Genomic DNA, 67915 nt, shown 5'->3' on the forward strand with positions numbered 1-67915 from the left:
CAACCTTTTCCATTAATCAGGCATCACAGATAGAGTGTAGGTTTAACCAGTGTAGTGATGTGATGCTTCAGCCCACCACAGTGCGCCTCAAATACGTGTTTGTAAATACTGCTTACATACAGTTTATTCCATAAACAAGTCATGCTCTATGACATTGTTCATCAGAGAGATCAGCACGAGCTTTTCTGAGTCAGGATGTCAAAGTCTTGGACGTCACAGGAAGCTGCAGCAGGGTGACATATATGCAGGAAGCCTCATCTCTTCAGTCAGCCCCCATCTATAAACAGCTGCGAAAACACAGCAGTGTTCATGGGAACTGAGCAGAGGAGGGAACACAGTCATTCTGATTGATCAGCAGACCTCAGTGGGAACCCGAGCTAAGACATATACAACAGGCACCCATTTGTATGTGTGTGAGCGGAAGGCAGAGGAGGACTTTTTATCACGAAGCTCTGGAGTTTACCCATCAGTCATAGAAGGATCTGGATCACTATTTGTGCAGCATATCATCACTGGGCAAACATCGTAAAAGAAACTTCAAGGATGTGAGTATACTACTGCTTTAAAGAAATTTTCTTTCTTTCATTTCTTTTTGTCCAGTAATTAAACTTTCATATTATTAGTAAACTTGTTGCCTGATCACTTATATTACATATATACATAAAATTTATTGGTAATTATTTTGCACTACATGAATGAGTTACTGGTTAAAATGTTTTTTTTTATTATTATTATTTAAGCTATTCTGTTAACTTGGTGCTGCTTGTATGAAAAAGTAGTATGCATCATAAGAATAAAATCAAATCTCTTCAAATTAAATCACTCTTATGTGAACTTGACTTCGTTCCACACAAACATGTTGCATGGAAATTTAACACAGGATATCAATACCTCTTGTTGTGGTTAGGCACCTTCCTGTATCTAGGCTCTGTTGCTACGTTACAAAATAACGTGCAGTACCTGTTAGCCACTTTACTGACAATGGCGTGATAACTTGTGAATGTGAAGATTATTGAAGGTTACTGAAGACACACAACTCTAATTATGGTCTTTAATTCTCTTATTTTCTCAGCCATTTCAAATCAGCGAGCGGCCAAAAACATGGGGATGTGCCCCATCAGATGCCAATCCAACCTGGCAATGCTTGAAAATCCACCTGAACCTGTAACACCAGGTACATTATATGAAAAGTCAGTGACACACAAATCAAAAATAAGATAAATGTTGGTTTATTATAGTCATCTCCTTCTTTCTCTTTGCAGTCCCCCAGGACAGCGTGATTGTGTCTCTCTATAACTACCCGTCCTATGGGCGCACAGAATTGACCATGTGCATTGGAGAACTACTCACCATCCTATCAGAGTATGTGATGTGGCTCCTAATCTTTCACTCTCACCCTTGTTTTAACCTAGATAGAATTAGTCATGAGTGTTTATTTTTTTCCAACAGTGACGGCGATTTTATGATAGTGAGGTCCACGTCCACAGGACGTGAGAGCTATGTTCCCACCAACTACACGGCTAAGGTGACACATAGGTAAGACCTTGTCATAAGAGCATGTATGAAGACCTGTGTCTCATCACTGTGTATGTGTGTGTGAAAATGCAGAGGAGTTGTAGAGGGCAGGGACTTCCCTGCCAGGTAGGAGGAGTCTTTGTATAGGTGACCTTTACCTCAGTGGAGACAGAGGTTTGGAACAAGACTTAAGTTCTCTCTGGTGACATCAACCTCTGCCTCCAGTAGTTTCAGTCCTCCTCCAGCGGGGAATGTGTTCTGATATTGTTCCAGTGAATTTTCCAAACTTGTAAATGACAGCAAAATATCTTTCTTTTTTTAATGTCTGCACGACAATACTGTGTGACCGTCCCAATGTGTCTTCTCTCTGTTCAGGTGGCTGTTCACAGGCATCAGCAGGTACAAAGCAATGGAGCTGCTCATGCAGCCGAGTAACCCAAATGGAGCCTTCTTGATCCGAGAGTCAGAGACAAACAGAGGTTAGAGGACTGTCTCCTTACTCTCTCATTGTGAATGGCATTATAAACATGTTGAACCCAAGCCCAACACTCTAGCACCACTATGTAAAATGAGCTAAAATATTAAGTCATCAGATGTATTGTTTCTGATGCAGTTTCCACTATTTTAAGACAGTATCTTCCAATTTGTCAGATCATGAGGCTGTCCTAAACTGGAATTAAGGTGTAGTCAGGATAAGGAACATGAATCTGTGATGGAACAAATGACCTGCAAAGTGAAGAATCATGAGCGACTGTAGTTTAACTGCTGCATCTGTGTGTTTGATGTTCAGATTGTTACTCGCTGTCTGTCCTGAGGAGGACCAACCCTTCATACATGGACTCTGTAAAGCACTACCGCGTCTCTCAACTTGAAAATGGCTGGGTGTACATAACTCCAGGACTCACCTTCCCCTCCCTGCATCACCTGGTGGAACACTACTCAGGTTTGTACTGAGGATTTAAAGCTGTTTTCTTGCCTGTACATTCCAGAGACAACACTAAGAGAGCAATATTGAAAACGTTGCCTTCTTTTTCCAGAGTCTGCACATGGATTGTGCTGTCGGCTGACAGAGCCTTGCTACATCCAAGGTTTCAACAACCCTAGAGAGGCCGCACCTATACCCACAACTGTCAGGAGGCCTACGTTAAACTGGAAGGACATTAGCAGGTGTGGTAGACTCTCTCTAGCCATACATCTACTGATGACTGCCACAAGATGTCACTCTATTACCTGTTATAAAGAAAGTAGAACACGAGCCCCTGGTGGCTGATAAATCCAGTGTTTGTTGAATGTGTGATTCATTGAGTGTGGAGAGTATGTATACAACACCAACAGCTCAGACTATGTTAGTCTGCCAGGTTTGATTGTGTAGCTGACAGTAGATTATAATAATTAAATACAGGGTAACTTCTACACCAGTGAAAAGTAGTGCTTGACACTGAACCCATATTTAGGACATTGTGGCAAAAGTAAAATAACCAATAATATGATCACTTCATTAATTTTTTTTGAAAATCCTCCTCTTTCTCCTTCAGGTCAGCGATTTTCAGGAAGAAGAGAACAGAGTCAGACAACTCTCTGGTGAGCGAGGGGCTGAGGGAGGCCATCGCCTCCTATCTCCAAATGACAGAGGGCGACAATCACAGCTGGGACACTTGAGGAAAGACAGTGGATCAGTCTGCGAGAATAAAGTCGGACAGATAAGAGTACAGTCAGATACTGTCCTGTCTCACCTGCAGGATGGGCAAGCCATAAGAAAAGGTCATTTGGACGCCCAGATGTAGTCTATGTACACTGCCCTGGAGCAGGAGGAGGGCTGAGACACTATGATGTTTGCAGTTGTGACATATTGCATGTCAACAAGACGACTGGTTTTTGTGTCCAAAGAGACATGCAGTGGAGGCGTGAGCTGAATGTCAGTGAGAAATTTCATGTGGTCTCACATGTTGAATGTTTCTCTTAATTTATAACTTAACACGTACATGCTGCAATGAATTATATTGTAATATGATTGTTGTCATGGTTATATTATTGGAATCCAATAAAATATATGAGTCATGTGATAAATAAACACATACAAATATAACCACCTAAACTTCAAGCGAGTCTTGCCTTTTATTTTATTGGTGTAATAATAAATGTGATCCAAACAAACAATATGAGACGCTCGGTCCTTGCAGTGCGCATCTCTGCCAGCAGATGTCGCTTAATTACCTCCAACAATTCATCAAAGCTTTGCACTTCCTGCCCGAACAGTTCAGTTCAGGAAGAAGAAATAATGGCGACGCTTTTGGGGTCCGAGTCCCCTTGTACTGGAGGAAAACGAAGAAATTGCACCAGCAATATCGTCACAAAGTTCACGGCCAGTAAAATCACTGGTCAGGGTTTCAGTCGAGGGACGCAGGTAAGACAAACGATGCATGTTTCGGCAGCAGAGACATCCGAATGTTGGTCGACCGAGACCGGGGACTTGCGCTTAGAATCCAGCCTGAAAACGAAGACGCTTGTCCGGGAGACTTGACTGGAGATGCACGGTAGTCGTCCCCCCCGTCAGCTTTGGTTTTACAGCTAGCTGCAACGTTACGTGTTATTTATAAAACGCAAAGCATACGCTTTTATGCCACTGGAGTCCTGGGTGATATTTTTTGCTCGCTGACAAGGAAAATAACGCCAGCAGCACAGAAAGTGAGAGAAGCCAGCTCCGCTCCGAGTGGCTCTTTTGTTGTTAGCTCCACGTTAGCTTAGCATTATAGGCCAGGTTCGCTATAAAACCCGTTTGAGCTGAAACCTTGCAGGACTCTTGCTGTTTTTATCGGGCACCGGGGTGTCAGCGTTACCGGAGAGAAAGTCGTTAAATGTTTTTTAAAGCGCTAAAATCTCACAAACCAGCGGCGGGGGCAGCAGCTAATGTTAGCACACGGGCTAACGTCAGCTAGCTAAGCCAGCTGAACGGCTCAGGTGATTACGTAACGACACCCTGACGACAATAACCATGTTTCCCATAAATGGACACGCCACAACAGCTGTGTGAACAAGTTAACCTCAGCGGGTTTATGTTTTATTCACACACAAGCGGACATTTGCACGATAATTGTAACTTTGCGGCGCATATTTGAAACGGTCGGTTTGGATGTAACATGACGCGGGTTTACGTCAACTGTTTTGGTGGGTCCGTATGAACGTGACACCTGTCCTGACATTTTGACACATGCAGCTCATGTACGTCTGTCTGTCTCTGCATAAAGACATTTATCACCGTGCTGTCGGTTTGGTGCCTTCCTTGCTGACTTGCAGTTTTTAAGGTAGTGAAGTGAATCCTGTCAAAGCTCAATAAATCCCTGATAACCTCGAAATGTGGCAACTTTCCTGACCGCTGCCATATTGTGAACTCTCTTGTGTTTGGTGTCTTGCAGAGGGAGCTGGTCATCATTAGTATGCAAAAAAGCTGCTGTTAAGCTTTCCCCAAGAAAACTACTTCCTCTGTCCTCTGTGTGCTCCTTGGAGAGGGATCCTTGTTTAGTGACACTGTCATCAAGTTTTAAACTCTAGAGTCGGTTGTTGGTGCTCACCGAGCTGCAGCAGTTGTCAGTATTTGCACATTTACATTTTAAAATGGATGGATTGTCTTTATTTTTGTTTGTTTGTTTGTTATTGGGGCCAATTTCTTCTGATACCATTTGTCATTATCTTGACACCTGTGTGAGCTTTTTGTTTGATCATGCTGATGCTTCCAGGACTTTCAAAGACATTTTAGAGACAGTTGGTGTGAGTTGGGTGTCGGATGCACAGTGTTGTCACACTGGTCACCTGTATAGAGAAAATAATGTCAAGGTTATCTGAGTCAAGAGTTCTCGGCTTTTTTTAATGTTTTGTTTGTACACAGAGCAAAGAAACATGGGAAATGATGTCATTTCCCACGTTACATCAAAAGTCCCACTGTTGTCAAAACCGTCTGTTTTTAAACAGTTTCAACTTTCTGCTGCACATTATGTCCTTTCTGCACAAAACATTCACATCCATGCACTATGAGCCAGGTCAGGATTTTGTTGCCCCACAGTGTGAGTGACAAAATCAAACTCAGCTGTAGTTGCTTTCAGTTTTTGTTCTTTGCTGCTGCAGTCTGCTTTATGTCCTGAGGTGTGGCTCAGCTCTAATCTCATTTAAAGACTCTCTGCGGCTTTTTGTTTGTGTTCAGAATGTGAAGGAAGATTAGCTGCGAATGTTATCAAATGCAAAATGTGTTTAATTATTTAGATTTGATCAGCCATTTTATAGACTGCATAATATTCATCTTTTTTACCTTGAATCACGCTGATATTCTCCGTATGAAACTTTTTTAACACCAAAAGTTTAAACGAGGTTGCAGCCCTGACTTCCAGTACAATAAGCAAAAATAGACCTTTTAAAACTACTTGAAGCACTGATGCAACTAACCATACGTTCCTGCCGTGTGTGTTGCACTTTCTAAAGTTGCCTGTGTTTATGCGTTGTAGCTCCCAGGAGGCCTGCTCCAGGAGAGAGATAAAAGGGCCAAGTGGCATGGCATCCCTACACTGCTGCAGAAGCTCTATGAGAGCAGCCATCCTAACAGTGACCTCTCCCATGCCCATAGCTTTCTTAAGGTAACCACACAGCACGAAGTCCTTCCATCAGTCAGTCTGTGGAACGACTGCTTTTAGCAGCTTGTTGCTGAATGTTTCACTGTGGAGTAAATTACATGTGGACAATGGGTTTTTTTGTCAGGTATTATCATCCCAGCTCTCCATGGAGGCCATGTCTTTTGTCACAGAGGACAGGAAGACCGCTCAGGAATCCACCTTTCCCAACACGTACACCTTTGACCTCTTTGGTGGAGTCGATGTAAGTCTGACATTCCAAGTGCTTGATGCTCTTTAATTATTAAACGTGGAGACGTTAGCTCCCCGTGAACCATTTGGCACAACTTGTACTGTCTTGGCTCACAGCACTGAATGCTTATTTTCCTGTTTTCCCTGAAGCTGCTTGTGGAAATCTTGATGAGGCCCACGTTAACTATGCAGAAGAAAAAACCTAAAAGTAAGTAAAGCTGTGAATATGCTGCCTGTTTTTACAAGATAATAGATTTTAATTTTGTGATACTTTCTGGCATTCAGACTGACAACTGTGTTTCTATTACAACAGTGAATGATGACTTGGTCAAGGACTGCCTTAGTGTTCTCTACAACTGTTGTATATGTGTGAGTATCCTGTTACATTTTGTCAGTACCAGAGAAATGTCAGAGGTGCATCGTACCTTGCTTCGGCTTAGCACATGTACATGAAGTGTTTTCCATGTTGTTGGTTTGTGCTGCACTGTGTTTTAGGTGATGGTTTAATTAACGTGCACGTGTTCTTACAAAATCTAGACGGAGGGGGTCACAAAGAGCCTGGCAGCGAGGGATGACTTTGTTCTGTTTCTCTTCACCCTGATGACAAACAAGAAGACCTTCCTACAGACCGCTACACTTATTGAAGATATTCTTGGAGTCAAAAAGGTCAGAGTTGTCCTTGTATTAAATCTTCAGCATAAGCATATAAACACTTTTTATGGCCTTGTTGACTCCACAGTTGAAAGGCCTCTAGTCACTTTGTGGTGACACAATTGGCAAGCCGTGATCTTAAATACCTTGAATATCAGTTTAAGTCATCATTAATTTTTCTGTGGAAATAACAGCCTCTGTTAATCTGTGCTCTGCTGATACATTTGTTTTGTTATCAGCTAGCTCTGTTGTCCATGTACAGACACCTCAGATGCCAGAATGATTGTTCCTGGCAGAGTTGCTAACGCCCTAATGTCACACCGTGCTTTAATTTTAGCATCATGCGCTCTGCTTGAATCTCTCTTGATATTCTTTGTTTTAAAATGCATGTCACTATCTATGCCGAGCATGTAGAAACATGACAAGCGATGAGTACTGTGTAGTCTGGTGTCTTGTTAATTTGCATGAACCTTGATGTCTCACTTGTGATTCATCATATCTTTTAAAATACTTTGTAGACACTTGTAGCTTGTGCATCTCCTCAAAAATTACTTGTACACAACAAAACGTCTTTGCAAAAAATAGACATTGTTCCAGCACTACAGTGTCTTTATTTAGTAGTCCCAGAGAAGATAATGTGTGCTTAGGCATATCTAGGCATGTCTAAGGAAGTTATCTGTAGAAAATGATTTTACTTCACATAACCTGTCCTGAGCGTTTCAGATAAAAATAGATCAAAACATCTTCAGTAGTTCAGATGAATCATTGCAACAATCATGGGGTGGGGAACATATTCAGAACATAACTGACTCTTTATCTGTTAAGCTGCTTGTTTGATGCTGGGTTCCTAAATGAATGAAGTAAATTGTGTTTTTATTTTTTTTAGCTTTTCTCCATGTACTGAACGATAGCAAATTCAGTCAGGGTCAATCTTCGAGCATGTTATGTGTTCAGATGTCACATGTCAATGTAATTCTGTCTGACGGTTCATATATTTGCATCTTTCAGGAGATGATTCAGTTAGAGGGCATCCCCAACCTGTCAGGCCTGGTCCAAAGCTTTGACCAACAACAGCTAGCCAACTTCTGCCGCATCCTGTCTGTCACCATCTCAGAACCAGATGTTGGAAATGATGATAAGCACACCCTGTTGGCCAAAAATGCACAGCAGAAACGCAATGCTAGCCCCTCACGGGCAGAGGTCAACCAGGGTACGTTGACTACATAATATATTTTGTGCCATTCTAAAATAATTGATCAGTAAATGAACTATTACTATTTTTCTCCAACAGTGACCCTGCTGAACATCCCTGGCTTCATTGAGCGGTTGTGTAAGCTGGCCACTAGGAAGGTGTCTGAGGCCACGGGAGCTAACTTCCTGCAGGAGCTGGAGGACTGGTACACCTGGCTGGACAATGCTCTCGTGCTGGATGCCCTCATGCAGATGGCCACTGAGGAGGCTGAGCAAAGCAGCACAGGTGAGACAACAGCCCACTTCTGCTGCCAAATCATCACACTACTTAAATCCTATCAGTTTTGACTGAGATTGTTTTGTTTTTTCCCTCTTCACCTTCAGAATCATCAGATGAGAGTTCACTTGCCACCAGCCCTCTGAGACATCGACTGCCTCAGTCTATGAAGATCGTCCATGAGATCATGTATAAAGTTGAAGTGCTCTATGTGCTGTGTGTCCTTCTTATGGGCCGACAGAGGAACCAGGTACCTAACAGAACACGTCTTCCCTGCTTGAGTTTTCAGCTGCGCTAAGCTGTGTGTTTCACTGACACCTGTATTGTGCCCTCACACAGGTGCACAAGATGCTGGCTGAGTTCCGGCTCATCCCGGGGCTCAACAACCTGTTTGACAAGCTGATCTGGAGAAAATACACGGCTTCAAATCATGTGGTGCATGGCCAGAATGAGAATTGCGACTGTAGTCCAGTATGAACTTTTAACTCGACTCTCTCCCGGACTGTTGAGTGAAACATTTTAAAGTTAGACATAACCACTGACACTCTTTATTCTCTTTGTGCAGGAAATATCCTTTAAAATCCAATTTCTGCGGCTACTTCAGAGTTTCAGCGATCATCACGAGTAAGTGATCCATAATTAAATTCTCTTGGGTCTGACTTCTCCTTTTTAAAGTTTGCTTGTGGTTTGAAACGTTTGCCTTGTCTTTCAGGAACAAATACCTCCTGCTGAATAGCCAGGAGCTGAATGAACTGAGTGCCATATCCATGAAGGCTAACATCCCCGAGGTGGAAGCTTTGGTCAACACAGATAGAAGCCTAGTGTGTGATGGGAAGAAGGGTCTCCTTACACGCATCCTCACTGTCATGAAGAGGGAGCCTCCAGACTCGTCGTTCAGGTCAGCGACTTCAACAACAGCAGCTTATCTTGAAAGAGAAGGGTTTTTTTGTTTGTTTTTTAACTCTGCTGAGCCTTTTTCTCTCTGTATGTAGATTCTGGCAGGCAAGGGCAGTGGAAAGTTTTCTCAGAGGAGCCACCTCCTATGCAGACCAAATGTTCCTCCTGAAGAGGGGACTACTAGAGGTAAAACTCCAACCACAGCTTGTTTTTCTCATCATCCATGAAAGATATTGCACTTTTATGTTTGTTTGTTAAATGAATAGCTGCTCAGTTTCTGCTTTTCATCCCTCGACAGCACATCCTGTTCTGCATCATAGACAGCGGCTGTACATCTCGCGATGTCCTACAGAGCTACTTTGATCTGCTTGGAGAGCTCATGAAGTTCAACATCGATGCCTTCAAAAGATTCAACAAATATGTTAACACTCCAGAGAAGGTACAGTTGTATACTGTTTCTTTTGTATGATTTACAAAAAAAATGGTTAATTAGTTTCTCAGCTTGTTTGGTGGATGAACGCGTGTCTAAGAGTATACTTGAATTCTCTCCTGTAGTTTCAGACCTTCCTGACGCAGATCAACAGTTCTCTTGTGGACTCTAACATGTTGGTGCGCTGCATCGTCCTTTCATTGGACCGCTTTGAGAGCCAGACTGAAGACGTCAAAGGTAATCCAGAAAAGAGAAGTTAGTGAAATCATGTCTGGGCCAGAGAACTTGTCAGAAATCAACAGCAAAAGCAAAAAGTACTACGTGTTAAATAAAGTTCACACTCAAAACCCCTGTTTCAAGATCACAAATAAAAGGAACATTTTTTCCCTCATGAAACATACATTTTGTTGTGTATTTATTTCCAGTGGTCGAGGTACTTTCTGAGTGCTGCCTGTTGTCTTACATGGCCAGAGTTGAGAACAGGCTGTCCTTCCTCTTTCGACTGATCAACATCATCAACGTACAGACGCTCACACAGGTCTTGTTTCATTTTCACGTCACATGTATTCAGGGAAACTCCGTTACTCACAAGCATTGACTATTTTGTATCACTATAGACACTCCTTACTAATTGTTGTTCAAATCTTGTTCTTTGTGCATCCATCTCCTTTCTCCTGCAGGAGAACGTGAGCTGTTTAAACACCAGTTTGGTGATCTTGATGCTGGCCAGAAGAAAGGCTAAACTGCCCTTCTACCTCAACGCCCTGCGGGAGAAGGAGTATGCAGAGAAGTACCCGGGCTGCCTGCTCAACAACTTTCACAACCTACTACGCTTCTGGCAGCGCCACTACCTCAACAAGGACAAAGACAGCACCTGTCTGGAGAATGTGAGTAGCTCCTTCCTGCACACAGTTGAAGCAATGTTAAATACCCCAATTTCACCAAAGTCTAAAACGGCTGCATTGCAGCGAATCAGCAGCCCGATGTGTGAATCTCCTCTCGGCGTGTACAGTTTGGATTCAGTCACTTCGCTGTCAGCCTTTCAAAACATTCTGAAAGGGAGATCACATCATACATGCTATGAAAACAAGGACATACAAGTGCTTTGAGTGCTGCTCCACAGTGACACGTGATGTGAGGTGACTTCACTTCAATAACTTTCACTTCTTAAACTTTCTCGATCTTTTGGTTTTACTTCACGCTCATGATGTATACTGGGCCACTTAGCAGCTGAAGAGCCAGATATTTTGGTTGGGTGGGACTTAAACATTCACCAGATATGCAGCTTTAAATAATGTTGATGATGTTCTGCAACTGCTGAATGCTTAAATGGGCCATAACAACTTTAAAAGGTGATGTCAGTGTTATGTGTTTGCTTGTTCTGCTGCCCCCAAGTGGTCAAAAATAGCAATCATTGCTGCTTTACCATTAACGATGGTTTATGTTTTTCACATGTACACCACCATAACATTAGAAAAAAACATTCATTCTATTATTGAATGCTGAAATTATCATCTTAATATACATATATGTAAATCCAAGATTACACTGGCTGATTTCTTTGCTGAGCTTAAAGCTAATAGCAGTTAGTAACCATTACCACATACTGCTGTACTAATTTCGATTTAGCTCTAAATTCTTTTGCTTTCCCTCCTCAGAGCTCCTGTATCCCTTTCAGCTACTGGAAGGAGACGGTGTCAGTGCTGCTGGGCTCAGACAGGACTTCTCTGTGTGCCATAGCGAGCTACATTGATGAGCCCTTCATGGATCTGGACAGAGACCTGCTGGAAGATTGACCTTCAGTGTGTGCACTCAGTGTGCTGGGTGGGTGGGACAGGGCAGAGGGGCACAGGGAGCATGGACACCTAAAGCGGGTGATGACTCCCCTGACCTGAGCCGTCCAGGTGCTTTGTGACTGCGTTCTGGATGTAAAGACTCACCTGTTTGCTGTCAGTACCTTCGCATGGAGGCTGTCTCACAGACGTGAGGGACGTAAATTTGCGTGGCTGTCATCTTCTCAAGTTACCGTCCTCTTCTTTAAAGGAAGAGGGGGATAACCTGTGCGCCCACCCCAGATCGTCCACATCTTTTAACAGACAATTGAGGGACCTTGAGAAATGACACCTGCATTGGTTGTTTGCTTTAGGTGCAATTCAAATAGAGCCTTTTATATAACCTATACAAAATTCTATGACAAAAAAAATACGTATGATTCAACAAATTGTTAGAAAAAAAGGAAAAAAAAGATTTTCACGTGGACTTGGTTGGCCACAGACTACATCGTAACCCAGCACCCAGGATGTGCAGTGGTGCATTACAAGGCTGCCAGGAGTCCCCGGCCTCACTCTCCCACTACCTACACGCTCTGACTTCATGCCACTCCGCAAACCTGACCTGTGTGTGGGGGCCTGGTGACATTGGAGTTTTTGCAGGGGTCTCTCAATGAACAGCATTTTCATTTAACCTGTCTGTGGGTCTATTTTATTAGGTGGCTATCGTCGATCGGTGCTTTCTGGCTCTACTCAGCACATTTAGGTAGCTTGTGAGCCGGCTGACATGTTTCAACATGGCGCTCCTCTCACATAAAACCATCCACTCTGTTGTGGCTTCAGAAGCTTCACCCAGGGACTTGTTTCTTTACCAGGTTATTTTTTGTTGATTTACTTTTGTCTTTGTTGAAAACAATGGCTTTTAGCTCTGGATAAACTGTAGAATAAAACATTGCACAGAAGAAATTGTTTTTGTTTATTATATTTTAACACATTTGTTGATTAAAAACTTTGATTTTGTAACTGAATTTGTATCCATGTTGTGAGAGATGCTTTTGGACAAGAATAAACTATGCAGGCGCTAGTGTTAAGATACCACTTTCATTGTTCCAGTCCACGCAACGTTTATGTGAACTAGCCTTCTGCCAAGCATCATCAGCACTGGACTGAAGGTTCACCACTTTCTCTGGTTTCTGGGATTTCTTAAAATCTTTGACTACAAGCTGAGAATGACAATCTTTCTATGTGATGGCTCTCTTTGCATGGCACCACTTGATCTTTAGTTTGGATAAAGATGAAGCAGAAGGCACGGCTGTGTTGATGATGCGTCCATGGTTTGAATGTGCAGCAGTTTTGTGGAAATGGAAGATGCAAAGCTGAACAGATCTTTGGTGTCTCAAATTTCAAACAGACCCAACCTGAGATAAGTACAACAGGATGAGCTACCTCATATTTTATCCTGACGCCGTACAGATCAAACCACTTCTAATGACAAGTGTACAGTTTTACTCCCAGCATGTCACGAGTCATAATACATGTTCATGTGAATGTATAAGGGCATTTCTACACTTGGCCCCTGATGCCATGAGTTAGTAGTGCTATGCCGCCTTGGGATGCAAACACAAATGTCCTTTACACTTTGAAAGCCTTTGATTTGCTTAAAAGCTAATTAACCAGAAATGTTTCCTCTTTTTCTCCCCTAGCTTTCATTCAGCATGTCTTAAATCTCTCGATGGGTGTGCACATACTTAGTTCATCTTTTGTGCTTTGCAGTGAAGTTAATGCAACAACACTTGAACTAGTGCTTCTCTCTTACAGATTCTCACTTTCTCTGAAATAACGATTTATTGGTAACATGATGTGATCTGACGCATCAACAGTGGTGTTACATTTTTAGCACTGATCGTGTTGTCATCATTGATCCAGATCTCTCTTCTCACCATTGAAGTAAATGAGGTTGTTGGTATGAAAACGTGAATGTTGTGAGTGCTCTTCTTGAGCAACTATATAAACAATCACTGAACCTTGACTTCTGTAGCTTTTGTGATCTGATTTTTCAGAGCGTGATCCTTCTGTACGATGCACAAGAGAATTGGTTCTCAACAGTTATGCTGTATGTGGTGTGATGCTCCTAGTAAGCCTTAGATTTCATTCAATAGTTTGTATAGACAATGGTGAAATGTTTTCCCCTTGGCCAAGAACATGCTGCATAGTGTTAAATACAACACTTCTATGGTTTTTATTTTAGACCCCTGATATTTTGATTTGATTAAGTGGAGATTTGTGTAATGTTTGGCATGTTTTGCAACCAGTCCTACATTCACTTTCAACACTCAGACCATGTGGTGCTTCTTTTTTCTATCAGATATGATTGTGTTTAACCTCGCCATGATGGACAGCATCTATAGTGCTTGTTGAAAAGAGTGACCTTTACAAGATGGATTACAGTGGATTATATTCATGGTGTAAAATCTAAATCATTCATTCATTTTAGATGGCAACCCATGTTTGTTTTTTTTTATTTGCTCTGGTGTTGAATAATGCATACAATCTCTCATGGTTGTGTTTAAAAATTCACTCCAGTCTTAATCTCTTTCTAACTCTGTTTCACCATCAAACTATCAAAGATTCATGTTTCAATTTCACGTCTAATATGATTCTGTAACCAACTTTCACCCCCATGTTCCTCCTCTATTGCTGATATTGAACTTCATTTTCCTTATTTAACAGCTTTTTGTCAAATTAATAATATAATAAATTCTTCTTTAGACCTTCCTTGTGGGATTTCTATCTTTATCACATATTTACACTGGGAGGGGAAAAAAGACAGTCATATTTAAAGGTTTAAAAGTTTTTATTTAGAAGTGTCCTCACAGTCGAACACAGCTGTTGCAGCTGGCCGGCTGTGATATGTTTGGCCGCAGCGTTCAGCCTCAACACATCACTCAGCAAGCTGAAATACACAAGACAGGGATGTTTATTAGCAACCACATACACAGTGTCATGGAGTTAATCATGACCACACTGGAGATCACGAGTGGGCTATGTGAGGTCATCTTCAACAGAGGATTACATCCAGTCTCTTCTAAGATTAGTTCTTGTTATAAAGCCCTCTGGCTAATTTTAATAAATACTTCCAAAGGTCACACAGTTGAGCAGCATACTGTCATATAAAAGGAATTATGTATGCAGTTTGCTAACCTTGCTAACTTGGTCACGGGTGCGAACCCGGAGCTTGTTGACTTGCGTTTCGGCCGTGTCAGCCCTCTCCTCTGCATCGTCGAGCTCATGCTGAAGCTTCCTGTACTTAGACAGGTTGGTGTTTGCCTGCTCCTCCTGCAGAGAGGAGAAAACCAAGGAAACCATTAGTGTACAGTGAACTAATGAGAAGCACTTACTATATGAAACACTCAAGCTCTCCATCTATGATCATTTATCACTAATCACTGATAGTGGACTCACCGCTTCTTCAGTCTGTCTCTTGTAACTCTTCACCTTCACCTGAAGCTTGTCAATGAGGTCCTGCAGTCGGACCAGGTTCTTCTTGTCTTCCTCAGCCTGCACAAAACAGCACAGGGAGCTTTCAGTTTGTAAAATTAAACAACATGCATTCATATTGTACACAGCATGCTCTATGTGCATGCAGATTGGTGGTTTACCTGGTAGGAGAGCTCTTTGATCCTCCTCTCATACTTGCGAACAACCTTCTGATACTCTTGGCTTTTCTTTTGTTCAGCGTCCAGTTCAGTCTCCAGTTCTTTGACCTACCAGTAAAGGACATTTCCAGTTCACTCATTACACATGACAAGGATTATAAGGTAGGACAGTGACTACATAAACATTTGTCTCGTTTCTCACCCTGGCCTCCAGCTTCTGGACCTGCTTCTTTCCGCCCTTGAGGGCGATCTGCTCAGCTTCATCCAGGCGCATCTGCAGATCCTTTATGGTCTGCTCCATGTTCTTCTTCATTCTCTCCAGATGGGCACTGGTGTCCTGCTCCTTCTTGAGCTCCTCTGCCATCATGGCTGCCTATACATTTAGAGGATCCGTGTTAAAATGGACATTAAGTAATTGCCAGCTGGAATGGAACTAACAAGGCTGTATTGAGATTACTCTCAATACAGCAAAGACACTAGATTTTGTACTGGACATATCTTCATATCTTAATATCTATTATATCATGCACTTTATATTTACATATCACTTTATATCTAAGATCTTACATCGGTGATGGCCTTTTTGGCCTTCTCCTCTGCATTGCGGCACTCCTGCACAGCATCGTCCACCTCATTTGACAGCATGGACAGATCGTTTTCCAGCTTCTTCTTCTGGTTGATCAGTCCAGTGTTCTGGAGAAAACAAGTCAAGAATCCCCTCAGGATTAAAATGTCAGTTCATCTTGTTTTTCAAAAAAAGAAACTGGGAAGCACGAGTTGGAACACTTGTAACCTTACAAACCATCAATAATTGGAACAGCTAAGCCAGAGAGTGGTCTGGAAAAACCTTCAGCTACCGACCACAAAAACTGGGTAGCTTGGAAAACAAAATACTCTCTATATGCCCCTTTACTGAGAGTAAGCGACCATCCTTTGTTCTTCCCATTTATATATTTAAATTGATTTATTCATAAATGCATTGCATGCATCTTTCTACCTGAGAGTGCAACAGGTTGACTCTCTCTGAGGCCTCAAGCAGCTCATGTTCAGCTAGCTTGCGTGCACGGTCGTTCTGCTCCAACAGCGCCCTGAGCTCCTCCACCTCAGCAGCCAGCAGGTTGTTGCGGCGCTCTGTTACCGCCACCTGCTCCTTCAGCTCCTCGTTCTGGTGAACAGTCTCATCAAGTTCCAACTGAACGTCCTGGAGTCACAAATTAAGTTCAAGAAAAAGACTTTAAGATATTGTTAGATATTGATGTTCCATGTCCTATTGAGTCTGTCTCATCAGGTAAGTTCATCGTCTGGCTGCTAGATGGACACACCTTGATCTGAATTTGCAGGTTTCTCAGGAGTTTCTGGGACTCTGAAGCCAGCCTGTTGGCATGGTTCAACTGCACCTCCATCTCATTCAGGTCTCCCTCCATCTTCTTCTTCAAGCGCACTGCCTCGTTGCGAGACTTGGCCTCGGCATCCAAGGTGGCCTGCATGGACTCCAGTGATCTCTGGTGTTTACGACTAGAAAACAAGACACGTCATGGAGAGAAAAGTGAGAAAACTGCCTTAAAGTAGAACAAAAAGAGTAATCAGTGAATCTCACCGAAGGTTGTCAAGTTCCTCATCCTTCTCTGCCAGCTTCCTGTCAACATCAGACTTCATCTGATTAAGCTCCAGCTGGATGCGGAGAGTTTTGCTTTCTTCATGCTCCAGAGTGCCCTGAGACAGACAGGCAGATAGAGAGACAGGCACTTAATGCTTGAAGGTATTCTGTAGTTTCCTGTTAAAAATACTCCAAACAAGAAGAATGAGGAAGCGAGAGCCCATCAGACTTACTTCAGCTTCCTCCAGGGCAGCTTGAATCTCAGTTTTCTCCATTTCCAGACCCTTCTTCATTTTCTCCAGCTCGTGGATGGTTTTTGCTCCCTGACTGATTTGATCTGTCAGGTCAGTGATCTCCTCTGGGGGAGCAGCAGAAAATATTTTATATTTTGTACAACATCAAGGTAGAACTAACTTCTAACTGGGTATTCATGGGAGGTACCTTGGAGGTTCTTGTTCTCCCTCTTAATGGTCTCCAGATGATCCAAGGTCTCTTCGTAGGAGTTCTTCAGTTTGAAGAGCTCAGTGCTCAGGCCACGAGACTCTTTTTGAGAGATCTCCAGCTCTGACTGGCATTCTTCATACTTCTGTTTCCATTCAGCCAGCACCTGGAGGAGAGAAAACAATTTTTCCAGTAGAGCAAAATTGATGTTCTTCTAATAATGAAGACAGCAAAACTAATACTCTGTAACTGAGGCTGTAAATGAATACCTTGTCAAAGTTGCGTTGCTTCTTGTCCAGGGCAGCAGCTGCAGCATTGGCGCGTTCCAGGTCAATGATCAGATCCTCAATCTCTGTCTGGAGCCGATGCTTAGTCTTCTCCAGGGAAGAACACTTGGCATTGGAAGCCTCCATAATCTCTTCAGATTCCTGCAGACGTGTCACCAGTTTCTTCCTAATGAGAAGCAAACAGAATTGGAGCTCATGCATTCAAACAATCATTGTGTACCATTTGATTCTGTACGTAAAAAAACACATCTCACTCACTTGGCTTCCTCCAGCTCCTCGGTCCTCTGGATGGCATCAGTTTCATACTTTGTCCTCCACTGAGCCACCTCGGCGTTGGCCTTAGACAGAGCTCTCTGCAGTTCACCCTTGGCCTCTTGCTCCTCTTCATACTGCTCTCTCAGAAGATCACAGTCATGTCGAGATGACTGCAGCGAGTGGGCCAAGGCATTCTTAGCCTTTAGAGACCAATCATGATAGTGAAGAGCAATTAGTCAGACTGGAAAAACTGAATTTCTGCAGAGGCATCTACCGGTTTGTGAATATCAATGGCTGACTAATGCAGGGATAAGGAGCTGACCTTATTCTCCTCTTCCAGCTGTTTCTTGAGCTCCTCAACATTCTGGCTGAAGGAGTTCTTGGCACGCTGGAGCTGGGAGACCATTGATTCACGCTCTTCAAGCTTCCTGCTCACCTCACCTACATGAGAAGGGGATGTCTGTGTTACTAACCACTCTGTGAAGTCTGTTTGAGAGATCTATGATAAAAATGAAAGTTCCTTACCACTCTCAGCCTGAGCACGGGCCCTTTGGGTGTTGGCTTCATTGAGCTGCCTCTGGAGCTCGTCAGCCTTGGCTTTAGCCTCGTTCATTTGGTCTTCATACAGACGGCACATCTTCTCTGAAGTGGCCTGCACACAAGAGATAGAATTTTTTTTTAGTCCCATACTACTTTTAATCTTTTAGTGTGCTTATCCTCTTTTTTTCCATTTACCTTGCCCTTGGAGAGCTGCTCCACAGTAGAGGCCAGATCATCAGCCTCCATCTTGGCCTCGCTTCTCTCCTTCTCAAGCTTCTGCTTGACTCGCTGCAGGCTGTCAATCTGCTCGCTCAGCTCTGCAACGCTATCGGCATGCTTCTTCCGCAAGGCTGCCGTTGTGGCCTCGTGGTGCAGCATGGCTTCCTCCAGGTCTCTCCGCATTTTTAAAAATTCGGCCTCTCTCTTCTTGTTCATCTCAATCTGGGCTGAGGTGGCCCCACCAGCCTCCTCCAAGCGCTCGCTCAGGTCTTCCAGCTCACGAGCCACATCACTACGTTGCTTCTCCACTTTGGCCCTGCAAGCCCGGTCGGCTTCCAGTTCCTCCTCCAGCTCCTCTGTACGAGCCTGGAGGAAAGCAACTGTTAGTTATTTTGTTGAAGTTATGTTTCATAACTGCTCTCTTAGAGATTAGAAGACCAGTTTGTACCTGTAGCTCCTTTATCTTCTTCTGGAGCTGATTGACCAAGGCTTGCTCATCTTCAATCCGTGTGCTCAACTCATTCATTTCAAAGTCTTTCCTGATAGAAAACATTTAACAGATCCTTGTTAATCTTTACTTCTTAATAGCAAGGTAACATTTCATGTGAACAAGAACAGTGAATATATGAGAACTCACTTTTTCAGCTTCTCTTCAAGTTGCTGCTTGTCATTCTCCAAGTCCATAACAGACTCCAAAGAGAGTTTCAGATCTCCCTCCAGCTTACGTTTGACCCGTTCCAGGTCCATACGCAGCTTCTTCTCTTGTTCCAGTGAGCCCTCCAGCTGGGGTAGAAAAACGTTATATATTATGTATGTGATATGTCACCACCCGTGGACTAAATTACATAACAGTATAATTCTTGTTTGTTTGTCTGGTGATGAACTCACATCATCTACTTGTTGCTCCAGCTTTGCCTTTGCTTTGGTCAGAGCGTTGACTTTGTCTTCCTCTGCTTGTAGGTCATCCAGAGTCTGCTGATGAGCCTCCTGGAGAGCCTTCTTCTCCTTGGTCAGCTTCAGTATGGTTTCATCCAAAGCTGCCATTTCCTCAATCAGGTTCTTCACCTGTGAGCCAGAGGAACAATGTATTTGTAAAAAAATTGTTTTATTTTTATTTCTAAAATCATGCGCTGTGGCTCTTACTGTGGCCTCTTGGCGCCATCTGGAGGCAACTCACTGCTCTCCTTCTCCTGCTCTCGCATTTCCTTACCTTGTTCTCGATGGCATGTTTCTCCTTTTCTATTTTAGCCAGAGTGATCTCCAGATCGTCGATGTCTTTCTTCAGCTCGGCGCACTCATCCTCGAGCTTGCGCTTCTTGGCGAGCACATTAGAGCTCATCTCCTCCTCGTCCTCCAGCCTCTCCATTAATTCTTTTACTTTAGCCTCCAGTTGGATCTTAGTTTTGATGAGAAGGTCACAGCGGTCCTCTGCATCTGCCAGATTGTCCTGCTCCTATGGTAGACAGGGGAGACAGAGCATGTGATCAGTGCATTCCCATACTGCTATGGTATATGTGCCACAGTGATGAGTGCCACTTACTGCCTGTAGCTGAAGAGAGAGGTCGTTCTTCTCTTGGATCAGGCTGACCTGCCTCTCCTCCAGCTCTTTGCGCTTGATTTCAGATTTCTCTAGAGCCTCCTTAAGCTTGGCCAGCTCCACCTTGAGAGCGGCCAGCTCTTTCTCAGTGGCCGCGCTCCTTAGTAGAGGTTTAATTTTGAAGAAGAGCTTCATCCAGGGCCAGTGCTTCACAGCATTGAAGGCCCGGATGTTCCATTGGATGATCATCAGAGCCTCCCTGGAAACAGGATTAAATAAAAATAAAAAAGGTGATGGAGGCATGAAGATTTTTCTACCAATAAATGTTCTTGTCAGGTTGAAAACAAACAGTGATTTTAGGTCAGGTATGTTTATACCCCAGGATATATTTCTGTGGTTTAAATGTATGTGAAAACAAGAAAGTAATAAATATATATTATAATATATAGTAATAATAATGTAAACAGTTGAACTAGATGGCTAAAAGTGGACAAATGCAAAAGTTGACCAAAGTTACCTAACTCTGATATAAAAAATATTTTGTATAGTTAATAATGTTAATCTAACTTCCAGTTTAAATACAAATGAACATGTCTGGAACATCATGTGAGGTTCAAGTAAAGAGAAGAAGGTCAAAGATTTATCCGGGAGTTCCCCGTCTATTTATTTAGTTGCTTCTCCTTGGTGCCTAATTTTTGGCACTTATCCTGCAACGATCCACTCCCTTGTATCTAATCATACACTGAAGGATGCGCCATGAAATCATACACCTAATGCTGCTTTTGATGTTTCATGACTGTGACCAAAAAGGGTTACCAGATTGATTTAGTCTCAGTAGAATGGCGTCTCACAGCCCTAAATATGGACCCAGAGCACACTGGTCAAGGACTTCCCGTCAGTGGTCAGAGGGTGAGTTTGAGTGAGCGTGTACACGTCGGGGTGGGAGGTGACTGAATGAGGGTGGGGGAGTTGATTGCATTTTTGACATGACTCCATGCCGGGTGCCTCTCAAAGGTGAGCGTCTGTGTTTATTTAGAAACTAAAGCCCTCTGTCCAACGGCCGACTTAAATCCTCTGTCACCCGCCACATATCTCACCAATGCACTCACTTACAAGTACAGGCGCCGCGGACAAAAGGGGCCAGGGGCCATCGGGCACGGAGGGGGCCGGGGTTGTATTTTTAGGGAGGGCCCGAGCAGCTGCCACTTGACACATGTCGCCACCTGGTTCTGAGGACACCGTCAGCATTGTTTAATTTAGAGAGAGTGGATAGAGAGAATAGCCGAAGACCTGCATGAAGGGTGTGTGTGTGCGTGTGTTTGAGGGAGTGAGGGATGGAGCCCTTATTAACAGTAAGGCCACACACATGCCTGGTAACCATACAAGGGCAAGCACACGCCTCACACACGCCGATAACACTGCCCTTGCATGCCTCACATTCTAGAGCGAGGGAGTGAACACTAAGGTATAGTGTATCACAAGCTGAAAGGCTTGCGGCTGATCGTGTTGCTATTGAACCTGTTCAGAGAAGCAACTGTTGGGGAAGCGAAGGGGTGGTGGTGGTGTAAAAGGCTTTCCTGTGCCTATGAATACTATTCTATGTTTAATCAGGTTCATATAAATAGTGATTTTGGTGACAAAAGTGAAAGTCACTTTGGTCTTTTTACCTCCTCTCCATCATCCTCTGCAGCTCCAGCCTCATGATTTTGCCACGAGCGACTGCCTGCAGCAATGTAAGAACTTTGGCTAAACGCTCGTCCCTCAGCTCCTCGAGGTGACCCAGCAGGCCTGCCTTGAAGAACACCTGTAAGAGATGAGGAATGCAAAAGGAAACAATGTCTTAACGGCTAACTGAAAACAGCACCATTGAAGAGGACGAGATTTTGCCATTCACAAGTACATGCACTGCTTCCTCCTACCTTTGTGTGTCCAAATCTATACTGGTTGTGGTCGATATCCAGCGAGGCCAGGAGCTTCTCTGCAGCTTTCCTGCTATCCACAAACTTATCATCTGGGATGGCATGAGGGTTCAGGATGCGGTAGCTGAATAAATGAATAAAAGATTCTTTTTCAGGACTGATTTTTGCTACGATTCAAAGTCCATGCCACGATATCCAAAGAGTGAGCTGTACCGCTGTTTGAATTCAGCGTAGAGGATGCGGTTGGGAAATCCCTTTCTGCAGATCCTGATACCCTCCAGCACACCGTTGCAGCGCAGCTGATGCAGCACCAAGAATGGATCCATGATCCCTGCGCAGAACAGGTTTCAAACTTGAGACTAGACCGACTTGATAAGCTCCTGATGATATGTGGTGATTGTGCTATGTGTTACCTGGAGTCTTGGTCTCATTAGGGATGATGCAGCGAACAAAGTGAGGCTGGGTGCTGCGGAGGTTGGTCATCAGCTTATTCAGATTTTCCTGGAGGAAAGGAAAAATAGAGCAAATTGAGTTAAATCAAACCATTAAAAAAATTATTTTCTACTATTAAAACATCAGTCTGTGAGAAAACATAACAACAAACTCTTTGTGTGTTCCTCACACGTGAACTCCTTGATGTAATGAGAGAGGAGCCAGCACAGACTTAAAGTGATGTTCATGTGATCATTGCCCTAAACATCACTGCAAGTCTTAACTGCCTCCATCCCATCTGTCCAGTGATGCCCACAGTTTCTCACGGCATACACAACACTGAATGTTGTCTGGAATAAACGCCGTCTGCATCAGTAATGGAACCTGTGGTGTCTCACCTTGTGAAGCTGAGACACAGTCTGGAACGAGGCTGCCTTCTTCCTCTTTTCCTTGAAGCCAGGCTTGGGGTCAGATACTGTGAGGGAATCGCAGAGATGATTAATTTGACCTCCTTTAGATGTCCTCTGTATACTATAGTCCTCTGTCAGAATACTGTTTACTGTACCTGAGTCTGAGCCGACATAATTCTCGTACAGAGAGGCTAGCAGCTTATTGGCTGACTTCTGGAAACACGCCACCACCGTCTCATTCAGTGGGTCTTTATTTTTGTCCAGCCAGCCAATAATGTTATATGGTACCTGAAAAAACAGGAGCGACAGCCAAATGACTGAATTATGTATTTAAGGATTAATGCTGTGGCACATCTCTGGCCTTTAGTGAGAATGCACTTACCACCCCAGCATAGTGCACCAGCTCAAAATGGGCCTCATATTTGCGCTTCTTGTCTGGCCGTGGCTTTTGGAAATTAGGCGATTTGCCAATGTGATTATCATACATCTTGGCTTTAAAGCTGTTGTCTGTGGCTTTTGGGAACATGCACTCCTCTTCAAGGATGGACATGATACCCATCGGCTGGAGGAAGAGCAGAGTGTTAGTCGAATACACCTTTAACCATTAAGCTTTATCCATCATGGATAAAACACTTTGTTTACCTTTTCAATGAGATCAATACAAGCTTGAAGGTCCAGTCCGAAGTCAATAAAGGTCCATTCAATGCCCTCCCTCTTGTACTCCTCCTGCTCCAGGATGAACATGTGGTGGTTGAAAAACTGTTGCAGTTTCTCATTTGTGAAGTTGATGCACAGCTGCTCAAAGCTGTTGAGCTGCGATGAAAGAGGAACAGGTGTTCAGAGGATGCATTAGAAGAGAACAGCATGAAAAACATAAGAATATGTCACAGAGGTTCATCCTGTAGTGCAGCTAATTTATCCCAATAGGAAAAGTTGAGGCACAAACATTTTAATTTTTTTATAAATATAACTCTAATCTGTGAAAAATAATTGCAGTAGGGATCAACTTACTTCAAAGATCTCAAACCCGGCGATGTCCAGGACTCCTATGAAGTACTGGCGAGGCAGGGAGGTGTACAGGGTCCGGTTGATTCTTCCCACAAGCCATTTAAACATGCGGTCATACGTGGCTTTGGCCAGAGCACCAACCGCGTAGATAACCTACCGCACCCACGCACAAATAGACACACACACGAACAGGAGGAATATTGCTGTCATTCACATGGATAGCCTCTGTTGCTTAGATACCGGATTCTAGTGCATGTTGAGTGGCGAGTGTATCGATCGACTGAGGATTAAGAAGCTGTCCCTCATCAGCATACCAGTCATCTAGCCAAACGAAGCAAGGCTAAACACACACATACATTTTTTAATTCCACACTGCAGTCCTGCTTTTCTATAGCTGATATATTGATGGCTTTGTTGTCTCACACTGCAGTAAAATAACACGGACAGCAGACATTGCGTCTCCTCACCTGTTCGACATTTTGTCCCTTCACCACATACTCATTCCCCACCTTCACCCTCGGGTGGAGGAGGCCCTTGATGAGGTCAGCTGAACTGACTCCCATCAGGTATGAGGCTTTGTCTGCACCTGGTGACCAAACAGAAAAAAAAATCACAAACTTGCTTTTGAATCAAATTGTTGTTTTTGTGGCAAATGTCTCATCACTGGCTCTCACTTTCAGTGCCATCAGCCTCTGCCTGCTCCTCGCGCTGCTTTTGCTTGAATTTCATGTTGCCAAAGTGCATGATGGCTCCAACTATTTTATAGCAGCCGTACTTCTCATCGGGCAGGAAGCCGAGGATGTCCATGGCATTCTGTAAAGAAGCAGAGAAAAGTAATCTAACAACTTCATAAATCTACTGGATGTAATGCGTTAAAAAGCTGCTGAATTCCTCTCCCGAGCTCTTACATCAGTGGCCATCAGTTCCTGTCCATCATCCAAGCTCTCCACAGTGGTCACGCCCTGGGAGCAGAAGTGGTAGTCATATGGGTTGGAGGACACCAGAAGCATGTCTGGAACAAAGAATGTACAGGATCACATCCCAGTTATGCTGTAGTACGTAATAAAATATCTAAAGCAGCATGAGTGACTCACCTAACAGTTCTGGCTTCTTCTGCGACATGATCTGGTAGTAGATGTGATAGCTCCTTTCCCCAGGCTGCTGAAATATCACTCTGGATTTTTCCAAGAGATCTGAAGGAAAATATTCATATTAGATTTGAAACAAGAAGAAAAAATATGACAAATACAATTTGTTTGACTGTTAACTCACATATATCAATATCAGCTGAGGCAAGTTTGCCAGTAGGTCCAAAATGGATCCTAATGAACTTGCCCTGTGGGAAAATGTACAAAATATCTATGAAATGTTACAGAAATCAACCAGCAAATAGTACAGAATCAATGAATCAATGAATATATACAGTATACTATCTACAGGGAATTTTTATTGGTACTCACAAAACGGGATGAGTTGTCATTCCTCAGCGTTTTGGCATTACCAAACGCCTCCATGGCGGGGTTCGCCTCAATGATCTGATCCTCCAGAGTCCCCTGAGAGAAAAAAGTAAAATGTCACATTATTTTAAAAATGTATAGTTGATTTTAAATACAATTTTTTGTTTAACTATTTTTTTTCTGCAGTTAAACTCACCCCTGTTTTGGTGGCAGGACCATGCTGCAAAAGAATACGGTGAGAATCCTATGAGTGTCGTATCATTCAAAGCACGATTGAATAAAGCTTTCACAACCAAAGGGGAGCATCATAACCAACTGGAAAATTAGATACTGGTTGTTAAGGCTGTGGTAAAAAAAAAAAAAGACAATGGCCACCTTGTTTTATATGATGAAGTGTGGTGAACGCAGGGGAGAAAAAGGTAGGGAAAATCAATATTAAACAAAACAAAAAAGGCAAAAGCAAAACTCAAAGCAAAGGGAAAGATAATGGAAAATCTGGAGCAAAAAAGATGGAAAGGGGAGAAGAAAAAATGTTTCGTAATCAATAAGAAAGCAGAGTAAAGTAGCTGGAAAGGGCGACACAACACATGAGGGTGAAGACATGAATGTAATCAGTTCTCACATTCACTGTTTTGACAGGGAGGAAAATGTATGGAAAAGGTTTTAAGGGAATACACTGAAGGATTCCTGGGACCAAAAAAATGAAGAAAATAAAAATAAAATACAGCAAAAACTGGGAGACAAAAATACGGGTTGCCACATCAGCCTTACTCCTTTTTTGGCAGGTGTGTCCCCGAGAGCTGCCACAATGGCAAAATACTGAATGACACGTTTCGTGTTGACAGTTTTGCCAGCACCGGATTCTCCGCTATAGGAGTGTGAAAAAATGTACATACAACAGGTAAAAACTGGTCACATAACTGGTAAAGGTAGTGTAAATCAAAATCATTACACTGCATGTTACCACGTTACAAAACAGAAAGAAAAGGGGAAAAAATAGAAACTAGATTTCAGCAAAAGGGAAAAATTTGGAGGAAAAAATATGAAATGTAAAGGTGGCTGTGTGTGGACAGTCTATGTGTTTTATGTCTTTAAAAATTTCATTTCTGACTTGAAACAAGGCAAAAAAAAAGAGAAGAATTTGAAGCAGTTGATACTCACGTGATGAGCATGGATTGGTTCTCACGATCTGATGAAAAGAAGACAGCATGATGAGTCTGTGTTAACATTTGGTGAGTATATCTGTGTGTGTACTGTATGATATAACACTTACTGCGCAGCATATCATTGTATGCATTGTCTGCAATGGAGTAGATGTGTGGAGGCGACTCAGAGCGGCGTTTGCCTTTGTAGGCAGCGACCACAGGGGCTGTGTAGACAGGCAGCCATTTGTATGGATTCACGGTCACACAGAAGAGCCCAGAGTAGGTCTGAGGAAACAGGACAATATTAATCCACTTCGATGCATCACTTAAAGTCACCTAAACTCACAGCTGACATTGCTCAAGCTTAAATCTGGATAATCACACCTATAAAGGGAACATGGGAGTCCATAATGGTGCACTCACATAGATCATCCAGGCGGAGTAGCGTCTGCGCAGGTTGTACAGCACAGAGGCCTCGTTCAGATGTGTCAGCATGGCCATGTCTTCAATCAGGTCATACTTAGGAGGATTCATCTGCTGGATGTCATCGACCTTCACTGTCAGAGTCTTAAATGGTGGACAGGCAGACATGAGGAGGGGAACATGGGATTGTACTGTGCACACACTGTCGAGGAGGTTTATCCGTTTTATTACTGAATGTAAAGCGGTGATCACTCACCCTCCCATCTTTGGTCTCAACAATGACTTTGTCACCGCTGAGCTCCTTGATCTCAATCTCAATGTACGCCTCTTTTTCATCAGGGATCCAGGCTCGCTTCTTACCTAACATACAGCAGAGGGGGTGCAGTGAGTGGGAGGATGAGGGGAAATTTTCCACGATACAAATATACAAATATTGGCAATTTTGAAAAACAAAAACAAAAAAACAATTAAATATTACACAACTTCTCCACAAGTCTATGCAACATACTCTGCTCAGCGGGTGTATTATTCATTTATTAGTTATTTTAAAACTTTATATATATTTATATAGTACCTGTCAAAAAACAAGAATACAATAAAATCATGTTATATTATAATATTTTACAAAAGCAGTTTAGTAATTTTGTTTAATTTGTTTCCACATCTTAAACCAAATAATATTATTGATGCCATGTTTCAACAAAGTTTCCCTTTAAAAACTCAACAGATGAAACTGCACTGACAAAAATAATACATCTCACAACATCTTCTCAATTTAACTACATTTTAAACAGATATTGAATTATTAATATTATTAATATTAAACAAAAAAACAAAACAAATTTCTGATATTACTACATTTAATGTGATTTGTCCTACAAAGCTCCGTTTTTTAAAACCTTCAGTATTAGGCCTACCATCAAAGGCGACGGTCTGCGCCGACAGCAGCTCCAGGTCAGATTTGCGTAAAAACGGTGCAGCCTCCCCGAACTCCTTCGTGTCATAGCGCGACATGGTGGCAACTCCTCGCCGGTCCACCAAAACCCGGACGCACCAGTGACACAGACGAGGTGAGGAATTCCTTTGGTAAGAAAACAAAGCTTTGCGTTAGGGTGAGTGGTTCTTTTTGTGTCAAAGCTGTTTCTGTAACTTCAGCCCTCCGTTATTGATGGAAACTGTACGTGGCCACAAAAAACACCGCTTGTGCGTTAAGAGCGCGGATCCACTATCACCAAACGAGCACAAAAAAATTAAGAAACGTGCAGCGCGTAAAGTGACACGTGCCAGCGGAGGTAAACAGCATTTTTGTACTTCTGTAAATGAAATTATTACTCTACAAGACGCTTTAAAGGGCAGCCAACCCGCGCGTAAAATGCGTAATACACGACCTACCAAACAAAGGCAAAAAGTTGTCCACTGAACCTCAGGAAGACCACAACGAAATAACAGCTTGGTGAGATGTGCCCTCCTTTATACTGTGTTTCTCAAGGTCACGGTCAGTGGACATTTGTCCCTCATTAGCATATGCCACCACCTCCGAAGCCCATTGGTGCTGAGCGCCTGTCTCAATTGACACAAAAGGAAAGCTACGTTTTTGTCATTGCGCTAAACCCAAGCCGGCTATTTTTGTATCCCAGTTATTTTATGCACTGTACACACTGCGAGGGAGTGGGAGAGAGTTGCATTAGGAGCATCCCTGTAGGGGGGAATTTTTTCACTCTGTAGATTTTGAAGGGCAGTGCATCATTGCCTCTAACAGGACAGTGATTTGTGTCCACGCCTAGAAACAAAAGCTGTAAATTGAAGAGAATGTTTCAGGAAAACCACAAAATTATATGCAGAGAATATTAAAAGTTACTGCCATGTACATATCTACAATTTAGCTGTTGCTTTTATCCACCCTCAACCTCCTGATACACATAAGTGAACTCTTCTCACTTTAGGTGGCTGTGCTGCTTATGAACTCATGTTGCCCTTAAGTAATAGCCCTCCAGCTTTTGTGTTGTTAAGTGCCAACAGAGATGTCTGCTATTGTGTGTGGCCACAGAGGATGCAACCTTAGAAGAGATTATTTCAGGAGCGGTGTGGCATTAAACATGCTACTATAAATACACAACATTATATTAATAGATAGAAACATGGTGTGTGGCTCCTACCACACAATAAAGTGCCGCACACGAATTCGAAAAGAAATAAACATAAGTGACGATTTATCCAAGATATGCGAGGTGAGATTCTAAATGTAATTTTAGTTTTTCAGATTGTTTCTATGAAGCCGCAGGTGGTCTAGAGCTTTAGCAGCTTGGGCCTCAGATGAAAACATAAAGTATCTTGGTATCCTCTGATAGCACAGTGTGTGACACTGTCACACGTATCAACTGTAATTTTGTGTATCCAGTAATTCAGATATAAGCACTGCACCTCTCACACTCTGGCTCCACCAGATCTGACCTTCAGAGCAAGGGGAGAGGTTGGTGCCTGGTATGGGAGCAGGGTGACAGTGCAGCACGGGGGGAGGGAACAGGGACCAGAGTTTCTCAGAATAGACAAAGCCAGAGTCCAGCATTCCTGATAGGGAGATTGACTGTTAACTGTTGGCTGTGTCGAATTCTGCAAAAGCCATGTAGATAAGCTGAAGATGGTCGTCGTCTGCCAACTGAGACACTGTAACTTTTACAAACCCTGAGAGGTGAGAGGCCTACGTGTTATACAACAGAAAGGGTTTGCTTTGTTTTCTCTCAACATGCACACACACAAACACACACATTAAAACAAGAAAACAAACTCCTAAATTGATGTCTTGTCCTGAGGGGTGGCCATCTTTGTTGATGCCGCTATCTGTTGCCGTGGCAGACTGAGAGGTGTTGTCGTGATGGCTCAAACTTTCTTGGGCATCAGTTAGATAGAGCGGGCCTGAGCTATTCTGGGACAAGGGGCTCTTCAGAGAGGCAGAGGCTGGTTTGTGTACTATGTCACTTGCTGCACCATTTGAAAAGCTGGCATGCTGATAACACATGAGGAGGAGATGAATCCCAAAGTCCCCAGAGCTGTTGGCTTTAAATAAGTCCACATACTCCGGCACGTAAACACACTCACACACACACTCACACACAAACACATTGTGAAGTGCATACAGCATTAGCGTAGTCCCCAAGCACATCTCTCTGTACTGCTATACTGCAGCCCACTGCAACAGCTGACTTCTCAGAGCAACAGCTCTCCTTACGTCCCCAGTGTTCCTCAAAATCATTTAGACACAAATGTGGCCAGGCCTATTAATTCTCATGTTTTGATTATTATACATTTGTGCAGCTTTAAATTACCTTCCAATATATAAAATGACCAAACGGGTGTCCAGCTGTAGGCCTCAGCTTCAAAATGCTGGGACAGAGTCCTCAGTTCATTCTGAAGGGGGGTGGAGGATTGGCTGGCCAACAGTCTGGTGATGAGCAAGTGAGGAGGCGACATTTTGGGCATCAAGACTTGATCTGGGGGTCGGTCACAGTTGTTTTAGATCATCATGCACTGAATGCCAGCAGGCTTAGGCAGTGAGATGGAGAGAGATTGGGAATTATGACTGCGGTCATTCTCAGCAGTGTTTAATCGCACACGACACATCTCTCTCCATGTTCGGCCTCTGCACAGAGGGGACTGATCATCACCAACAATACTGTCAAAAAGGCTTTACAGCATGTTACTGCACTGAAATGAACGGCGTTTAAAATTCAAATCCGACTGTTCTAGTCTTTAAAAAAAAGTGATTTTATTTGACTTGTTTTCAATTTATTCTTCATTTAAAGCAATTTGAGATGCAATTCTTTAAAATGTGATGCTAAATAAAGTGTATTCTTCTTCTTCTTTTATTATTATTAGCTTTATTGTTTACTTTATTAAGGACACTGAAAAATAAAACATCCACAGCCAAAACAGACAAAAAATGTATATACAAGAATACAGTGAAAACAAACAGTAAACACACAGCAACACTTCTGCAACTTTAACAAAATAAAAACAAAATATTAAGAAGACAGAAAAGTGCTAGTGGCTCCACAGTCTGAATGAAGGCCTGACAGAGCTCAGCTCACGATCGGTCAACGCCACAATAATGATAACTGTGAAATAGCCGGGCTGCACATTTTCTTCTTTTTCTTCTTCTACTTCTTTTTTTTTCTATTTCTTCTTCTACTTATTTTTTTCTTCTTTTCTCTTCTATCTGTTACTCTTGAAGCCTGTGCACATTTTCTCAGTAACCAGCTGTACTGTAATGTTACAGTAGCTGTATACAGCTGGCTACATTGTGCTTTGTGCACTATTTTTTCTTGTTTTTTCATATTTTTTTATTATCATTTTATTTTCTCCCATTTATAAAAAGTCACATATAAATTTTTATTTGCTCGCTTGCTTCAGAGAACAAATATTAAGATCCCTATTTTGCTCTAAGGCCGTAACCTAAAAATGGGCGGTGAAGCAGCGTTTCATTTTGGATCAAAGCATTCATGGAGGGTGGATATTTCTGTAATCGCCTCGTGCCTGCCCACAATACCTTGCAGCAACTGTGTGGGCTCAGGTCTTAGCCATCGGTTCATCAGAGTGGAGACGGGCTGACGCGTGGCACAAACACACTCTAAAGCCCCAATTACCCTTCCACACCCACTCCACCTCCCTGACATCCACCCATACACAGGCAACAATAACACACAGTAGAGTTAATCAGTCTTTTAGCGAGCCGTTTGGGGGCTTGATACCTCAGCTATTAGCCTCTGGCTCCAGACAATAACCCGTCTCTCATTGTGATAAGTTGTGGTCTGGGTTAGTGGGCCCGGCCTGCCTGACCAGCCCTGCCCTCAGTATGCATGGCAGCCCTCAGCTGTCTTTCTATTTCAGGAGCATGGAGGCATACCTCAGCCCAGCTGGGGCATCAGAAACAATGGGCATGCTGCCTTATCCAAACACAGGCCCGCAGACAATCTGACGCACTCCAGGATCCCAGTGAGAGCCCCACTGCAGCCCCTCCTGCCCAATAAAACAGAAAGAAAGGGTTAACAAGGCTGCACAGACACTTAGACACATCACTCAGGAACTCAAGGACTTTAAACCCACTATGATGAACAATCCATTGTTTGGAGAGACGAATCTGATGTGTAATGTGTAATGATAGACAGAAATATAGTAAAGAGTGAACACAGCGGCTCTCAGTTTATCCACCTTTTTATATTCGAGCAATACAGTTGGGAAGATATGAAGTGGTTGCTGTAAATCTTTTGATATTGTCCATGAATCTAAACCATTCAAAAATGTTTTATTTGTATTTCTGAATGTTTCCTGTATGATGATTTGAAGATGATGGTGAGTTTATCCATCTACCATCACATTTCTGATGTCAAACAAGTGTTTCCATCGTGCAGTCGTGTTATAACCATCACATCTGTACAAAACAGTTTACTTCACACAAAGATAGTCCTCCATGGTTTTCTCTCGTATTTAAAATCCCCGTTTCTAAACAGCGAGACATGACTTCAGTCGCTCGCCTTGACTTTAAATAGACTTGGAAGGGAAACCTGTCTAGCTTCTTGGAAAGACCTTCAGTTAGTGACCTACAGCATCTCACTATCAGGGTAGACATAGCTTTGCCAAATTTACTATCAGTCCCATTGCAGGTTTGTTAAAAAGGTCCAGGGATGCAGGTGGCAGTGCTCGGCCTCTGACCATAATTGCTGTTTGCTGCAGAGCTGCTGTCACAATGAGAGGTATTTCAGTGAGCCGCGTGGTGGCTCTTTCACAGTTTACACAGGCTCCAGGCCTTCGTATATTTCCTTTATGCACGCGTGCACATACATTCACGCATACACCATCACCACCTCTGTCACGAAGACAACGTCACCTGTCGCCTGTGGCAACTGCTCAAACATACAGAGAGAGAAGTGGCCGCCTGGCAGCACATGTGTTACACCATCACACTGTGAGTTCAATTAGTTCACTTGGTTGCTGGGCAGAAGAATCTGATTTCAGAATCTGAACAAAAACATGGAGCAGAGACCTGAGGAGACCTGTGGCTCAGCTCTCAAAGAGTCCTCTGGTAAAACAAGCCCAATAAGAGAAAACATACAAGTCTGGTAACTTTAACTTACTAATAATTCATACTTTACATACTACATGAAGTCAGTAATCAGATTGTGTAGTTAATTGATGTACATCCTCCTCCGACATAACTTGCTTTGTCTTTTTTGCAGACCCAGCATGTTTTACATACTGCATACAGTCAACAGTCAGTTGACAAAAACAAAGTATCACTAAACCATCTGAAAAAGAGCTGCAGGTCATCCAAACTAAAATTCTTTATTGTTCACAACTTAAAGTACTCACTAGTTTGTTCTCTCACAACAGAATATCTCATTCTTGTTGCATTTATATGGAAACAACTGTAAGTACAGCTATCTTTAACAGATCCAGTGATGTGTTAAGAGAGATAAGCCATGACCCTGTATTGATACTGAGCAGGGAAACATGTTTATTGCATCAGCACAGTGCCAGAATGGAAAACTAAAATGAAAAACTACACAAGAGACATAATTACAGTTAAACTGACAGTGGTGTGATCAGTAGCAACAGAGTTAATAACTCTGCAAACAACAGTCTAATATATGATAAAATTAAAGTTAAGGAACCTAGTTTTTGCTTTTAATAAGGCAGAGATGTAACAAAAGTATAATATAGAATATAAAGCAAGTTGATGTAACATTGCCATAGCATAATATGGTCTATAATTATATATGGGATATGGTATATGGTATAGTACGTAGTATCAGACCAGCAAAGAGACGATGGAGAGGGAGATTGGTATGATTGTCTCTGGTGAACCAGATGGGAAAACGGGTCTGTGTGTCCGTGTTCTCCACTGCTGCTGTACAGTCTTACGGCAGCAGGTACAAAACCTGAAACACCTCATGTGATGATCTGGTGACCGAATAAGCTGCTGATGAGAGGGGCACACTAAAGCTCTTCAGGAGAACACACTGAATGATCCAAGTCTTCTCTGTCCCTTCATGAAGAGGGCATCTCTCCTCTTTCTCTTGTAGTCCTAATGTTGAGCTTCAAGTGATTGTTGTTGCATCATGTGAAGACATGGAAGAGAAGTTGCACGTAATTTATTAAAGAGGTAAAAATATTTACGTGAAAGCTGGGCAGAGGAAGAGACACGAGGACAACATGTAAATATGTTAAGGCATCACTGCAGATGCACACAGAGGACAGCTGGACCATGTTAAATGATTTTTGTTTTTTTGTATAGGCATAAGCATTTCTACAGTGTACCTTAGAAATATATTTATACTGACTCATATTAGAGATAATACCTGCATAAACACCTGTTCCTTTAGGTTCAGTTGTACCAGGGAGTAGAATAAGTTACATTTTACGAAGATAAAATTATGGCTTATGGGAAAGTTGTGATGGGCAACTTATTATCTATGTTATAATTTCTATATAATTATTATATATTTTTTAATATATATTTAAAAATTGAAGATGATATGAGTATTTATTGTGTTGCTTTGTCACCTGGAGTCCTGCATCCTTACAAAGGAAATATGTCTTGAACTTTATGTTGTCTTTACTGTAGCTCTGTGTGATGTACTGTAATGTCCTACTTATCATCAAGTTAATTAAACAAACTAAACAAAAGTTGATATGCACATGAATGTGTGGGGGGTCTAAGACATAAAAATGTTTGGGAATCCTGGTTTGAGGTGCCAACAGCTGACATAAGGCAAGGCATCAAGGCATTCTGGGTCCAAATCCAGCCAGGAGCAGGAGTTGTCGTGTCATCCCTTTTTTTTCATCCCGTCCTTCATAGATTTCTGTTTTTACCTTCAAGTGAAGCTCAGATTTATTTAACTGACCCGTTTAGTTTTGCATGGTCTTTGTGGTCTGCAGTGGGTTCATTGTCCCTCCAAACATGACAGCAACTGTCAACTCAGGGATGTGATGCTTGGCTCCATTTCTTTCAGTAGCTTTACCAGCAGAGGGCATCGACCACCTAAGCTTCCTCCCCAGGCCTCTGAGAGATCCTGCCAACATTTAACAGCTAGTCTGAGCTATGTGGGGCCTCAGGATGTTGAGCAGTAAGAAGTTGAAGCAGGAGCAGGTGAAGAGAGTCCTGAGGGAAAGCCCTGTACTCCTGCTTCACTCTCCGAGACGTAACAGAAGGATCAGCTCGGCATTCAGAGAAGTGCTACTTCAAGGCAGCAGGCCAGAAACTTGGACAGCTGGCACCGTGTGTCTCAATCCTCCTCGTCTCTCACATTGCATTTAGCGCACAATACGGCGGTGTGTTTGTGGTCTGTTGTCATCTACTAATTGGCAGTGCCAGAATAGTGTGAACATCAGAGGTTGGAGTCTCAAGAGAAGTCCTCTTACCTGTGGCTGATGGCAGAAGAGAAGAGAGGTGAAAGAAAACACATTTTTGATTTTCCCTCTGATGGAGTGTTACAGGACCTCATGTCAGCTGTGTGTCAGTGAAAACAGGACTGAAATTGTGAAGCAAATTTGCCCTTTTGGTGGAAATTACTGTGATCCTGATCAATGCTGCCCTCTACTGCCACAGAACATTAATCACGTCCCCATTAAAAGTGAGAATTATATCGCTGCCTTTATGATGACATTAGTGACTTGTCTCAAAGGGAGCCCTGTGCAAGTTCAGCACGGACTACAATATGCAGCGTGAACTGGAAGCTGGAGAGGTGCCACAGGCACTGCCAAGGTGTCCTTGAGCAAGGCACCAAACCCCTAACCACTCCCTGCGAGTGCTGCTATGAGGCTGCCATCACTCCACCATCTCTCCACATTTGCATGTTTGTGTGTGACTCCAGATGAAGTGGAACTTTACCATCACATACAAATCTTCAAACTGACAGTATGAGAAGACTTACTGCAGAGGGTAGACTGTGCTGTGGTTAGATTCCCTCTCCAGATGTGATGTATTGTAAAGATGCAAAGTCAGCCAAGAGATGTTAAAAAAATATCGATCACACTGCTTTTTTTTTTCTTTACCAGTGTTTTGAAAATCTTTTTAGAAATATCTCGTGCAGTGTACAGTATCTGTCTTTTTTACAATTACATTGACTTTTTCTTGTAGATCATATGTTCACTGACCTGGTGGTAACATTTATATGCCTGATGAAACTGATGCTGGATCTCACCTTTCTCACCTTTGACCTCAACCAGGATGTTGACCAGGTTTGAGGCCTAGACTTTGAGGGATGAGTCTCACTATACAGTACTAACCTCTGAAGTTTCACAACGATATTTCAACTTCTTTTCGTTTCAGTAACACATCAGATCAGAACAGATGCAAAAGGAATTTAATGTGATGAAGTGTTTTGTCTCCAGGGTCTGTGATGTCCACTTATATTTCTTTAAAAGGAAACTAGTGGGGAGTCATTGGATATGGCAGGAGGGGTGTCAGTTTCTAAACGATGTATCAACGATTTAATACACTGTTCAGTTTTATATGACAGCGATCAAACAGTTTGAAGATTTGGAGATTGTAGAGATATGTAGAGAAACCTGACACAAGGAACACGGATCTTGTTAAACTTCTGTCTGCAGCGACCGAAGAACTGTTGAACACTGGATTCCCAAACTCAGTGGAAGATTTCTTGTAAGAACCAAACTGAGTTAAATGTAAAGTGACTTTTCATCAGGGGTGTCTAAACTTTTTTTTAAAAGAGGGCGTGATTTGACAATGTGAAGATGCCCGGGGGCCAATACTAACATTTTAAAAATGAAAAAAATACCAATAAAAGTTACATACAAATGCACTGTTCTGTAACAATTTTGTTTTCATCACACACAATTATCACAATTATCTCTTTTTTTTAAATGAAATGTAACCAAATCTAAGCCAATCAGGCGTGAACAAATCTAAAAAACAGTTCTTCCTTTCTTTCACATCTGGAGTCAGATAACAAAGAATAAATTGTATGGAACATATTAAACTTGCATGAAGTTGATACAAATCTGAACCTCATGTTCATTCTAAACATGACTTATTATGAGTAATGGAAAGTCTGTTAACATTTAAGTTTAAAACGTATCACTCTTGCTCTTGTCTTTCACAAGATCATTCAGAAAGTAATATTTTGTGTCACATCTACAGATACATAACACCAGCAGTTATGTCCTTAGAGGTTCAAATGCTTCATTATGTCAACAAAAAAGCCAAACCTTCCAGCCGTACAGTATCTGACAATCCTAGCAAGCCATAAATAATATAGTACGGGCCGTACTTTGGACATCCCTGCTTTACATAAATGAGTAAAATTAAAAACACATCACAACAATACAGGTAAAGCCAGTGAATCAAGAATAAGGAGACTGAGAAACTTAACGTTGCATTAATAAGATTTCTTTATTGGTCCTTCCTTTTGCATTTACCTGAAGCAAAGGGATAGAATAAATACATATTTAATCATAAATATGTGTTCATAGTGTTCAGTTGAATGTTACGTGCATTATGTCTGAGGTTTGGACAAAGGGTAATATATATTCGTAGTTGAATATTTGATGTTTTTTTCTTGAAGTAGACGTTTGAAGAGTTTAAAATGTATAAATGAATGTTACCATGGACACATCGACACACACATCAACTCTCCTTGATTACATTTTATATCATAACAGTAATGCCATTTTTCCATTGGTGTGATTGCGCTTTTATGATTACATGTGACAAATAATAAATTGAATTGTTGCATGTTCACCAGCAGAGGGAGCCCTGTTGCTGTATAGATCACTCATACCACAGTTTTGAATTGTTCACATGTGGTCAGTTGATGTCTCAGAGGAAGCACAAAAGGAACCTTGTGAGTGAACTGCACCTTGCATGCAGCTGGTTTTATGGCCAACAGAAAGAAAACAAAAGTTACATTTTGCAAAGTAAGACTTTATTGTATGTTATAAGCCAGCTCTGGGCTCATGTAAATCCTGATACACTTGCCTTGTTGCATTCAGTGATAGAATAAAGCTAATTCCACCTAGCAGTCATTAACAAGGTGTTTCTGTATGTTTCTCAATGACAGGAAGGGGCTATCTCATAGGAAGTGGAAGTAGGAGCGTCCCTCTCTCTCTCACTCACATACACACAAACACACACCCCATGGTCGTCCACTCGCCTGCCCATCCTGTAGCTGTGAGTGGTGTAAGCCAGGAACACCCCCTCTCTGCAAGGCTATGGCTGCCTGCTAGTGTTTTGGTAATCGTCATCCTCCCTGACCTGCTGGCCCGATCCTGGCGCCAGGAGTCTCCTCGCCTCCCCTCCACCTCCTCGAGCCAACTACCCCCGACCCCACGGATAATTCAGACCAGCTGTTGCAAGGTGCCTTGCCTGCTCCCACCCACCATACTCACACTTGCCTCCTCTACAGTCTTGAGTTTGTCTCAGGGAAAAAAAGGGACCCAGCTCTGGGCTTTTTTGGCGGCCTCTCAGTCTTTGCATGGGGTCTCAGTGGTGCATAAAATAAATCTAAGTCAATCACTGGCCTGGTTCCTGCTCTGCAACAAATCAGCACTGTGTCTGGATTTGATGTTGCAATATGGAAACACACATTCAGTGGGTATCGAGCTATGGCAGCGAGTCAAGTGTTGATATATTTGCTTTTTCTGGTCCTTCAAGAGTGTCACTGACCCGAATTTCTCTCATTCCTCCAAGCGCTCAGTCTTAATGAAGTGGAATGTGTGTCACTGTGAAAAGTCCCGGACAGAGTTGAGTTTTGTTGCGGAGCCATCTACTCATTGGAGTCACATGAAGACCATGAGCGTCCTCGATGATCAAGTGATACTGTGAAGGGACTGAGAGTTATTGCCAAGGAATGTTTGAGGAGAAGGACGTGAAATAAAAAGGCCTTGATTTCCCACAGATCATTTTTATTCCCCAATTTGGGGATAGGAAGTGTGTTTCAGTGCATATGTGTGCTTCTGCTATTGTATATTTAAGTGTTTTTGGCATATGGGGGCTCTGTGTAAAGTAAGGTGCCTCTCTGTCTATGGTCTAACCACAGTGGGACTTTGGACTGAGATGGAGGGGAACCCCAAGCTTTTGATCCCCACTCCACAACCCCAGCACTGCTGAGTAACGTCCCACAAGTGAACTGCGTACATGTATGTGTGTGTGACAGAGGTTTGGATTATTTTTTTTCACAGTGGCGGCAGTGGTGGTAGTGGTGCGGTTGCCTCGTAGAACAGCAGTGGATGGCTGTCAAAGACAGAGGCCTGATAGAGGGGGAAGGGGGACTGGTACAAAGAGCTGTTCTGGTGAAACTATGGAGGAAAATAGTTCATGCTGCACTGGGATTTCCTGCCTTTGCCCTGACTAGCCCCCCTCCCCTCCCTCCCTCGTCTACCCGCTCTGTTCTCGACGCCCTTCAGCAGTATGGAAACTGCTCGGACAATATTTCAGCTGGAGAAGGATGAAGCAATTGATTTAATGAAGAGGACTGCATGGATCACGGGGCGAGAGATTCAGTGTTGATCCAGACTTTAGCAATCAGGGTTTCCATAATTCCATTTCCTCCCTTAATCTGTCCACCTACAGGCTTCAGTGCTGAAAGAATAGTTTTGACTACGCACAATGTCTCATTCATGTCTCTCACCTTGACATGCAACATATCTGGATGGTGTTATCTGATCTCGTATCACACACAGCTGGAATACACATTACATCGTCCTGACGTTGGTGCTGTGACCGAAAGCACAAGACAGCCACACCACTGCTGCTGCTGGTGTTAAATGTAGAAAGGACAGGTGTGTCACCATTTGGCTGTCCTCAGACATATCGCGTGGGTGTCAAAGAGGAGGTGGATGGGGATAAGGGGGTCCGGGTTTAATGTTTAAACCAGTCCCCTTCTCTTCCAGGGCTTTGATCTTAGGTGTCACTGGCGGAGCTAGGGGGCATGTGTCACTCATTAGCAGTGTGGTGAGAGTGTGCTGGCTCACAGCTTTTTCCTAGTGTGGAGCAGAGTGGAGAGGATGCTGTGAAAATGGCTGCTCATGGGGTGTTCCTGTTAATAAACCCTGAGGGTGGCGTCAGAGCATGGGGGTGGGGAGCAAAAGTAAAGGGGAAAAAAAACCTTAAAAAACAAAAAACTTGGGAGGAAAGCAGTGCTGTTCACTCTGATAACTGCTTATGTGCTGAGCATCGCTTTCATTACTCTTTCTGGTGCACACACTTATGCTAAACTGATATCACAGGAAGTCGAAGAGACGATTTCATTGAAAAGCTCTGCTGCCAGCACTCGCTGTCTTAGGAGAGGAGGGAAATGGAAACCAGATGTCTGAGATCCACCGTGAATATGTCAAAGCTCTCAGACTATGTCAGTTCCTCCACGTCCCATTGGTGGACCGAAACTTTTTGCACAGTCATCAGTAATGTCTATAATACTCCCTCCCCACGGACATCTTGTACAGTCTTGGCTGCAGCTACGACCTGGAGACTCCGGGAAAGAAGCTTCACTGTTCCAGAAGATGATTTTTTTCCTCTATTCCTTAAGTTTCAGACCTCACCACATTCCTCAAATTTCAGGGTAACTTCCCATATCCCAAGGCTCAGTCGGGTGGCAAATCTCTCAGCACTCCTTTGTGGATAGATTGCTTTCTCTTGCTTGAGAAAATAACAAGCTATAGAGTAATGACTTAACAAGCAACAGGATAATGGCTTCAACATGTGCAGGACTGTGTGCATGTGTCTGTGTGCGTGCATAGATCTAGGATTGCGGGAGTGCTTCCTTACTCGCCTGTGTGAGTGTGTGTGTGTGTGTGTGTGTGTGTGTGTGTGTGTGTGTTTCTATTGTTTTGGAACCAACTGTGCAGAATCAACTCGTTCTCTGTTTGGTTGGAGTTGTTTGAAAGCTGGACCACTGATGAATAGATCGCTCTCCTCCAGGTCTGGAGCCTCGGTGCCTTTGGGGAATCAGCAGCCCCCGGCACGTTACAATGACAGGGATGGCCTGTGGGGTGTTGGTGGGAGTGCCGGGTGTTTTCCATCATAACCAGCTGTTGCATTGGCCTCCCACACAGAAAAGCACTCCTCAGTTTGTAGGGCTGTGTTCACCTACGTCTGTGTGTTTGTATTGGGGATGTTGGAGACAGTGTGACAGCATCTGTTGTAATTAATGACATGATAATATGACAGCTGTCATATGTGTAAGAGCGTATGAACACATAGCAGATTGTTGGTGTTTACTATCTGTGTTTTGATGCCATGCATCTGTTCCTGATGCTCGCTGCCTTGAGTCTTTACTTTCTTTGATCTCCTTTGAAACAAATGGAGAGCACTCGACACCTCAGCCTTCAACGGTGACAAACCAAACTCCTGTTCTTGCTCCAAAAGTCTCTCATACCGGTGTGACTTTAAAACTCTTCATGGGAAATGACATGCTACAGATGCTATCATGACTAAATTAACAATCCTCTTCCTGTCAGTGATATTCATGTGTGCAACACATTTCGTCATGGCATGATCCAGCTTGTCCGTGTAGGTGCTTCACTTTTTCACACACGTACACACACTTATTAGTTTCAACAAATCAAATCCTTGAAAAGTAAAGAACAAGTGGGGAGACACTATTTCCCAGCACACCGCCTGATTTTATTTACACACTGCTACGCCATGACATGTCCTGACAGGTGGGCACAGATCTACATTACCTCTTTCGTAATGCTCTGTCAAGGCCTCAGGCGACAACTCAACGTCCTTTTGCACCTTGTCTGGGAAAATATGCTCAGGTGCATTCCAGTATGGCAAACAGGTGATACTTCTTCCACTGTCAGGTGAAGAGTCTTAAGTATAGACTTAACATGGGGATGACTTTCTCTGTTTTTAGCCACACTTGTGGCTCTTTGGATACCAGTATCGGACTGTTGTTTGGTTTGTCCACCACTTTGGTCCAGACTATAAAATATCTCAACAACTTTCAGAACTTTTAATGAAGTACCACACTGAGGTTGGTGGTTGAGGTTTGATTGTCATCACAACTATTAGATATATTGCCCTCATGATGTGTTATCACTTATGTTTAGTGCAAATTAGCGAATGTCAGCATACTAACATGCTAAACTAAGATGGTGACAATACTATACCTGCTAAACATCAGCATAACGTCATTAGCATACAGCTCACAGCACCACTGTGCCAACTGTGAAGACACCCTCAAAGAGCTGCTTGCACGGCTGTAGACTCTTGTTTGGTTAAGAAGAGTCAGGTTGGAATTATGATCATATTTTTCGTTCTGTTTGGGTCTGAAGAAAATCAGTTTTGTTTGCTTTTGTATTCAGCAGACGTGCTGCTCCACGGCTCGCTGAGATGCCACACAAGAATTTAGGAGTAATGATAGTTAAGAAAGCTGGGTCAGGATACTCTGAGAATCTCTTGTTTCCTGTCCCAGGGTAGAAGTCAGGTTTATTTTCTCCCTCCCTCCCTCTCCACTCCAATCCCACTAGTCCCAGTGTGAGGCAATGCCCAGAAGGACACACAGAGGAAAAGCAGAGCGCTCAGGCGCCATCCTTCCACCTCTCCCCCTTCTCCTCTCTCTCGCTATGCTTCTCACTGGCATTGAGTCTGCAGAAACACATGTCTCTGATCAAGTCCAGCCTGCGTCATCAGTTAGTAAACTCCAGGCTCCAGGAAAACCAACAGAGAGCACATTCATAGCCGGCGACCCTGTGACTGAGTGTGTGATTCATTACTCTTTAATATGCACCCCCTACCCCCATCCCCTAACCCACCCAACCACTTCTCCAATCCAGCCTTGGGGCAACTCCACAGCCTGATCAAATCCATCATTAAGCATACTTGTGGTGTTACCGCTGTTGGCCTTCTTATTTACCAGATGCAGCGGTTGTGTCTCAGGCCTGTTTGCAGCTCAGCAGAGAGGTATTAACTCTGCATTCTGACATTTACATCAGCACTTCACTGTGTTAAGGCTGCGACAACACTGCAGACAGACAAAGACTCCCACCAAACTTGTGGGATGGGGAAAATTAATAACTAGAAAACATTAGAGAGAGTAATGAAGTGCTCTTGAGCAAGGTGCTAATCTTGGTGGAGGAGGCGAAGGAAGTAATACATTATGTGAGAGGTGCCTGGGGAGTACAGCTGAGGATAGGATGATAGCTTCAGTGCTATTAAAACTGGACAGTCTTTCTATTCTTAAGCATAAAGCATGAGGATGGTTCTGTTTCCATTCCCCAAGCCGGCTTCTGTTCCACACTGGGCCCACTGGGAGGTTTGATTTTACACACGCAGTGTAACATGGTTTATTTTGATTATCCACTGCTGATAATCAGCTCACTGTCGAGTGACTGTAACATATCAGTAATATAACTACTGATGGTAGTCACACATATTCAGTGTCAATGTTGTGGTTCATCTTGAGCAGGTCATTTACAAGCACCAGACTGAACCACAGTCAGGAGTTGAAGTGGGTGTCTGATGGCTTTTCCTGGGAGAGTTCTCTCCAGGTCTTGTGTGTCATGAGTGCAGGATGAGTCCTGTTTATGAGATGCTGACAGCTTCTTCCTGTCTCCCAGGCCATGAGCCCTAACTGCTGCTGCACCGAAAAGGACACTCCTGGCCACCCAACTCCACCCCGCAAACTTGGCTAAACGAGCAGCAATGGGTGGGACAGCTGATGGGGGGATGGGGCAGTGGCGCTGGTAGTGGCAAAGTGCAGCAGTGGTAGTGGCAACAGAAACAGCACTTGAGTTCTACAGCTCCTCAACTCAGGCTTCTTTTTTTGGGTAAAGTAGGCCAATGTAAACTCCCACTTCCTGTCGGCCTTGTCTCGAGGGGGGGGGGGTGATCCTTCTGTGAAGAGGGAAAGGGCTGCAGCTCTGTGGGGACTATTTCCACACACACACACACACACACACACACACACACACACACACACACACACACACACACACACACATAAATAGAAATACAGCCGAAGAGAGTGAGTGGGAGAGAGCGAGCAAGTGAGTGAGTGAGAGAGCGAGGAATACACAAACACAGTGGGGTTCAGGAATGTTAAACACATGCTTTATGGCATAAATAGCAGCCACTTTTGGTAAATTACAGTGAGTGCTCTGGCACTGTAAAGCACACAGCAGGAAAACGCTCTCAGATTTCAGATCCAGGCCCTCCACTCTCCCCAAGGAACAAGAAGGGGAGCATGTTGTGTTTTCATTTCTCTATAAAAAGGCAGAAATAAGTACAGTAACTTGTGATGCAGCAAAGATTTCAAATGTAGGTGTTTACAGAATCCAAGTGAGGCAACAGTGACTTTGTAAGACTAGAATGATACAAGAAGTCAAGATGTGCTGAAATGTTAAACTATAGAACATAAAAACACATTAAAAAGCTCCTAACCTACTCTGGAGACACAAGGTGATGAGAGAGACTATACAGATCAGAAAAGTCAAACAACAAGCAAACCTGAGCAAATTTAAATGAGGGACTTGTTTCAATTGTCTTTACTCACAGAGCTAACACCCTCACCTCAGGACATACCAGCTGACATCATCAAAAAAATCCAGAGCTAACATCCAACAGCTGAGATTTTAATAGCCTCTTTATCCTAGAGCATCCTGAGATGCATAATGGCCAAAGAAACCACAATCAAGGACTCTCACATTAGTTCCACATTGGACCTGGTTGGTGTTTTGGGCACAGATGTTCGGGAATCTGTATAAGCAATCTTCGTTTGAAGTGTGTGAGGTGAGTCATTGCTACATGCTGCAGTGGTCGTCCTGGCTAGTAGCTGTGAGCACATTTCCCTGACTCAGAAGGAAATCAGAAACTGTACCGTGGAACAGCTTACCTCACTCTGTGCTGACTGGGCCTTAGCCCACGCACACTGACTTACTGAGTAACTGACTAGTAGTCTGACTTACTGACTGAGAGCAGAGGAACCATGGGAACCTAAAGCTCCAGCCTGGGCAGACTCTGACTCACCGTCTGGGCGGAGGAAGAGGAGAATGTTATACTCTCCCTAAGGAGGGAAAAATACACACACACACACACACACACACACACTGCAATCATGGATATAGCTTACTGGAATTCTGCCTTAAGATCATTTCAAGAGCTGTAGAGAGCACGTATGAACTCATGTTAAATCTTGGGATTGATTGAAAACAGAAGTTGGCTTTCTCTCAAGTTCTCTTTTAACTATACACATGAACACACACCCACATTCACGCATTCAGCAGTGTTTGCACAGCGACAGTGAGAAGTAAATGGCAGGTGGAAACTGGAAGCAGGTGCAATCAGTTGTTCCCATCCATCACGCAGTGTGTTCACCTGCACATCTGCAAATTCAGCTTCACCACAATGGTCAGTTCGTTCTCCACGCGTAATATCAAATCTTCCAGTTAATGATCTAACAGAACTTTTATAACCAACGTTCTCGACTGCACCTATTTCCAGATCTTATCAAAGGAGAAATACAGTAAAACCGTACAACCGATTTTCGCGCTGATGCAAATGACAGAGCAAGTTTTAATAAACATAAATTACTTTATTGAATGAAAATTTATCAGTTACAACATACAAGAAATAGAAGTGAACACACAAGCATGGTACAAAATTGAAATAACACATCATCTGCAGATTGCACTATAAAACACTGCCATAAAATGTTTAGGAAAGTTAAAAAATCATCTTTGTACTGTCCATTTACAGGGTTCTGATCACATATTAGACAACCACGTCTCTGTAGCGTAAACCTTAAACATCTTTGGTCCCAGCCCTCCTGCATTTAAACTGTTTGGTGCTCATTTCTACTAATACTGCAATCATGTTTATTTTAAATCCACAAATACTAACTGAGGTAAGAAAGGCACATTTTTGGTTTCAAAAGCAATTACTTGAAATACAATTTCAAGGCACTAATTCATTTACGATACAAAATATGGCTTTGGCTGTTATTATTAACACTGTGGTAACCTTGAGTGCATGGCTTGCATTGTCATCCACGTTGCGCGGTGCTGCAAAGTGAAGCTTCTTTGGAAAATAACAGACTGAACGTCCTATCTCTGAAAACCATCGGATTAAAGAGAAGGTTTGGATGTAGTCAAAATAGAGGCTTAAAACCATCCCCACTGGTAAAAAAAGACTAACTGATGCCATTCTTTTGTGATGACATGCTTCCTCTTTTTTCTTAAGCAAACTAAGGGCAGTGGAAGTCACCTGCTATCAACCAGTGAAGGTCATGGCTGTAGCACCTGTTAGCACCTCGTCTATCTACACCACAGTACCAGAGACAGCTGTGTGTGCATTTGCTTTTGTGTGTATGTGTGTGTGTGTGTGTTTTGAGGCACGCTGAGAGATTTATTCCACCCACGCACCCCTACCTCTCAGCAGCTGTGTCTAGGCCATGATCCTGAGCTGGCCGGCACCAGGACAGAGACAGGAAAGAACACCTCTTACCCCAGTGAGTTCGCTACATATTTGGTCTTTGGAATGGGCACAATGGCAACAAAGGGGCTGATATCAAGTTAGTGTCTGGATTGCTCTGTTCAGATTTGGTCCAGCCTCAAGATCTCAATCTAGTTTGGAAGGAAAGAAGTCTGCTCCTCGGATGTTTGTTTTTTTCACAGAGTAGAGAAGCTAAAAAGGCTTGTAATATCAGATCCAATAATGAGGCTTGATTCCCTCCAAGTCTCTTAAAGCAGGCCATTTCATGCTCTTTGTGGCCTTACAGGTAGTAAACAGGCCAGCTGGGCTTGTGTAGACCACTAGCCCTCCACTGCCCTGAGCTCTGTGTGGGTCCTCTCTGTCTGTCTCTATGGTGCCTCACACTGCAGTGGAGCAGCACCCTGAGGAGCTGTGTTTCTGCAGCAACGACATGCGGCTGAAGGTGCGAGAGCAGATGCCACACTGGTACTTCTTCACCTCGGCATGGGTCTGAAGATGAGCCCGCAGGTTTGAGCGATCAGCGAAGGCCCGGTTGCAGTGGGGGCAGGAGAACGGACGTTCACCTGGATAGAAAAAAGTGACAAAACACGTGTCATATGACTTCACTGGCCCCCCTTTCAGATGTGGCTTTAATGACAGTGCTCATGTGGTCAGGTGTCACTGAACTCACAAGAGACCTCCATTAACACCTCACACACGCAAACACATTCTGAAGATAATGAAGAAGCACATGGTAGGCTGGTGGGGTCAGAGCCTGACTGAATTAGCATGATTCAATCAGAGCCAAATGAGATTAGCACACTAACAAGTTGCTGCAGGTACTAAGTGCTCAGTGATAGCAGAGAGCCCTCAGACATTCCTTTAAACCTTTTGTCACTCCTGTGTTCTCAATCAGCCGTCTTCCCCAGCGACTGTGATAAGATAATTAACAGACGAGCCATTGTTGCTACAACATTAAACACAATGAGTGATCAATGAGCGCAAGGCTTCACTGTGATAATGTCTGCTGATCAAGTGTTGGAGCTCATCAAACTGATTGTCATGGATATCCTGCTCCTTCACTTCACAGCACAAAATAACAAAGGAGTGACCTGCTGACTCAGTAATAACCCAAAGGCAGATTTACTCTTTCACAGCAACATGTACACTGATTTCCTCACTCATGACTCAGTCATAAAATGAAAATTTAGCATGGAAGGAAGGATATGTAATGTTGTGTGGAAAATCTTTAGAGGCGGGTCTTACCTGTGTGTGTGCGGATGTGGCCGCGCAGCAGCCATGGCCTGGAGAAAGCCTTTCCACAGGTGGTGCACACACATGGCAAGGTGTGTGAGCGAATGTGCATCTTCAGAGCCCCAAGGCTGGTGTACTCTTTGGGGCAATGTTTGCAGAGGAAAGCTGGCCTGGCTGCTGTGACAGGGGCCTCCCTCTCCTCCTCCTCCTCAGGGGGGCTGATGTGAGGCATGACCCCGGTGCATTTCATCCTCTGACGGGGGGCATATGTGTGTACGGGTTCAGGGCTGGGGGGATCTGAGGTGCGCCCTTCATCTTCCTCTCCACAACTGCTGGCACTGCTGCTGAGGCTGGAGGGGGAGCTGAGGTCCAGGGGGCCCGGGGTGGCAGAGGGCTCTGTTTGGGAGGTGGGTAGGTAGAGGGTGGGAAGGACACTCAGGTCCCACACCAGACCCGTTGTGAAGCAGGTGGCAGCAGAGGTGTTGTCCCCTGATGGGAGCTCAGCAAGAGGATACCTCTCCAGTAAAGTGTCTGAGACAAGGGAGAGGGCGGTTCAAACATTCAGCCAGCACACAAACAGTCCAATGACATTTGATTGAATTATAGAACAAAACAGGATAAAATCACAATTTGATATGTGTTTTACAAACGTTTACCAACTGCACCCAAACTGTCTGTATTTATTCTGATGATACGTTCTTGTTTTTCTCAGCAGTTAATAAGCATAAAGCTGGAGCCATGGGAAGCTTTCATGGGCCGTTTCCTCCCACGTATTCACAAGGGCTTGTAACATGAATGGAGCTCTGTCTGGTTGCAGAAAGGGGGGAAAGTGCATCTAACGGGCCCCGACTTGAACGGGGAGTAGCCTGGTTTGTAGTTGAACCAGGCACAAAAAGCACATAACAGTGTTTCCCCACAATACTAAAAGTCAAAAGTCAAAACTACACTTAAGAAAACAGGTGGTTTTCTATAGTTTGTCCACTTTTTGTAAGGATGCTTTCAGAATTCAAATAAGAAAGAAAAGTCTTCCCAACTCACCATTCTGACATTCCAGTTCACTGTAGTTTGGCTTTTGTTTAGCGAAGTACTTTTTGACCAAGAAAGATCGAGGCATTGTCCCTGCGAGTGTAAAAGAACCGTGCGTAAAAGTATCCTGTGGTCACGACGCACAGTTTCTACAAGAGTGGAACAAACAAAGTGAATCAAATCGTGGTCCTCGGGATCCGCAGGAAAATGACAAATATCCTCCTATAGTCCACAAGTTCGAGTGGACTTCGACAGACAAGTGTGTGTGTGCAGCTTTCATACAAAATGACTAAATGCTGGCCTCTGTTCTGAAATACTCTGACACAAGCGGTAGGGGTGTGCTCGCCCCGAGGGCCCTCCCCACCTCCCGTATCAGCGCTCAAGTGCGCAGGATGAAGCCTTCATGCTCACACACTTTACAACAACAAAAACACGAGCCTCACAGCGTTCACACGCAGGAATCCGCTGGTGTCGACCCGCACACAAGAAGAAGTGAAGGAAACAGTAGCAAATGATTATAATCACTGCATGTAAATGACCGCGTCAGGCTTATAAACTGTAATCACACACTGTGGCACTGTGTGGTCCAATTATACGATATGTATACCTGGAAAAGTGATGAAGAACAATATTCCACTATTTTATAGTTTGTTTGTTTTTTTTACATCGCAGGTAGTGGGGTCCTAGTATCAAAACTGATGTGTGAGGAATAACAAACTGTCCTCTGTGGCCTATAGGACAGGTCCCCAGTCTATCACAGTGTACATAAAGCTGCATTTAAACCTAAGATTGATTTGAATCACCTGTTCACACTACCTGCATGAGTATGAATCACTTTTGAATCACTTGTTCTCCCACACTCTAGTAACCAGTGTTTCCCTCATGTTAGGGTGTGAGTCCTAAATATAAAAACATCACGAATGAACTGTTTCTGCTAAATTGTCATTTCCATGACACTGAAGTTAAAAGGATTGTCTGAATTCAGCTTCTCTACTCTAAAATATTGTTTTCAGGCTAACCTCTGTTGTAACCTGGTTCATGTTTTCATTGAGTGGCGTCACAGTGTCATCAGACCTGCCACACTTCATTAATAAAGCTACACCCTGACACACAGGACCTCTCAGCCTTGGAGCCAAATAAAAGTCACAGTAGAGCACCTGCACCATCTCCTGGAAGAAAGCGGGTAGTGACACATGACCAGTTATGTTTCTCCCACTGACTGTCCACTCATCATAAGCATCATTAAAATATGGACTGCCGAACTGCTATGCACTGTGAGGAATGATACATTATAGCAGTCCAACAAGACGTTTTAGAAGGATTGGGAAATATCACAGCAACAATAGTAGTATATGGAAGTATATGATTATACAGTAAACACACAGTTCTGCATGTATTTAGTTTATTACTTTATTTGACAGGAACAATGCTTTTCATATTATTTGCCAGAATTAGCCAGAAAGACCCGTTTTCATCTGTAGCTCCTGGGCAGGTAATAGCTGACAGCACAGATGTCAGAATAAAAGCATCAAAAATAAATTTAAAAAGTGAAACAACATGAAGATAGAAACAGACCGCCTCTCTACACAGAGAAGACAGGCAGCTCTTATGACACACAGACATGACACCAGTCTATAAATAACATGACAACACAATGTTAGGCCTGATGAAGTGTGGATAGCATGTGCTGAGACCATGAAAAACAACGACACACAACAATGACAAGTAGGACAACAAACAACAAGAAAACACATCAGTTCTCTTGTGTTTGCGAGTCTGATTTCTATTGAACCAGGCTCTTAATGTTGGTGAGAAGGAATGGTGGTTGACCCAGTTTCTTATGTGTTGCAGTAAATTTTTCCAGTCCTGGGAGTCTCTGAGAGAAATGGAAGATTGGTCAAAATTACTTTGTCTTCTGGGAGTAAAACAATCCCCATCTTGCTCTGGTAGCTCAGATGGTTTTCAGTGTAACGTAAGAATGGGTTTGTGGGGGAGCTATATTGTGTAATACCTTGAGACACAGTCTCATGAATTTTTCCCAGCTTACTAAGTTGTACTTTTACAAAATAGTAGAATGATGGTATCCATGTGGCTTTGTGTCCTCAGGGTTTCATTATCTGTTTGTGCAAGGATTCTGGCTTTAATGTGTTTTTTATTAACGAGCCCCCAGCCTGTCATGATGTGTAAGAGAATTCATGAACATTTTGGCTGCGTCAATGGATATGCAGTTCTTTGTACGTCTGAAATAGGCTAGATTGATTCATTTCTTACAACTTGTTTTACGATGTGAAAAACAGATTTGACTCAACAGTGATGTCGAATACACTCCTGTAGGACTATCATATATTTAGCAGTATGCGGCTTAAACTGTTAAACCAATGGCAAAACTCAGGAATCTATGCCATGGACACTGTTAAAGTTATTTTGTAGATATGTAATCCTAATTACAAATCAGAAATTTATTTAATTCTTCCCATAAAGAGAAATGTACAGTTCTGGGATTGGGACAGGCTGCACAGTGGTACTGTGATAGTCATTATGGCCTTACACAGAGAAAGTGATTTCTTGCTCTGATACTTGTTCTCTGAGTTTGTTTATTTTATTTTCAGTATTCATGTTTCTCCCATAGCCCAAATACATGAAACATCCCGTCTCCACATTACCCACAACTCACAAGTGTTTGTACAGACTTTCTGCTTCCATTTGTTATGGCTTGTTGTCATATTTCAGACAGGATTGTACTAAATTTGAATTGTAAGTGCCATCTTTTACCTAGAACATCACGTTCTCTCATAGAGCATCAATAATACTTGTAGTCTCAGACTGAACTAGATTTTACTATTACAATACAAGTGAGGCCAAAGAATGTAAAGTTGTCTCAATGAAGTCTGAACGAACCACTAGGTGGAGACAAAGAGTCACCAAAGGTCCTGGCCTCTAAACACAGCACAGTGATAATGAACAGGATACATCAAGAAATACATCAAGAGACTATTTTTACCAGAAACTCGCTACGAGCGTTCGTAGTCAAACAGCTCAATATCAATGAATAATTTGGTATATTATTCATAGTACACTTTACACAAATAGACTTGGAGAATGGACGTAACATGAAGTTTATGTTGGCAATTGTATCTTTAGTAAAATTGAATCAAAGCGCATGCTCAGTCTGTGCTCTCTGATTGGCGGGTTCCTCCAAGTGGGCGAGGTCATGGGCGTGCCCTCTGCTGTCCGTGATCGGTTGAAGATTTGAAAATACAAAACAACAACAGACTTGTTTGCTTTCACTAGTTGTATGCTTTCACACAGGCTTATCGACATTTAAAGGTCCTATATTATATTTGCAAACTGAATCTCCATAATGCTTTGCGACTGAAAACTGAGAAACACTCAAACAGCAGGTAAGGACACTGCAGAGCCACATCTAGTTTACACACTGCGTACGTTAGACAATAAAGAGGCATCTATTATCACAGCTGATCACATTAGAGACACATTTTATTCGATTATTACCACTGATGCGTACTGCTGACTGTCACTGTTTGTCTCTGGCTGCTTTGGTTGCAGCCGACATATTACTGCATGACCCAAATACCTGACACATTTAAAATAAATTCAGCCAGTTCAGCTCTGTGTACAGCTGTGTATTAAAGCCTGTGATATATATGCATGTGATATGTATGACCTCACTGCATGACTATGAGTCAACAGCAGCAGCACAGTCATTGTGCACTGCAGAGGATACTTCACTGCGATGGCTAAACGTGCAATGTTAGTTCAACGAAAGGTGCAGACCAGGTTTTTGCACTGACATAATGTTAAAATGAGCCCCTCCCCCATATATCGAGAGACAGATGGACCCTAACAATGAAAGTCTTGGGGAGTGGGCTTTATTATTCAACCCACTGTATAACAAGAAACGTCATTGGACAGCCTAGTCAGCTGACCCAGATTGCTTGAATTTTGAAAAATAATAATGCAGGAAGGGTCTCTCACCCACTCCCAAACAGTCAAGGAGGGATTAGAGCTAGTGTACATCAAGATATGAACATGTATATGTGACTCCATATGAGCCAGTTTTGTTCTTGTCTTTAGCAGATAAAGACTCCTGTAACACCCGAGCTTCCTGCTGAACAAAGACGGGAAGGAGGACAGGGACAAAGACACCTTAAGAAGAGACAAAGAGAAACTAGTGATGTTCAAAACGATCACCCGTCTGCTTTTTGGGGGAGAAGAGGAGACCCCTGAAGATGTCAAGTCTGGAGAAGTTGTAGAGGAAGGATGGCTTGTTGTCAGCCATCAAGGTCAGTCACACAGCATGTTATTTTTACATAGAATATCATAAAATAACTGGTTATACAAATATACAGTGTCACATGGCATAGTTTGTAGATTATTCCAGTGTTTCCTTACAACGTTAATATGACAGGGCTGTCCATGTTGATGAGAGGACAAAGAAGGGCACTGGCAGTATGGTTGAAATGATTCTTGATCCCATAATTACTTCTAATCTGGCATTTTATGCAAAATTATACTAAGTAATCATATTATGCACTGAACTGTATGGTGATGTCACGATAGACCCATGATGGAGGACTTGTCTGTACGCCAATTAAGCCAAACAATTAAGCATATCTTTTATAGACATCTGTAATTGTGTTCAATTGCATTTTTTTCATTTACCAGCATTATATGACAAAACTCCATTTTGTGTCCACAGAGGCTGGTTCAGTAGAGAACCAGGGTGCAGAGCTGACTGACACCCATCCTTCAAACTTTGCTCCTCATGAAGACACAGTTGCAAACATGGAGTCTGACCTCAGGTGAGTCCACATGTAGAATATCAACATCAAGAAATTGTTAAAATATTAAACTTGAGGGGAAAATAACTTAATTGTATAATAAATCTAAACAGATTATGCATACCTGTTTGTGTTTGTTTCTAGCCCACTAGATTCAGAGCCTGCAGCTCAAAGCAGCAGCTCCACCAGTCGAGCGAACACAGGATCTGTTTCTCAGCTTAAAACCTTGGTGGAAGTGTCACAGTTAACCTGTATTCAGAAGGATAAGACTTGGACAGACCGACACCACATGACCCGTAATGCCATCCAACGCCAGAACCGTATTCGCCAAGGTGTTCAACATCACTCCTTCCACCTTCAACAGCCAGGACTGCGCCACCTCAGCCACTGAGGGCTGTACGACCACAAATGTTCTCACAACACTCGTCATATACTTATTAAACACAGGCTGCAATAGACACCTACACACACACACACACACACACACACACACACACACGTTAGTCTAATTTAGATATAAGCTATACATCTAATCTTGATGTAACTCATTACGACACTTGACAACTCTCACCAGGTTGTAGGCAGCTACATTATAACTCGTACTGTATATGAATCTGGAATGTTCACCTCATGAAATGAGATGTGCCATGTTTTTCTTATTTGTGTGCATGTGAATGAGAAAAGTGCAGCCTATGCAAAATGTATGCTCTAACATTTTGGACAGTGTCATGTGATTTGTGTATCGACATGCATTTACCTCTATGTATTTGGTTTAAAACCATTTTTTATACGTCAATAAAAAATATGATTGCAGCTTGTTCTTTATTTATTCGTCTAATGTCCAAATGACGTTGAACTGCTCACAGTTTGATGGATGCAAATGTTGAGATCTCATTGGCTGGGAGCTAATTGCACCTGCTGTGTCTGATTGCACATTGAGCTGAGGGATAGACTAACAAATAGAAGGCCTATTGTGTTCTTTTAACTTAGTCCTGAGGAAATATAGCAAGGATGGATGTTTCTCCTGAAATAAAACTCAATCAGCACTTAACATTGAGTTACAAAAGCTGTGCTCATCACAGCTCATCACCAAGTGACTTCACCTGTGACTCGGATAAAAAACAAGGTGAGTAAATCCACATTATGATGATTAGAGGTCAAAGGAATAAAAAGGCAGGATCAACTCTTTTCCTCTGTGGTAAAGGTTTAAAATGTGTTTCCTTGTTCTAGCCACACATCTCAGCCACCTCCCAAAGGAGATCCCTCTGAAACAGCTAGTCTCTGGTAGCCCACATCTGTTAGACCGAAGCCTTTCAGACGTCAAAGAGACTGAGAAGGACTACCCAAGTCAGAACACATTAATTACTGTCTATGCTGTGTCTATCACCTTTGTCATTGGAGTGACCATTTCTCTGATCCTGCATATTTACTTATTGGAGAGTTTGGTATGTCATGTTGTATAACATATCGAAGTGTACCACAACTGTGTTACTTAACCTCATTACAGTTACTTCTCAGGTGTTTGTAAAAGGCATGTTAGTGTCAGATGATGACCACTGCACTGCCCTCGGCCAGCGAGTCCTTCATGATCGTGGGTCCAGTGTGGACGCAGCCGTCGTTGCTGCTCTGTGTTTGGGTGTGGTGCATCCACATGCGTCAGGTGTTGGCGGGTATGATATAGTATAAATTATCAAATCAAATCAAAATCAATTTTGTTTTGTATAGCCCAAAGTCACAAAGTCAATTTGCCTCGGAGGGCTTTACAATCTGTACAGGGAGTGACACCCTCTGTCCTTAGACCCTCGGTTCGAGTGAGGAAAAACTTGCTCACACAAAACCCTTATACACTGATGTGTCCGATTACAAATTCATCCCTTTTTCTTTCTGTAGAGGTGGGGTGATGATGGTTCATGACATCCACAAGAATAAAACCAGGGTGATAAACTTTCAGGGAACTGCACCTAAAAACCTTAAAGAGGAGATGCTACAAAATGTTTCCGAACTGAAGGTAATATAAAGGTAGGGAGGGAGCTACCATTCACTACTCTTTGATTTTGTTACTGAGCATGCATAATGTTATGTCAATCGTTCAGGCAGGTTTGTATGTGGGAGTGCCAGGTATGCTCAGAGGGTTACACCATGCCCACAGTCTGTATGGAAGGTAGGAGGAAGGAAGGGAGACTTTACATGAAGTGAAATTTATGTATAATGTTTAAGTCAAACACATCTTACCATTAAAATCTTTGCAGTCTTTCTTGGGAGGATCTGGTCAGTCGAGCTGCTGCTGTTGCCAAAGAAGGTTTCAATGTATCTTTCAGTCTTGGTAAGTCAAATTTAACCATCTACAATATAACAAACTGAGATTGCCTGAGGGTCATATATACCAGGATGTAGCTCATTTGCGTAATTCTTACAGCTGAGGCTGTATCAAAGGTAAAAGATGAGCAGCTATCGCAACGCTTCAGGGACACATTCTTCCCAGATGGCCAAGCTCTGCGTCCTGGTTCATTTCTGAGGATGCCCAGTCTGGCTGGAGTCTTAGAGGCCGGGCTGTCAAACTTCTATGATGGGATCTTCACACAAGAGATGGAGGATGAGGTGAATTGACATCCACACACTGAAAGGATCTGGTTTTAATTGTCAAAATCATAGGGTGAAATTTGCCTCCGTTCTCGGTTTAGCGTTTAAATGTCAGCAATGTGATGACTTTTTCTGTGTTTTCCTACAAAGTTGCGAGCTAATGGAGGTGTCCTGACCAGAGGCGACATCAGTAACTACAGTGTACAAGTTGAACAGCCAGTGGAAGGCTTGTCTAATGGTAAGGTAAAAACATTGTTCAACAACACACTGAAAAAATTGCATGTTTTCTTGATACCCTAATCAATATTGTTTTACTCTTGTCTTAGAGTTTATCATTCAAGTTCCTCCTCCCCCATCTGCTGGTGCAGCTTTGTTATCAGCGCTCAATCTTTTGCAGGGCATCCATCTCAATGAGAATAACAACAACACAGAAAATCAAACACACCAATGGATTGCTGAGGTGCTAGATTACAAATCATTTTAAATATTATGGCCTGACTGAAATGATAGCACTCTTACATAAAAATATTTCCTCCCTATTAAGGCTCTGAAACCAGCTTTGGTTTTGGCCAGTGGTTTGGGGGACCCTAAATATAACTCTTTGGTGACGGAGCTGCTCTCTGACATGCTGAGGTAAACCACATTATGCAATCACAACTGTGAATCAGGATGCAACTAAAATAATTTATATCGATCATATCCATTTTTAGTGAAAAATGACTAAAATTATCAAGATTTCAGCATTTCACATTTCAGCACTTATTCAGCTGAAGTAAAATGTGATAAATCCTAATATTTCGTGTTAATCTTCTCTCACTAAAGTAAGAGTAAAGCTGAAGTGTTTTGCCAGAGGACCAATTCCTCCACTGTTCACCCCCTGCAGACAGAGGTGACCGCTGGACAAGTAGTTGTAATGGGACCAGATGACCTCATCGTATCAACAGCAAGGTAAAGGTAAATGATCACAAAAGAAGGGATTGTGTGGAATGTGCTGTAGGGCACAACAACATTCTTTTATCTTATCTCTTGTCTTCATGATCTTGCAGTTCCTTAAACAGGCCATTCGGGAGCAGGATCATAACACGGTCAGGTGTCATTCTCAACAGTCTCATTCTTGACTTCTCCTGGCCGAACAAAACCAGAGGGCAACCCTTAACCAACCAGGTGCATTACCATTATAAAAATCTTTACAAAGTGCTGTTTTAAATATAGCTCACTGTTTACCATTTGTGCTATAGAGAGTTCAACAGTTCAACAGAGTCCAGTCGGGAAACCGGCCCCTATCAACTCTCATGCCCACAATATTGGTGCCAGTGTGGCATAAATGTGGGATCCATGTGGCACTAAGCAGTCCAGGTGGACAGCAAAGTTTGAATGAGATCACCCAGGTTTGATCAGATTTGGATGATTCTGCTTCAAATGTAAGATATCAGGATCTTTTAATACAAAGGTTTAGACTTTTGTGTGTTTTAGGTGATCAGTGCACTGTCCTTCCATAAAGAGAAAAATGACAGCTTCTTTTGGAGAAGACTCCATCCCTGATTTCAACCACACATACTTACTGTTGATTGTAAGTATGAAACAGTATTCAGGAGTTGACCTTTCCTTTATTGCTATTGCATTAGTTGTTCATTTTAGTCATTTCTTGATTTGCAGAAGTGTGTCATCAGCTGAATTTCCAAAAAAACATGTGCCGTTTCTGCATGAGAAGGACCTTAAAGTTCAAAGAGTAAAGATGAACTCTGCTGTCCAGGGAATCCTGAAGAACAAAAATGCCATTACAGCCATAGCACCACCTCAGTCATCTGATCTTATAGTTTTATTGACCACATAAACTTTGTGTTTTTTTCACAAACAACTTCAAAAGGCTTATGAAATTGAATGAAAGATGGATGAGCTGTTGTTACATTCTATGATCTAAGTTTATGGCTGTTGTTCTCCAGTGTTGTTACTGTGATCACCAGCCAGCAGGGGGCATTCCTCCCACAATCACTTTGTATTAAAGAAGCCAAAACTGCCTTTTCATATGAACTGTCTCACCTCATCATACTTGAGCTCTAATCTGATATTTGTTGGTGGAATTTTAAATAAAGGATGACAGATAAAGGCCACCATGCATATGCATGCTGAAGAAAATGAGGAGTGTTATGTAAAGCTGATGTGCAGTCAAGATACTGTCAGAGAATACCAGCTGCATCACACGCTAGGACATGTCACATGTCTGCATGCAGACAAACATGTCACTCAAAAACATTGCACTTAGGTTACCTAAATACTAAATATGTGACGCTTCCTTTGTAGCTGCTTGTAACATTCCACCACTGAGGTATAAGTATGGCGACCTTAAGATGACTATGAAGCCTTAAAGCAGATTGAGACTTGTTGTGTTTTATCATACCAACATATTTTTTTTTTATTGAGATATTAAACTGCACTGGGTTATTTTGGGGTTTATCTTAATGTAAAATCTAACAACAGTGAGCAGTTTAGGTCACAAGGGACAAGAATAGAAGGTCATAATGTGTCACTATATATTGTGTGCAGTTTGCTGTCTCAGTGTATCAACAGAGCGCAGACACATGCATAAAAAACATAGATTTTATATATATATATATATATTATATAATATATATATAGTATATATATATATATATATATAGTCCATGGTAGAAACACAGCTGACTTTGGTGCCACTTGTTGCACAGTTTACTGGTTAATACACGCATTAATGGGCGGTTGTTGTATGTCTAATTAGCTGTCACTTACAATTTAAGACGTAGATTTAATGTAAGATGTAGTCAACAATATCCTCCCTTTTATTAGTAACTCTACAGTCATAATGTTTCCGTCTCTCCTCCAGCTCAAACTGGCCTGGACGAGAGGCGGAAACATTGGGAGCTGCCAAGTGGGCGTCGGCGGTCACATGCAGGTCAGTATTTAAATATGCGCAGGTTACCTCACCTAGCCCTGAAACCAACGAGTGAGCGACGTCTAACGTTGTTTGAATCACCTGCTTTCGCGAGAGGTTAATTCATGTGGTAATGATGGAGCAGCTGGTCTCGCAGTAATTGTTCTCGACGAATAAAAAACAGTAAGTGAAGTTTGAAGCCAAGTGTAGTAGATAACATTACAGAGCAGCTCTGTTTGTTTAAGCAGGTGGAGTATCCTACATCCTAATTGAAGCTACTTCCTGTTTGGATTTATTTAAAATATATATACATAATGTTAACCAGGAAGTTTTTTTTTTTTTATTCGACATTCTCGTGTTAATTATTTCCTCGCAGCTTAATATTGAACTTTTAGCTCGGTAAGGTTTAAATGTCCTCCTGTTGTGTTTGCACAGGTGAGATTATTACCTGCGTCAACTCGGTTTAACGGAGTACATTGGTGGGATTAAGAGCTTTCAATGGAGCCCAGACCTGTAGTAAAGGAGAAGTTTTTCATCGTGATACGCGGGAAGTCGAGGAAAGGCTTCTGCCGCGGGTGCATCGGCCGTGTGGAGGCGGAGACGCAGCGCGGGGAGCTGATGGGGCTTCTGTACTGCGGAGGCAGCAACGCGGGGAGTCCCAAGAGTGGAGGCATCGTGAAGAGGGAGGACACATACCCTCTGACCCGCCACCAGGCCCAGCTCCTGCTCTTCGTCTCCGCCGCAAGCAAACGCCTGGAGCTGCTGTGTAACCCCCAGCTGTTCTCTGCCATCTGCGAGCTGACTCAGGATGACCTGGTGGTTGTGAAGCATAAGAAGGGACATATGCCCGCGGTGGTGAAGAACCTCATGCAAATTGGGAAAAAGGAGAATAAAGATGACCTGCTCATGCTTGGCTTTGAGGTGGAATTTGTGGTAGGTGAACTTGATTGCTTTTAAAAAAAAAAATTTTTTTTAAACTTGCAGCTTTAAAGTGTGTGTACCTGGGATAAAGAACAAGATAGCAGGGTCACAATTCCAGAGATACACAAATGTAACCGTGTGTACATCTTTAGGCAAAGTTGAAAGATTGCCAGAGAGATACATAACTCTGTGTCACTGGCGTGAAATGTACACACGCATGTGAAATGTACACTTCCACACACGCAGTGTTCATCTCTGTTCTGGACATCGAGTGTCACATGTCTGTTTGTCTTCCTTGTAGGACAATGAAAACAAAACGTCATCCAGGAAACCTGCTCCTCTGCCCATGTTCAGTGCTGCAGACATCATCCAGGTGGTCCCATCTTACTCCACTCCCCTCGGACTGCATTGGAAAGACGGCCAATATGGGAGTAAGTAAAGCAGTAGAAGTTACAGCTTGCATGTCTCTTGTTAAGTCAAGAGACATTTCTCAAACACTAAATACTTTGTGGTCTACTCAATTAACTTATCAAACTAAATTCCTTATTTATACAAAAAAAAATCAGGCAGTAAAATGCAGCTGTTCATTGGTGTGTCACCCGAAAATAAGAAACGTTATGTTTTTAGTTTAGAATAAGCCTTTTTATATGTATCATTTTCCTGTCCCTTTCAGTGCAGTCTGTCATAAAGAACCTCTGTTTCTTCAGTGGCCCAGAACAGACACACTAAACACTGGCACTAGATAGAGCATTTTGTGGCCACTGTCATTTGTCCTTCAAGTTTGAAGGAGAGGGTCAAACAGGCAAGTTTCAAAGAATAATGACATGGCCAGATGCCACAAAATCCTACGCACTGCCTCTTTAAAATTTGCGGCCCCCATGCGCAACTGGAAAAACTAGTTGTTGCTCTGGAATGTAAAACATCAAATGGTCTGCTGGTGTTGCACATTCTGCCCTCCTGAAGTGTCTGTCTAATGAGACAGCATGTGACAAGCCTAACAAAAAATGTCATATGACTTTCTAACCATCATCCTCTTCACCCCCCCACACACACCCTCCTTACCTTTCTCCAGATCTGGACAGGAATGGAGTGACGCGTATCAACTCCATGCCAAATATGGGATCTCATGCAAGACAAGTGAGGGAGAAACATATGGAGCAGAGTGTCGTTCAAAGTTTAAGCACATCTCATGTTCCTTTGGAGGTGGGGTCCATGGTGGAGGTGATGTCCAACACAGGGGTTACTGTGTACGGGGTGGTCCGGTGGTTAGGGGTCCTTGGAGGGAAGACTGATGAATGGGCTGGGATTGAATTGGTGAGTGAGTAAAATTGCATACAATCAATACTTGTGTGGGCTTTGGCCATCAAGACGCCTCATATCTGATTTGGTTTTCATTGTTTCAGGACTATGAGGTGAACGGCTGCTCTGATGGGAAGTACGGAAGCCAGAGGTATTTCACCTGCAAGGGGAACAGGGCGTTGTTTGTTCCCGTCACAAAGTGCAGCCCTGATGGCAGGTTCAGCTCCTCTCCAGGATGGGAGACCCCCAAACCCACCGAAATACCTCCAGGTTAGACAACTCGCATACACAAGCTGTTTAAAATTTACAGTGTACATATCTTTCCTTTAATGCTCCACATGAAGTGTTTTTCAAAATAAAATCTTAATGTCTACAAGTAAAATGTAACAAAGGTAAAAAATACAGTTAAGCTAAATGCGTCATTTTAACATTCCTCCAAATTTTCTGTTTTGTACTGAGGAGTACTGGAGGACTCTTGATTAGGACTATATAACGTTATCACATACAGCTTTAGGGATAGATGTTTTTAATTCTTCTCTTTACCTGTCATAGCTTCACAGTATCGGTTTTGAACCTGGCACCCTGTTGAGTCACAGGCTGTACGCAAATGAAAAGAACAACCGCTAATCATTGTCTCTAATAAGTTTAACTAGCCTTTGGCACTCAAAACAATGCACGTTTTGCAACACTATCAGTGGAACATTTCTGACAATCCTGTGAGTTTCCTGTTCTGGAGAAGCAGATTAATTATTGTCCTTGCGGGTCTGTGTGCAAGCCCAGTCAGAAGCTACAGTTGAAATAATAGTCTGTTTTTTAAAATGTCATTTGAGAAGAACATTTGTTTGTGTTTACTGTTTTTAGTTCCTCCATTCGAGGACTCTGAGGAGGATGCACCACCTATCCTTGAATCAGAGGCCTTGTCTTTGTTAGTAGGAAGAATGAAAGGGATTCAGGGTCACATCAACTCCTGTTACCTTGATGCCACACTCTTCAGGTAAAACCAGTAACACCACTCCTTGGGGCATGCAATCCTCAAGTTGCATGCTGTTCTGGCTCAGATGTACTTTAATAATTTTCTTTAGCGGAGATGTACAATTAAATGAGCATAGTGAACTTCATTCAGATAAGAGCTGATGTTAAAACATGTTTTTTTTTTGTTTGTTTGTTTGTTTTTTTACTCAGTTTGTTCAGCTCAGCTGTGACCCTGGACAATATCTGTCAGAAGCCTGGTGACACAGAGCAACCCATGACCTGCACTCTTAGAAAAATAGTCAACCGTTTACGCAGGTATAAACAGTTTGTTTCTCAAATGAGTTGTATTGTCATTTAATCTACAAAACAATAAAATTATGACAAGCATATGTTCAAAACTAAGAAGGTGTGTCTTTGTGTTGACTCTTGTGTATTTGTGTGTGCAGCTTCTCCAGCATGTGAAGTTTGTTTCTTGATGGCTAATGTATTTTTTGCAGACAAGGCTTTGTGCCTGCTGAGAGTGTGATGAATTTCCGTAAACAGCTTGGCTGCGACACCTTCCGTACAGAGGAAAAAGGTACACACCCATATCTGTAACATGCATTGTTAAAAACATGCTCTAATAGAAGGCCTTTAGTCGTTTTGATATAACATACTTTAAGCCTGATGTTACAGATCTGCATTTTTTTTTTCTTAATTGCTTGTTTCATTGCAGACCCAGAGGAGTTCATCATAGTCCTCTTTCAGAAAGTCCTTTGCATGGAGCCACTGCTGAAGCTCAGGTAAGAACCCAAGCTGCTCACAAGTAAATATCCTGCCCTATTTGATTGTAGAAAGTTGAGTCACTTAAATTGTTTCCTTTTTAGATCAAGAGGAGAAACATCTCAGGGTGCCTACACTTTCCAGATCTTCCTGGAAAAGGAGCAGATGGGACAGATGCCCACTGTCCAACAGCTGTTGGACACATCCTGCTTGTCAGGTGACCTCAAGTTTGAAGAGGTAAGTACATGCTCCTCATTTATTATTTTTATTTTTTCAATTAAAACATGTGGCTTCATCAAGTTTCTCTCTTGCCTTTCCTGTATGTCCCTCAGATGCCGTCCTGTTTAATGATTCACATGCCAAGGTTTGGAAACAAGTACAAGATGTTTTCTCACATCATTCCATCCACTGAGCTGGACATCACAGATCTCCTATACAACTGTGAGGAGCAGACATGATCAGCACTAATTTAAATCATATAGGATGTGACTGAATGCTTTTAATGTAGCGTTGAAAGATATTTATGGGTCATCTGTTTTTTTTTTTTTCAACAGCTCCGAGGGAATGTTTCATCTGTGGGCATTTGGCAGAGTACGAGTGTCTTCAGTGTCTACCAGATCGCAAAATGCAGCCAGGGAGAATCAAACAGTATTGCACTACATGCAACACACAGGTAAGCTATGTGGCCATTTTTAGATCTAAAATATCTCAGACAAAAACTGCAGTATAAAACTTTTTACTCTTTATTTTTCTCTCAGGTGCACGCTCATCACTCACGGCAGGGTCACTCCCCCAAAGCTCTAGCAGCACCAGCAGATGTGGCCTCTGATTCTCCTGTATCCAGACAAACGATGCAGCTGTTTGCTGTGCTCTGCATTCACACCAGCCACTATGTGTCTTTTGTCAAATACGGCCCAGATCCTCACTCCTGGCTCTTCTTTGACAGCATGGCAGACAGATGTGGTAAGATAGATTTCAGCTTTTTTTTTGTTTTGTTTTTTTTTTAAATATGGATAGTTTCTTGGCTTTTCTTCCATTATTTTACAGAATTGTCAAACAAGTAATTTTATTCTGATCTTCGTGCAAACTCTGACGTGTTTTAGTTCTTCTAAGAAATAGTCACCCATGACTGCCTTATTTTCTGATAACGCAGCCTCGAGTGCAACAGATAAAGTCACAGTCTGACGTCTCTGACAGTTCTTTATCTCTTCTTGTGCTGATGTCTAATCTTGAGTCTCTTCCTTACAGGTGATGATCAGCATGGCTACAACATTCCTGAGGTTCGAGTCTGTCCAGAGCTGGGTGACTTTCTGTCCCAGCCAGAGGAGGAGCTGGCTCATGTGAACCCCTCCCAGGCTCCTGAACTCCTTCACAGGCTGCTGTGTGACTCCTACATGTTTTTATACCAGAACCCAGTCAAGCCACTTTCAAAACCAAACCATCAGGAGTCTTAAACATTTGAGGGCGAGGACACAATGTTCCCATAACAGTGCCTTAATAACCTTGCATGCAAGATTTTGTGCCTCGGTATCACATCCAAACAGCAGGAACTGAAATGGATGCTTTTAAGCTCATCAGGGAACAACAATACTGTTGTTCAGACTTTGAATGATCTGAGTCAAAGTTGATGTATAAGGACAGAAGAATGAACTAAAACTTGACAAAACCTTCTTTATCTCTTGAATGTTTGGCTGTTGTTACACTATCACATTATTTATTCAAACATTAAAGGACTTTGTGGCATGTCAGTGATTTTCATGACTTGAACTTTAATTTTCTACAGAATAAGAGGCAATAAAATAAACATAAATCCACTCAAACACTTGTTGCATAATCTTGAACTTTAATTGTGACCTAAAACACTCACTGAGACCTCAGGTCATATAACCTACATGAAGATTGTAAATTACATGTACGGTTGTATTGTATTTGCTCTAAATAACTGTACTATGTGTGGATATTTAAGATCTTTGATAAAATATAAAAGAAATTGAAAAAGTCTATATTAAAAAAATTAAAAATAAGGCAAAACATAATTAGCACTGAGATGTAGTAGATTATTTTGTTTTAATCACACAGAAGCTCTTAAAATACACTGTCTTATGTTTATGGTTTAACAGCTTTTTAGAGTGTGTAAGTGAAAAAGTCTTCACTGAATCTTGTGACTGAGTCACTGCACGTAATAGTGCCTTGATGTCCTGTGGGGACAGGTGAGCCTCATTAGGTAATATGGTCTGTAACGCCCTCTTGTGGACAAGAGTTGAATAAAGAAGAGATACTTTATTAATCCCTCAAGGGGGAAATTCTTTTTTCACTCTTTTTTTTTTTTTTTTTTTTTTTTTTTTTTTGACATGCATTTTAACCCCGAAATACACATACACACACTGCCTTGCTCAAGGGCACCTCTCCAGCTACCAGTCTACCTTTCATAGTCTCTATGGACTGAGCTGCTGCCGCCCTCATAATTAATTATAGGTAATAAAATTAACCAAGTCTCATACAACCTAAAAAAAATACTGTTTTCCTATCACCAGTACTGTATGACTGCATTATGCAGCCCCATCAATACACACCAGTATGCACATTATTGTCAAAACCTGGAAGAAATGTTGATGAAAACATTCAGAAATGTTGTTTCCTTTAATAATTATTTGCAATATTGTGTTTTTTTTAAACAAACATTAAAGTATAAGTTACAATGTCATTATAGAAGCCTATAACCAATATCAAAATCATTTTAATACTGGTGTATTCAGATTAGATTTACAGTTGCTCTGTCAATCATCTTGGAAATAAAAAACACTACACATTTTCATTTATTATCTAAAGATCATTAAGACCAGCTGGCACGAGATTGGTGCCTGCCTTTTTAACATGGTTAATATGTTATTCTGAACTTTACCTTTTGACTTTCAGTTCTCACTAACTAACATCTTTGCCTTTAAGTTGATATGTGATAGGCCTGTTGACTCTCAAGGCTGTGGAGGCCAGGAAAGGCTCCTGTCTGTTTACGTGTCACACATTCTGGCCTACACCATTTTTTAAATCACAAAAAAAGCAACGTAAACTCAATCAACATGTAAGTTTCTGCTAATGTTTGTGTGAGTGAGGTCACAACAGCATACCAAAAGGACAGTCTTCTTCAGACATAATTATATATTTTGTAGTTGAAACACACTTGTTTTTTCACTTTGCACCCTTGGACTATTTTAGTCTTGTTTACAATTCACAGAAACCATATATATTGTTGTTCATTGTTAGATAGATAGATAGATAGATAGATAGATAGATAGATAGATAGATAGATAGACAGACTTTATTTATCCCAAGCTGGGAAATTACAGTGCAGCAGCAGCATTACACACAGTGACAATAGACAACATAAGAATAGAAATATAAAGAACAAACTATACATAATAAAATATCACGTATTACATTATGTATTATATGTATTCATATATCCATCTATTTACTGCATTTCATTGTCTATATGTATTCATATATCCATCTATTTACTGCATTTCATTGTCTCAGTAGTTGTACTTTGTGCAACAATGTAGTTTTCCCACCTACTTTATGCACATTATGTACAAAAAGTTTTTTGTTTTTTTTTCTAATTCTATGTTTAGCTTTGTTATCCTTATTTTATTCATGCTTATCTTAAGTACATGTAAGCTACACATACTTGTTAAATGATGTTGTTAATATTAGTAATGACATAAACAAAGGGCTACTCCTTCATTTTGCTCTCAGACGTTTATCAGGTCAGGTAAATACAAAAAGACAAACTGGTGAGAGACAGGAGCAGTGAGTCTGGAGCAGCTTATGCTCCTGGTGTGCTGTGGAAATGTGTGTGACCATCGTGGGCCTGGAGAGCAACACGTTTTGGGAAGAGGAGGAGCTACACAGCTCTATACCATTTAAATTAAGGCGCATGCGCACTAGTCTACAATTGGGACTTGCCATCTTGCACAACCGTGTCTTTTCTTCATTCTGCCTGCATCTCCCACCGGTGTGTGGTAACCTTACACGTTTCTCCTTTTTGATTTTCCAATCAAACACTGCTTAGGAAATGAGTGGGGACCATTCCCACAACGAGGACCAGGTAATGCTCAATAAATCGTGTAGTGTCACCACTAGTGGTCAACGCGTACGAGTACTTGCTGTCGTTTTATTTGACAAGGTAACTTAGCTAACTGTTAATAGTGCCTGCTAGCGCGGGTTAGCCGACTGTGTTTGTAAGCCAACTCATTTTGTTGTTAACAGCATCTTGACACGTATCATCACATTTTTATTTGTAATGTCCCGAAAGGGCGGTGTCCGGTTAGCTTTCTGGTGTGTGTGGTAAGGCATGAAGTCCAAGAGAAAGTGGATTAAAGCTACCTTTAATTTGCTGTTAGCCACGGCTAACGTTAGCTGTAGCGGCTCCGGTGTGAGCATGTTACAAGCAGCGTAGCGGGCTAGCCTAGCCTAGCCTAGCCTAGCCTAGCTCGGTAACTGTTCGCTAACAAACTGTCGCTTTGCCGTCCAGCAAGTTCAAAGTTAGTTAGCCGGCTAGTTAGCTACTACGAAATTTAACATCCGTCTGTTTTTGGTTTTTCAGGTGGACGGCGGCTCTCGGTTCAATGGTAAGTTTGTGACAAGAAGCTGACAAGTTTAAAAAGGAGTGTTTCTTTTAAATTGTGACATTTGTTCACTGGTCTAATGTAGCGCTGCGTTAGTTCTCAGCAGAGGACAGAAATGGCGTCCAGAGACTAAGTCCTCTGTCTCACTCACAAGCGCCTATTGTTCAAAAGGGAGCTCTAATAAAAGCTCTTCCGCACATTATTTTCTCGATTGGAATTATTATTGGGACACAACTCGATGTGTTTTATCAGTTTATCGTATTAGAAATTATTGTTGGTCAGCTTTTAATGCCGAATTTCCCACCTGAAAGTGAGGGTTTGGGGGTTGAGGACTTAGTCTCTGCGCCATTTTCTTTTTCGGTGTAGCGGCCTGACTGTACTGCAAGCTGAACCCAGGCTGTGAAGTGCAGATGGCTGTGAGGAGGAGAAATGCT

The 67915-nt window shown here is 42.5% G+C and overlaps 7 protein-coding genes across 18 annotated transcripts in view; 5 read left to right on the forward strand and 2 right to left on the reverse strand.

The window, feature by feature from the left end:
• The first annotated feature begins 259 nt into the window (after window positions 1–259).
• Window positions 260–3616, forward strand: sla2a (Src like adaptor 2a). Its single transcript, XM_010755828.3, has 8 exons — window positions 260–545; window positions 1073–1174; window positions 1263–1362; window positions 1450–1536; window positions 1891–1994; window positions 2306–2458; window positions 2553–2682; window positions 3051–3616. The coding sequence occupies exons 2-8, from the start codon at window positions 1102–1104 to the stop codon at window positions 3172–3174; spliced, it is 771 nt and encodes a 256-aa protein (XP_010754130.2). The 5' UTR covers window positions 260–545; window positions 1073–1101; the 3' UTR covers window positions 3175–3616.
• Window positions 3617–3747: 131 nt separating this feature from the next.
• Window positions 3748–12668, forward strand: trpc4apa (transient receptor potential cation channel, subfamily C, member 4 associated protein a). 3 transcript variants are annotated; one of them, XM_010755847.3, is made up of 18 exons: window positions 3748–3919; window positions 6009–6137; window positions 6259–6375; window positions 6513–6570; window positions 6676–6731; window positions 6900–7028; window positions 8022–8223; window positions 8305–8490; window positions 8589–8731; window positions 8821–8916; window positions 9047–9105; window positions 9194–9379; window positions 9474–9564; window positions 9677–9817; window positions 9934–10045; window positions 10234–10346; window positions 10489–10695; window positions 11467–12668. In XM_010755847.3, exons 1-18 carry the CDS (start codon window positions 3794–3796, stop codon window positions 11602–11604), a joined length of 2289 nt encoding a protein of 762 aa, XP_010754149.1. In that variant the 5' UTR covers window positions 3748–3793; the 3' UTR covers window positions 11605–12668. The 3 variants fall into 3 exon arrangements, with proteins under 3 accessions (XP_010754149.1, XP_010754141.1, XP_027134671.1); XM_010755839.3 differs by having other exon boundaries at window positions 3749–3919; window positions 8821–8952; XM_027278870.1 differs by lacking the exon at window positions 3748–3919 and adding an exon at window positions 4030–4049 and having other exon boundaries at window positions 8821–8952.
• Window positions 12669–14400: 1732 nt separating this feature from the next.
• On the reverse strand, window positions 14401–28361 carry myh7ba (myosin, heavy chain 7B, cardiac muscle, beta a). Of its 3 annotated transcripts, XM_027278872.1 has the most exons (44): window positions 28296–28361; window positions 27821–27984; window positions 27160–27263; window positions 26904–27047; window positions 26609–26765; window positions 26497–26524; window positions 26107–26203; window positions 25532–25555; window positions 25339–25431; window positions 25151–25214; window positions 24973–25071; window positions 24787–24890; window positions 24553–24691; window positions 24346–24464; window positions 23882–24031; window positions 23513–23683; window positions 23253–23432; window positions 23026–23158; window positions 22859–22935; window positions 22442–22529; window positions 22242–22359; window positions 22029–22152; window positions 21777–21913; window positions 20113–20368; window positions 19783–20025; window positions 19461–19637; window positions 19210–19355; window positions 19021–19111; window positions 18549–18938; window positions 18339–18465; window positions 18136–18254; window positions 17817–18013; window positions 17541–17724; window positions 17272–17437; window positions 17064–17188; window positions 16831–16946; window positions 16556–16748; window positions 16231–16434; window positions 15801–15926; window positions 15436–15606; window positions 15237–15341; window positions 15040–15135; window positions 14779–14913; window positions 14401–14530 (listed from the first exon to the last, which is right to left on the reverse strand). In XM_027278872.1, the coding sequence occupies exons 2-44, from the start codon at window positions 27915–27917 to the stop codon at window positions 14519–14521; spliced, it is 5826 nt and encodes a 1941-aa protein (XP_027134673.1). In that variant the 5' UTR covers window positions 27918–27984; window positions 28296–28361; the 3' UTR covers window positions 14401–14518. The 3 variants fall into 3 exon arrangements, with proteins under 3 accessions (XP_027134673.1, XP_027134674.1, XP_027134672.1); XM_027278871.1 differs by lacking the exon at window positions 14401–14530 and having other exon boundaries at window positions 14542–14913; XM_027278873.1 differs by lacking the exons at window positions 26107–26203; window positions 26609–26765; window positions 26904–27047; ... (1 more) ...; window positions 27821–27984; window positions 28296–28361.
• A 17093-nt stretch (window positions 28362–45454) lies between these two features.
• snai1a (snail family zinc finger 1a) lies at window positions 45455–48937 on the reverse strand. The gene is made up of 3 exons (XM_010755877.3): window positions 48625–48937; window positions 47599–48117; window positions 45455–46916 (listed from the first exon to the last, which is right to left on the reverse strand). The coding sequence occupies exons 1-3, from the start codon at window positions 48698–48700 to the stop codon at window positions 46732–46734; spliced, it is 780 nt and encodes a 259-aa protein (XP_010754179.1). The 5' UTR covers window positions 48701–48937; the 3' UTR covers window positions 45455–46731.
• A 5405-nt stretch (window positions 48938–54342) lies between these two features.
• Window positions 54343–58306, forward strand: LOC104939561 (glutathione hydrolase 7-like). Of its 4 annotated transcripts, none has more exons than XM_027278917.1 (15): window positions 54343–54540; window positions 54645–54859; window positions 54933–55084; window positions 55305–55422; window positions 55508–55575; window positions 55664–55737; window positions 55831–56012; window positions 56145–56232; window positions 56321–56454; window positions 56539–56627; window positions 56817–56942; window positions 57041–57158; window positions 57233–57382; window positions 57468–57564; window positions 57651–58305. In XM_027278917.1, the coding sequence occupies exons 1-14, from the start codon at window positions 54426–54428 to the stop codon at window positions 57534–57536; spliced, it is 1698 nt and encodes a 565-aa protein (XP_027134718.1). In that variant the 5' UTR covers window positions 54343–54425; the 3' UTR covers window positions 57537–57564; window positions 57651–58305. The 4 variants fall into 4 exon arrangements, with proteins under 4 accessions (XP_027134718.1, XP_027134719.1, XP_019127487.2 ...); XM_027278918.1 differs by having other exon boundaries at window positions 54645–54761; window positions 54922–55084; XM_019271942.2 differs by lacking the exon at window positions 54645–54859 and having other exon boundaries at window positions 54922–55084; window positions 57651–58306.
• Window positions 58307–58840: 534 nt separating this feature from the next.
• On the forward strand, window positions 58841–64669 carry cyld2 (cylindromatosis (turban tumor syndrome) 2). Of its 2 annotated transcripts, none has more exons than XM_027279876.1 (14): window positions 58841–58923; window positions 59338–59835; window positions 60125–60254; window positions 60896–61137; window positions 61227–61392; window positions 61984–62116; window positions 62305–62409; window positions 62592–62671; window positions 62810–62876; window positions 62961–63093; window positions 63189–63297; window positions 63411–63529; window positions 63615–63819; window positions 64105–64669. In XM_027279876.1, the coding sequence occupies exons 2-14, from the start codon at window positions 59401–59403 to the stop codon at window positions 64308–64310; spliced, it is 2130 nt and encodes a 709-aa protein (XP_027135677.1). In that variant the 5' UTR covers window positions 58841–58923; window positions 59338–59400; the 3' UTR covers window positions 64311–64669. The 2 variants fall into 2 exon arrangements, with proteins under 2 accessions (XP_027135677.1, XP_010754200.2); XM_010755898.3 differs by lacking the exon at window positions 58841–58923 and adding an exon at window positions 58930–59085.
• Window positions 64670–66775: 2106 nt separating this feature from the next.
• The window catches only part of top1a (DNA topoisomerase Ia), an 11065-nt gene continuing 9925 nt past the window's right edge, over window positions 66776–67915 (forward strand). Inside the window, exons 1-2 of one of the 4 annotated variants that reach the window (XM_027278824.1) lie at window positions 66776–66868; window positions 67460–67484. In XM_027278824.1, the coding sequence (XP_027134625.1) occupies window positions 66791–66868; window positions 67460–67484 (103 nt within the window). In that variant the 5' untranslated portion in view covers window positions 66776–66790. Of the gene's footprint in view, window positions 67040–67459; window positions 67485–67915 lie in introns of all 4 variants that reach the window. The other 3 variants (XM_010755907.3, XM_019271966.2, XM_027278825.1) reach the window with 3 other exon arrangements.

This window comes from Larimichthys crocea, chromosome VI, assembly GCF_000972845.2.
Source record: "Larimichthys crocea isolate SSNF chromosome VI, L_crocea_2.0, whole genome shotgun sequence".
NCBI classification, from domain to species: domain Eukaryota; kingdom Metazoa; phylum Chordata; class Actinopteri; family Sciaenidae; genus Larimichthys; species Larimichthys crocea.

Bases quoted from the DNA above. Each gene is read 5' to 3' on its own strand.
- sla2a (XM_010755828.3), top strand. From the start codon at position 1,102: ATGGGGATGTGCCCCATCAGATGCCAATCCAACCTGGCAATGCTTGAA. The intron at 2,459-2,552 runs GTTTGTACTGAG...TTCTTTTTCCAG, and splicing joins CCTGGTGGAACACTACTCAG to AGTCTGCACATGGATTGTGC. The intron at 2,683-3,050 runs GTGTGGTAGACT...TTTCTCCTTCAG, and splicing joins AACTGGAAGGACATTAGCAG to GTCAGCGATTTTCAGGAAGA.
- trpc4apa (XM_010755839.3), top strand. From the start codon at position 3,794: ATGGCGACGCTTTTGGGGTCCGAGTCCCCTTGTACTGGAGGAAAACGA. The intron at 6,138-6,258 runs GTAACCACACAG...TTTTTTTGTCAG, and splicing joins ATGCCCATAGCTTTCTTAAG to GTATTATCATCCCAGCTCTC. The intron at 7,029-8,021 runs GTCAGAGTTGTC...TGCATCTTTCAG, and splicing joins ATATTCTTGGAGTCAAAAAG to GAGATGATTCAGTTAGAGGG.
- myh7ba (XM_027278871.1), bottom strand. From the start codon at position 27,917: ATGTCGCGCTATGACACGAAGGAGTTCGGGGAGGCTGCACCGTTTTTA. The intron at 24,891-24,972 runs GTGAGTCACTCA...TCTTTGTTCCAG, and splicing joins GAAGAAGCCAGAACTGTTAG to ACATGCTTCTGGTGTCCTCC. The intron at 18,939-19,020 runs GTACAAACTGGT...GCTTTCCTCCAG, and splicing joins AGAAGATAAAGGAGCTACAG to GCTCGTACAGAGGAGCTGGA.
- snai1a (XM_010755877.3), bottom strand. From the start codon at position 48,700: ATGCCTCGATCTTTCTTGGTCAAAAAGTACTTCGCTAAACAAAAGCCA. The intron at 48,118-48,624 runs GTGAGTTGGGAA...CCCTTGTCTCAG, and splicing joins TGAACTGGAATGTCAGAATG to ACACTTTACTGGAGAGGTAT. The intron at 46,917-47,598 runs GTAAGACCCGCC...TTTTCTATCCAG, and splicing joins CCACATCCGCACACACACAG to GTGAACGTCCGTTCTCCTGC.
- LOC104939561 (XM_027278917.1), top strand. From the start codon at position 54,426: ATGGATGTTTCTCCTGAAATAAAACTCAATCAGCACTTAACATTGAGT. The intron at 56,013-56,144 runs GTGAATTGACAT...TTTCCTACAAAG, and splicing joins CACAAGAGATGGAGGATGAG to TTGCGAGCTAATGGAGGTGT. The intron at 56,233-56,320 runs GTAAGGTAAAAA...CTCTTGTCTTAG, and splicing joins AGTGGAAGGCTTGTCTAATG to AGTTTATCATTCAAGTTCCT.
- cyld2 (XM_027279876.1), top strand. From the start codon at position 59,401: ATGGAGCCCAGACCTGTAGTAAAGGAGAAGTTTTTCATCGTGATACGC. The intron at 61,138-61,226 runs GTGAGTGAGTAA...TCATTGTTTCAG, and splicing joins AATGGGCTGGGATTGAATTG to GACTATGAGGTGAACGGCTG. The intron at 63,530-63,614 runs GTAAGCTATGTG...TTTTTCTCTCAG, and splicing joins GCACTACATGCAACACACAG to GTGCACGCTCATCACTCACG.